This window comes from Palaemon carinicauda, unplaced genomic scaffold (assembly GCF_036898095.1).
Source record: "Palaemon carinicauda isolate YSFRI2023 unplaced genomic scaffold, ASM3689809v2 scaffold48, whole genome shotgun sequence".
Lineage (NCBI taxonomy): Eukaryota > Metazoa > Arthropoda > Malacostraca > Decapoda > Palaemonidae > Palaemon > Palaemon carinicauda.
In genome coordinates, this window is record NW_027171739.1 from 47,825 (window position 1) to 114,407 (window position 66,583).

The window sequence follows — 66,583 nt, forward strand, 5'->3', positions numbered from 1 at the left end:
GATTCGGGGACAGATTGTACGAGTTGGGAGGAAACGTTATGTTTTAAGGAAAGGAGTACCGCAGGGTGGGTATTTGTCTCCCTTTCTGTGCGATTTATATTATTCTGCTTTGTGCCAGGAATACCTGGGAAACTATATAGATGAAACCAGTGTTTTGATACGTTCAGTTGATATTTTCTACGCAACATCATCACATGAGAAAGCTGAAAGTTTCCTGAGGCTCATGAATGATGGAATGAAGGATTATAATGTCTCACTTTTAATACAAATAAAACAAAGCATAACCTAATGGGCCCAACTAGAATTTGTTTTAATGGTGTCATAATTTGCTCTGATACTTTGCAAGTGTTAGTAGATGTAGCATCAGTTATGGCATGTTATCCACGATATACAATGAGATTCAATAAATATAAAAACCCAGGAAAACTGTTTGCTGAACGTGTCGATCAGGTTACTTTTGCCAGATTGAAAATTCTGGTAATTAATCCTGTATATACAAATGTGTCTGGACTTATTTCCAATTTGTGGAGGACAGGTTTGATGAGTGGGATCAGAATTTTAGCCCTAATCGATTGGTTATTAGTACCAAAGAAGACAGTGAATATAAAGTTTATATGCAAAACTGTGATAAGAGTGAGTAAGAAAGTTTGGAGTAGAATCCATGGAACCTGGAAAGGTAGTAATAAAGTGGGGCAAATAACTAGTGAATTAGTGAGGATTGTTTTCATTGGGGGCATTTTAAGTACAGTAGAACCTCGGTTTACGAACGACTCCGCTTACGAATTTTTCGGTTTACGAAGTGACTTTCTCTGAAAAATTTGTCTCGGTTAACGAATATTGTATCTGTTAACGAATTTAAATTTCCCTCCCACGCGCTGTTTTTTGTGGAAAAGTGTTAACGCCGCGCTTCCTGATCGCATTTTTCATGGAAATAACTTAACGACAGCATCTCACAATGGAGTCACGTGACTCCTCCCACGCATACCTACCACCCCCTAAACCCGTTTATTACCCCCTTCACTCGTTCATTATCTCAGTATCCGCCGTCTCGATAGCATACATACTTAGTGAATTCGTGGACGATTTCTTTGTGATTTTTACACGTGGTTTGTGATTTGTTTTATTTTCACTCATTTGTGATTACAGTACTGTACTGTGTATTATTGTGATAGACAATGGCTCCTAAGATGTCGAAGAAGGAAAGCAGTAAGAAGAAGCTGATGATAACAATCGAGATGAAGAAGGAGATCATCGAGAAGCATGACCAAGGCATGGGCATGCGTGTGAAAGACATTGCTAGTTTATTCAATCGCTCGCAGTCGACGATATGCACAATATTAAAGAAAAAAGAAGAAATAAAGGCCGCTAAAGTAGCTAAAGGTGTATCGTCGTTGTCAAAACAACGGCCACCTATTCTTGATGACGTAGAAAATTTATTAATGGTGTGGTTAAATGTAAAGCAGCTCGCAGGAGATTCAGTAAATGAGAACATGATTTGCGAGAAGGCAAGAACCATTTACGAGGACTTGGTGAGAAGTGAGCCAGGCACATCAGCAGAAAAACAAAGTTTTAAGGCAAGCCGTGGTTGGTTTGAAAAATTCAAGAAGAGAACGGGTATCCATAGTGTTGTTCGGCATGGCGAGGGGGCCAGCGCCGATACGAAGGCAGCAGAGTCTTTTGTGAAAGAGTTCAAAAGGCTCGTGGACTCCGAGGACTACGTTTCCCAACAGGTGTTTAATTGCGATGAGACAGGCCTCTTTTGGAAGAAAATGCCCAGGAGGACCTATATCACGGCAGAAGAAAAGGCCCTTCCTGGCCATAAGCCCATGAAAGACCGTCTAACCCTGCTGTTCTGTTCCAACGCCAGTGGGGATTGCAAAATTAAACCTCTCCTGGTGAATCACTCGGAGAATCCACGAGCCTTCAAGAAGAACAATGTGCAGAAGAAAAAGTTGCACGTCATGTGGCGTTCTAATACGAAGGCTTGGGTGACAAGGATCTTCTTTGTTGAGTGGATGAACGAGGTTTTTGGTCCCGAAGTCAAGAGATACCTCCTGGAGAAGGACCTCCCACTCAAAGCCTTGCTGTTAATGGACAATGCTCCTGCCCATCCTCCAGCCATTGAAGAGGACATAGCGGAGGAATACAAGTTCATTAAGGGGAAGTTCCTACCCCCCAACACCACTCCAATACTCCAGCCCATGGATCAGCAAGTGATCTCAAATTTTAAAAAACTTTATACCAAAGCTATGTTCCAGCGCTGCTTTGAAGTAACAGAGGGCACCAACCTTACCCTCAGAGAGTTTTGGAAGGATCACTACTCCATCTACAACTGCCTGACTTTAATTGATAAAGCCTAGCAAGGAGTCACCAGGAGAACCCTCAATTCCGCCTGGAAGAAACTGTGGCCCGACGCCGTTGCAGAACGGGATTTCGAGGGGTTCGAACCCAACCAGGAGGAAGCAGTTGATGAGGATATTGTGTCCTTGGGCAAGGCAATGGGGCTGGAGGTGGACACGGATGACATCGACGACCTCCTGCAGGAGCATAAGGAGCAGCTGACCACCGAGGAGCTGAAGGACCTGCACGAGCAGCAGCAAAGAGAGGTAATAGAGGAAATCTCATCTGAGGAGGAGGGAGGCACTGCAAAATCACTGTCTTCGAGTGAGATAAAATTTTTTTTAAAGAAGTGGGAAGACGTGAAAAGTTTTCTTGAGGAAAATGTCCCGAATAAGGCTGAAACAGACCGTGCAATAAATTTATTAGTCGATAATGGGGTGGGTCACTTCTATAAAATTTTAAAGAACAGACAAAAGCAGGTGTCTATTGAAAAATATCTTGTGAAGGGGGAGAAAAGAACTGTGAAAGATGACGACCAAGAGTCTCACAAACACAAAACCAGTGATAGTGAACGCCATTCTCGCGAGAGAACTCCAGTCAATGTTCCTGAAGTTCTCATGGAGGGAGATTCTCCCTCCAAGCAGTAACCCCCTCCTCCTCCTTCCCCTCCTCTCGTCTCCATCAAGCCAGCAGCGACACTCCTCTAAGGTAAAGTTCAGGTTTACTGTGCATGCATATCCATATTTTCATCATTAAATGACTGCAATATTTTAATAATTTTGTGTAGAGTACAGTAGAGTACTGTATGTGTAAGGAAAAATTTGTGAAAATTGGTTTTTGTAGATGGGTTGAACTAATTATTTCGATTTTATAACATTCTTATGGGGAAATTCGTTTCGCGATACGAATTTTTCTGTTTACGAGTTCGCATTAGGAACGAATTAAATTCGTAAACCGAGGTTCTACTGTATATGGAAGCTCCCTAAACTGCCAACACATCCAGGGATCTATTCACAACTCTATGGCCATGTGGTCAAATTATTGAAGGCATTGCCAAGGGAGTATTACTGCCTCCTACCATCATTCTTTAGGAATGCCCTTGCTCTGAAGTAGTGTTGGGAAAGCTTTATAGTAAAATGAAACCTCACAATATTGGACTAATTAATGGGAACGGTTGTCCAGTACCACCAAAAATCAAGCAAAATTGTACCAAATTCTATGGGCTATAGGCCTACCATCTATGCCAAACATATGGCTAACATGAAAACGAGTAGCTGAGATCATCTCATTTCTGTTTTTCACCTTAAGGATTACTTCAATCATGGGCCATATCAAAACAAACTGAATACAGCACCAGAAATCACTTGTGACTAACTTGGGAACTGACGAGTTCCTGTTTCTAAACAAGCGCTGTGTTGATGAGCTCTCTTGTCTGTGTTTTTCCAAGGATTTTAAGGAAATCCACACCTCAAAATGTAACTCGTTAATATTGCGTGAAACAAGTGACGCTACAATTCGGTGTTTTGTTTGTTGTTTTGTACTGTTTGGTCCAGCACTTTGCTGCAGTAGAGGGGCTCGAGTGTCTCAATGATGGGCTGGGTAATGGCGGTGGGGTAGTTTATCCACCCTGGCAGGCTGCTCAACCATACCGCTAAGGCCAGTTCTGAGAGACCAGACCAAGACTGGACCCCTATAGGCCTTCTCCTTTATTTAAGATAGGCAAAGGCTAGGAGAAGGAAAACTCCAAAATCAAACCAAACAAGACCCCAACGGCGGAGCTTCCCAGCGCCGGCGGAAGAGGGCAATGCCTGTCGGGCAGGCAATAAGGCGGGCCTTGGCATAACAAGAACCCGGCAGCCCGATGCAACCAACATCGGAGAAGCCGCCTGTCTCATATGTCTTGAGCCGCGGTGAAAACGGTGTGGGCCAAGTGTGTGTGCGTGGCCGTAGCAAAGCCACGACCACCCAAAACAATATACCCAGCTACTGGCATTCTGTCGTTTCCTCCACCCTTCTTCATCTCTTTCTCAGGAGGCTGATGGCTAACGACAGAACCCAATGCTCGGACACGAGTGGGCGCCGACGACGACGACATGAGAAACCATGCAACTCGTTTATCCTCTTGGCTTAGGCTAAGGTGAGAAGGAAGACCTTTCAGGGGATGAAGGAATTTCACCCCGTTCCAAGGAGGTCTCACTTCCAACTGAGGACAAACTTGTTCGAAACTCCATCTAAAACGAAATCAAGCCCATTCAGTCTTAAGACCTGACTCAAGGTTGAGTGGTAACTTTTCACAGCTGACACAGAGCAGAGTTTTTTCTCTTGAAGGTACAGTAAATACTCAACTATTAGGGGTAGAGGGGCACTGAGTGGAGAGATACCCATCTACAACACCAACCATAGAAGATCGCCCACTTAGCATGGTAGACCGAGATCGAGAACTTACAGAGATATCCATAAATCCGTTTCGCCACCGGTGTCGAAAAGCCTCTCTCCGGGAGAGGATATGCTGGATAACCTTCAGGCATGAAGACATAGGGATCTCGCAATCTGATTTTAAATCTGGTCATGAGGCTGGTGTAGGAGGTCGGGTAGAAGATTGAGCTCCCTTGGTACTTCTGTCAGAAGCAGGAGGAGGTCCCAAAACCATTCTGCATGACGCCACATCGGCGCTATTAATGTCATAGAAAGGTTACTCGAAAATCTCATCCTGTTGAGGATTCTCCAAAATATGAAGCATGGGGGAACGCAAAATCATCTAGGTGATCCCACAGATGTTGAAAGGCATCTTGAAAGACCGCCTGTGGATCCGGTACTGGAGAGCACTGAACCGGCAGCTTCCGGTTCAGGGACACTTCTAACAGGTTGTTGCTCGTTAAGAAGTTTAGCATCCTTTACTACCTAACTATTTTTACATGTAAATAGCTGTTATGATAATCATCTTACATAAAGTTAAACCTTACTGTTAAACCTATGGGCAGTATTCCTTTGGAGTTTGTAGCATTAGCTTACGTTCATGGCTCAACTGTATATTTGACTTTACTAATAGTCTTGGATTATTATGAAGAAGGTTTACTCACCAACCTATCACATGGGAGCAGCAGTATCTTAATGGACCCATACGTGCAGAAATACCAGGATGTCTTCGTTTCACAGTCTTCCTCTACCCGCCAGTTTCAATGTGGATGATAGGAATGCAGCAGAAAGGTGGAGAGAATAACGAGAAAGGTGGAAGTGCTATGCTGTCGCAACAAAGTAAAAAGACTCCCGAAGTGCAAGTCTCGGTGTTACTTACAGTTATTGGGCCTGAGGCTCAAAGTTTTCACCACATTTCAACTTTCTGATTAAGATCGGAAAGATCAGAATGCATTGCTGGCAGCATTTGAAAGATATTTTCACCCAAGCAAAAACACTGCATTTGAACATTACCGTTTCAATATTCGGGCACAGATGGATGGGTGAATCTTTAGATCAGTATGTAACGGCTCTGCGTCATATAGCGTGGGATTGTGATTTTGCGAATATAACACAAGAAGAAATTTTGAGAGACAGGATTATGTTTGGCATTTCGGATGATAAGGTCAGAGATCGTCTTCTTTGGGAAAGGAATCTAACTTTGGAGAGAACCTTAGAGATTTGTTGAGTTAGCGAGGTATCTATAGCACAGCAAGAGGAGATCAACAGAGTATTAGAAAGCAAGGTTATTACTGTGTCTGCAAAGCTGAAGGATCCAGTTGGAAGAATGATGCCAGTGACGGATGTTCATCGAAAATTGGAAAAAACGGACTGGATTACTGATTGTAGGTTCTCTGGTAGAAGTCACAGGAAAGTAAAGGAAGTTTGTCCAGCTTGGGGTAAGCGGTGCATAAATTGCAAAAAACTTAACCACTTTAAGTTTAAATGTCCAGCATGAGTGGTGCAACAAACGAATTTGAACTCGCTTAATAGCATGAGGGAGGCCGATTTGGAAGAAAACGACTCGTCATGTATATTCACAGTGAAAACGGTAGCTAGTATCAAGATGACTAAGGAACAAACTGTTATACTTAAAGTTAGTCCACTACGCTACATAAGATTCCAGATAGACTGCGGAGCAGATTGTAATGTGCTGCCACTCCGTGTGTACCAAGCTGCAACTGGTGACTCAAAGTTGAAAAGGGTAGGGCCGTCATCAACCACATTGTATGTTTAAGGGCAAAAAGGCAGTCGTTCCTTTGGCAGTGTGTGTATTCGTGTTTGGCGGGGAGTTCATACCATTAATTTGAGGTGTGAATTATTGCAGGGTCAGCGATTTCATTCAATTTTGGGTTACCAAGCATGTGTGGCGCTTAATATTCTGGAAATAAAGGATAATGACCAGATTAATCCCATTTGTGACAACGCCCTGCACGTCAATTCAGCCTGCTCTTCTGCTATCACAAAGGAACCTCTGATTGAACGGCATCCACAAGTTTTCAGAGGTGTTGCCGGTAAGCTTGATTACAGTTATAAAATCAGAGTTAATCAATCTGTTAACCCAGTGCAGCATGCTCCTAGAAGGGTACCTGCGGCAGTACTTTCCGTCCTGCAAAAGGAACTAGATAAGCTTGAAAGTGAGAACATAATTGCTGAGGTACAGCAACCAACAGAGTGGGTCTCCTTATTAATAATAGCTAAAAAAAAAAATAAAGAAATACGAATTTGCATTGATCCAAGGGATCTAAATAAGGCAGTGCATCGTGAGCACTATCAATTACCAACACTGGAAGACATTGCCTCTCGTCTTGCAGGAGCTCGTGTGTTCACAGTCTTGGATATGAAACACGGGTTTTGGCATGTGCCTTTGGAGGAGGAGAGCTCGTACTTAACAGCTTTTAATACTCCATTTGGACGTTACCGCTGGCTGAGAATGCTATTTGGAATATGCTCGGCACCGGAAGTTTTTCAGCGTTGTATGCATCAGCTGATTGAGGGACTTGAGGTAATTGCAGACGACTTTTTGGTGTATGGAAAAGGAGCTACTGACATAAGAGGCTACAAATGATCATGATAGAAATCTTCAGTCCTTTATCAGGCGCTGTGAAGAGCGAAACGTGGTACTGGAAACTGATAAACTCCAATTGAGACAAACGGGAGTTTCATTTATGGGTCATGTAGCAACACACAAAGGATTAAAACCAGGACCTGAGAAAGTGAAAGCTTTAGTGGAGATGCCAGCACCTAAAGATGTTGCAGGGGTACGAAGATTTCTTGGAATGGTGCAGTACCTAGCTAAATTTCTGCCAAAATTAGCTGAACTGACTGCTCCTCTGAGGATCTTCTGCACAAGAACTCTGATTTTGTGTGGCAGGATGTTCGAGAAAAAGCTTTCAAAGCTGTTAAAGAGGCAGTCAGTAAAACACCTGTTCTACGTTATTATAGTTTAATTTCAAAGGTTATTATTCAGTATGATGCATCCCAGTATGGAATTGGAGCAGCCCTTTTGCAGAAAGGCCAGCCCGTGGCTTTCGCATCCAGAAGTTTGTCAGAGGCAGAGCAGCGTTATGCACAAATTGAAAAGGAATGTCTAGCTATTGTTTTAGCATGTGAGAGGTTTCACCATTATGTATATATACGGGACAAGGTCACGGTGCATTCTGATCACCAACCACTGGAGTTCATTTTCAAGAAACCGTTAGCAGCAGCCCCAGCTAGGCTTCAGAGGATAGGATATTGCTACATCTGCAGTATTATGCTTTGGAGGTTAAGTATGTCAAAGGAAAACACATGTACATTGCTGACACAATAAGCTGTGCGTTCTTGCCTAATTGCTCTGAAAAATGTTATTTTCATTAGTAAAATAAATTTTTGAATATACTTACCCGATGATCATGTAGCTGTCAACTCCGTTGCCCGACAGAAATCTAAGGTCGGGATACGCCAGCGATCGCTATACAGGTGGGGGTGTACACAACAGCGCCATCTGTGAGCAGGTACTCAAGTACTTCTTGTCAACAAGAACTCAATTTTCTCCTCGGTCCACTGGTTCTCTATGGGGAGGAAGGGAGGGTCCTTAAATTCATGATCATCGGGTAAGTATATTCAAAAATTTATTTTACTAATGAAAATAAAATTTTTCAATATTAATCTTACCCGATGATCATGTAGCTGATTCACACCCAGGGTGGTGGGTGGAGACCAGCATACATGTTAACATTAGAAGCTAAGTATCCCGTATTTCATTTTAGCAGTTATTCAAAATAACAAACATAAAATAAATAAGTACCTGGTAAGGAAGTCGACTTGAACCATTACTCTGCCTTTTTTAAGTACGTCTTCCTTACTGAGCCTAGCGGTCCTCTTAGGATGCTGAACGACTCCTAGGTGCTGAAGTATGAAGGGCTGCAACCCATACTAAAGGACCTCATCACAACCTCTAATCTAGGCGCTTCTCAAGAAAGAATTTGACCACCCGCCAAATCAACCAGGATGCGGAAGGCTTCTTAGCCTTCCGTACAACCCAAAAAACAACAATAAAAAGCATTTCAAGAGAAAGATTAAAAAAGGTTATGGGATTATGGGAATGTAGTGGCTGAGCCCTCACCTACTACTGCACTCGCTGCTACGAATGGTCCCAGGGTGTAGCAGTTCTCGTAAAGAGACTGGACATCTTTGAGATAGAATGATGCGAACACTGACTTGCTTCTCCAATAGGTTGCATCCATAACACTCTGCAGAGAACGGTTCTGTTTGAAGGCCACTGAAGTAGCGACAGCCCTAACTTCATGTGTCCTTACCTTCAGCAAAGCAAGGTCTTCTTCCTTCAGATGAGAATGTGCTTCTCTAATCAGAAGCCTGATGTAGTAAGAAACTGCGTTCTTAGACATCGGTAAAGCAGGCTTCTTGATAGAACACCATAAAGCTTCTGAATGTCCTCGTAATGGCTTTGTCCGTCTTAAATAGTACTTAAGAGCTCTTACTGGGCAAAGTACTCTCTCTAGTTCGTTCCCCACCAAGTTGGACAGGCTTGGGATCTCGAACGACTTGGGCCAAGGACGAGAAGGAAGCTCGTTTTTAGCCACAAAACCGAGCTGCAAGGAACATGTAGCCGTTTCAGATGTAAAACCTATGTTCCTGCTGAAGGCGTGGATCTCACTGACTCTTTTAGCTGTTGCTAAGCAAACGAGGAAAAGAGTCTTTAATGTGAGATCCTTTAAAGAGGCTGATTGAAGCGGTTCGAATCTTGATGACATCAGGAACCTTAAAACCACGTCTAGGTTCCAGCCTGGTGTGGACAACCGACGTTCCTTTGAGGTCTCAAAAGACCTAAGGAGGTCCTGTAGATCTTTGTTGGTGGAAAGATCCAAGCCTCTGTGGCGGAAGACCGCTGCCAACATGCTTCTGTAACCCTTGATCGTAGGAGCTGATAGGGATCTTACATTCCTTAGATGTAACAGAAAGTCAGCTATCTGTGTTACAGAGGTACTGGTTGAGGAAACTGCATTCGCCTTGCTCCAGCTTCGGAAGACTTCCCATTTTGACTGATAGACTCTGAGAGTGGATGTCCTCCTTGCTCTGGCAATCGCTCTGGCTGCCTCCTTCGAAAAGCCTCTAGCTCTTGAGAGTCTTTCGATAGTCTGAAGGCAGTCAGACGAAGAGCGTGGAGGCTTGGGTGTACCTTCTTTACGTGAGGCTGACGCAGAAGGTCCACTCTTAGAGGAAGAGTCCTGGGAACGTCCACTAGCCATTGCAGTACCTCGGTGAACCATTCTCTCGCGGGCCAGAGGGGAGCAACCAACGTCAACCGTGTCCCTTCATGAGAGGCGAACTTCTGAAGTACCCTGTTGACAATCTTGAACGGAGGGAACGCATACAGGTCTAGATGGGACCAATCCAGCAGAAAGGCATCCACGTGAACTGCTGCTGGGTCTGGAATCGGAGAACAATACATCGGGAGCCTCTTGGTCATCGAGGTAGCGAATAGATCTATGGTGGGCTGACCCCACAGGGCCCATAGTCTGCTGCAAACATTCTTGTGAAGGGTCCACTCTGTGGGGATGACCTGACCCTTCCGGCTGAGGCGATCTGCCATGACATTCATGTCGCCCTGAATGAACCTCGTTACCAGCGAAATCTTTCGATCTTTTGACCAAATGAGGAGGTCCCTTGCGATCTCGAACAACTTCCTCGAATGAGTCCCTCCTTGCTTGGAGATGTAAGCCAAGGCTGTGGTGTTGTCGGAGTTCACCTCCACCACCTTGCTTAGCTGGAGGGACTTGAAGTTTATCAAGGCCAGATGAACTGCCAAAAGCTCCTTGCAATTGATGTGAAGTGTCCTTTGCTCCTGATTCCACGTGCCCGAGCATTCCTGTCCGTCCAGTGTCGCACCCCAGCCCGTGTCCGATGCGTCCGAGAAGAGACGGTGGTCGGGGGTCTGAACAGCCAATGGTAGACCTTCCTTGAGAATAATGCTGTTCTTCCACCACGTCAGTGTAGACCTCATCTCTTCGGAAACAGGCACTGAGACCGCCTCTAGCGTCATGTCCTTTCTCCAGTGAGCAGCTAGATGAAACTGAAGGGGGCGGAGGTGGAGTCTCCCTAACTCGATGAACTGGGCCAGCGATGAAAGTGTCCCTGTTAGACTCATCCACTGCCTGACTGAACATCGGTTCCTTCTCAGCATGCTCTGGATGCATTCTAGGGCTTGATTGATCCTTGGGGCCGACGGAAAAGCCCGAAAAGCTCGACTCTGAATCTCCATACCTAGATAGACAATGGTCTGGGATGGGACGAGTTGGGACTTCTCTATATTGACCAGGAGGCCCAATTCCTTGGTCAGATCCATAGTCCATCTGAGATTCTCCAGACAGCGAGGACTTGACGGAGCTCTTAAAAGCCAGTCGTCCAAATAGAGGGAGGCTCTGATGTCTGCCAAGTGAAGGAATTTGGCAATATTCCTCATCAGTCTGGTAAACACAAGAGGTGCCGTGCTTAGGCCAAAGCACAGGGCTTGGAACTGGTACACAACCTTTCCAAAGACGAACCTTAGGAAAGGTTGGGAGTCTGGATGGATGGGGACGTGAAAGTACGCGTCTTTCAGGTCTAACGAGACCATCCAGTCCTCCTTCCTGACCGCTGCTAGGACCGACTTCGTCGTCTCCATCGTGAACGTCTGCTTGGTGACAAAAGCATTGAGAGCACTGACGTCCAGCACCGGTCTCCAACCTCCTGTCTTCTTCGCTACCAGGAAGAGACGGTTGTAGAAGCCCGGGGATTGATGGTCCCGGACTATGACTACCGCTCCCTTTTGTAGCAAGAGCGACACCTCTTGTTGCAACGCTAGCCTCTTGTCCTTCTCCTTGTAGTTGGGAGAGAGGTTGATGGGAGATGTTGCTAGAGGGGGACTGCGGCAGAACGGAATTCTGTACCCCTCCCTTAGCCACTTCACAGACTGAGCGTCTGCACCTCTGCTCTCCTAAGCTTGCCAGAAGTTCTTGAGCCTGGCTCCCACTGCTGTCTGGAGAGGAAGGCAGTCAGATCCTGCCTTTTGCAGACTTGGAACCCTTCTTGGATTTGCCACGGTGACTGTCGGCACGGGGACCTCCTCTGCTGGAGGTTCTGCCACGAAAGGGCGGGATGAACCTAGTTGCTGGTGTGTCCACTGCTGCCGGCCGGAAAGGTCTAGGCACGGAAGGTAAAGCTTTAGCCTTACGTGCGGAAGATGCCATCAGATCATGGGTATCCTTCTGGATCAGCGAAGCAGCCATCCCCTTGATCAACTCCTCCGGAAACAGACACTTGGAGAGAGGAGCAAACAACAACTCGGACTTCTGGCAAGGAGTGATCCCAGACGACAAGAAGGAGCAAAGATGTTCTCTCTTCTTAAGCACTCCCGACACGTACGAAGCCGCAAGTTCACCAGACCCATCCCGAATGGCTTTGTCCATGCTAGACATGATAAGCATGGCAGAGTCCTTATCCGAAGGGGAAGTCTTTCTGCTTAACGCTCCCAAACACCAATCGAGGAAGTTGAAGATCTCGAAAGCACGAAAGACTCCCTTCAACAGATGATCCATGTCAGAAAAGGACCAGCAAATCTTAGATCGTCTCATAGCCAGCCTGCGGGGAGAGTCAACCAGACTTGAGAAGTCGCCCTGGGCAGAGGCAGGAACTCCCAAGCCGGGTTCCTCTCCCGTGGCATACCAGACGCTAGATTTGGAAGCAAGCTTGGTAGGCGGAAAGATGAAAGCAGTCTTTCCCAGTTGCTTCTTGGACTGCAACCACTCTCCCATAACCCTCAAAGCTCTCTTGGATGAGCGTGCGAGGACAAGCTTGGTGAAGGCAGGAGCAGCAGACTGCATGCCCAGAGCAAACTCGGAGGGAGGAGAGCGAGGGGTTGCAGACACAAACTGTTCCGGATACAAGTCCCTGAACAAGGCAAGGACTTTACGAAAGTCTAAGGAGGGAGGCGTAGACTTGGGCCCTTCTAAGTCGGAGTGCGGTTCATCCAAATGTGCAGCTTCGTCATCTGATACTCCATCATCCGAAAGCTGAGTAGGAAGTGGCAAAGGCGGAGCAGAAAGCTGAACGGCTGAATCCGGCAGCACGGGTGCATGCGTAGCTGCTGCGGATCCAACATCATGCCGCTGCTGGTCAGTCTGCGAGCTGGCAACAACAAAAGCAGAGTGCTGGTGCGTGGGAGGGACTGCCGTGGGTTGCGGAGCATGCCGTATGGGATGCGGAGTATGCCGCATGGGTTGCAGAGCATGCCGCATAGTGTCAAAACACGGCAGCTCTACCGCACCTTCCCACTGCTGATGCGGTAGCTCACGCATGTCAACGGATGGTGCAGCATGAACATGCGTCTGGCAGGGTGGACTGCGCATCGGTGGTGGAGCTCTCACAGGTGGAGTGTGGGAGCAGGCAGCCGCAGTATCTGCTGAGCGCACAACCGTGGCAGGTTGTAGGTTAACAGGTGCAGTGTCAACCTTCTCAGCATGATACTCTTGCATGAACGCAGCAAGCTGAGACTGCATAGTCTGCAGCATGGACCACTTAGGGTCTACCGTGGTTGGTGCAGCAACAGACGGAGTAGTAGCCTGTTGTGGAACCACTCTACCTCTCTTGGGAGGTGTGCAGTCTTCGGAAGACTGCGGCGAGTCCGAACTGACCCAGTGGCTACACCTGGGCCGCTGGACTCGCTCGGAAGGGACCTTACGCTTGAGAGGTCGTGAGACCTTGGTCCATCGTTTCCTCCTTGAAACTTCTTCCACAGACGAGGAATGATAGGGCTCATTCGTCTGTTTGTGGATGGGACGATCTCTGACAGATACGTCCGCAACCACTGAGGGTACATCCGTACGCTGATCAAGGCCTGCCGAACCCTTTGGTCCTTCGACATTGCTTCTCCCCTGGGCTTGGGAGCTTGCAAGAGGTCCCGGACTGGGAGGACGACTGGCACGAACAGATGTACCCTCATGCGCAACACTGACACTGACACTTTTCACATCACTTGCACTAACAACACTTCCCACTGCACTTTTTGCTTTCAGCTCTTTGACATCTGCCAAAAGCTGATTACGGTCATTAGCCAATGACTCCACTCTGTCACCAAGAGCCTGAATGGCACGCATCATATCCGCCATGGATGGCTGAGCACTAGTAGCAGGGTCGGGAGTCACCACTACAGGGGAAGGAAAAGGTTGAGGGGCATGGGGAGAGGAAAAATCAACAGAGCGAGAAGAACTCCTCCTGATCCTATCCTTCTCTAGCCTACGTGCATTTTTAAGGAATTCGTTAAAATCGAATTCCGAAAGCCCAGCGCATTCCTCACATCGATCTTCCAATTGACAGGATTTACCCCTACAATTGGAACAAACGGTGTGAGGATCTATGGAGGCCTTCGGAAGACGCCTAGTACAAGCCCTAACACTACACTGCCTGTACTTAGGGACTTGAGACTGGTCAGACATCTTGAATTGTAGAAATAGTCAAGGGGGAATTCCAAAATCTAGCAAAGTTCGTTAACAATTAATCCAAATTAAATCAAAAAGCTTGCTAAGCTAATGATAAAGCTTCCTGAATAGCGAAGGCTAAAATCTAGAGCGAATACATCACCAAAATCGTGAAAAACAACTCCAGAATCAACAGCGTATCCAAGTAGGTCTTGCCGGTGGCACGACAGAGGAAAAATTGAGTTCTTGTTGACAAGAAGTACTTGAGTACCTGCTCACAGATGGCGCTGTTGTGTACACCCCCACCTGTATAGCGATCGCTGGCGTATCCCGACCTTAGATTTCTGTCGGGCAACGGAGTTGACAGCTACATGATCATCGGGTAAGATTAATATTGAAAATTCTATATTGGTAAATTACCTTCAAACTGTGAAAAATGAGGCTACAACACTGATCGGAGATACCTTGATGATCACAGATGACAGATTGCAAGAGATAAAAGCTCACAGTGGAAGTGACAGTAATCTTCAAGCAGTTGCAAAAATGATCAGAGAAGGATGACCAGATGCTAGAAATAAAGCTCCTGAGTGTGCTAGAGCTTTCTATAATTATAGAGATGAACTGCATACTGAAGATGGTTTAGTGTTCAAAGGAAATTGTTTAATTGTTCCTAAGAGTTTCAGGAAACAGATGGACATTGCACATCAAGGACACATTGGAGTGGAAGGTTGTCTAAGAAGGATGAGAGAAGCGCTGTTCTGGCCAGGAATGTCCTCCGATCTTAAAGCATTGGTTCAACAGTGTGATGCTTATTTGTCAATTAGAGACCTTCCTCCTAAAGAACCGATGGAAAGTCATGAGTTTGCCCTTCGTTCATGGTCAAAAGTAGGAGCTGATCTATGTCATATTGATAATCAGATACTCCTTATAGTGGCTGATTATTTTAGAAGTTTTCTTGAAGTATCAAGAGTAAATAATACGACATCGACTGCCATCGTTAGAGAACTACAAATTATATTTTGTCATCATGGAATACCGGACCAGTTAGTAACAGATAATGGGCCACAGTTTATCACGCCAGAATTCTGTTCTTTTGCAAAGACATGGTCTTTTGATAACATTACTTCTAGTCCAAGGTATGCACAATCAAATGGAAAGGCTGAGAATGCCTTGAAAATAGTAAAGAAAATGTTCACAAAGTGTAAACTGACTGGAGAACCAGTTATTGGCTTTACTTAATTGGAATAACACGGCAACAGAAGGCATGTTGACTAGCCCAGCCCAAAGACTTATGGGTAGACGTTATAAAACTATCATGCCCTGCATGTCATCATTACTAAAGCCTAGATATCCTACACAGCAAGATTCTTTAGTTATCTTGGAAAAAAAAGGACAAGCAGGCCCATTACTATAACAGAGGGACACGTGCATTGAACCCTATACCCGTGAGAGAGGTGGTACGCCTCAGACTGCCAGGTAGTAAGATATGGACTCCTGCGCTTTGCATGAGAGAAGTCACTCCTAGATCTTACAAAGTCAAGGTGGGAAATAGAGAGTATAGAAGAAATCGACGGCAGTTATTGGCTACAAGAGAGAGATGTTCGGATGACTTGGAGAACACTGAGGTTGATACTGACGAGCAATTGGACGATAATGATCAGGAACAGATCTTACAAGAGCAGAATTTGATACGGAGCTGCTGTCCACAACGGAAAGAAGGGAGTAAACCTGAGCTGAGAAGCGAGGATGCCTGTGAGCCACTCGTCGTTAAAGAAGCCTATTTGGAGGACGATGTTCTTGAGACATCCGAGCCTGAAATCCAAAATAGAAGTTCAACACGCTTCAAGAGTAAACCTAAACGTTTATGGCATAGATGATTATTGATAGTGTGGAGGATTTATTTTTGCTTTATTTTAATTTTTGTTTTTTGCCAAATCCTGAGAGAGAGAGAGAGAGAGAGAGAGAGAGAGAGAGAGAGAGAGAGAGAGAGAGAGAGAGAGAGAGAGAGACAGAGATTGTGTTAGCGAGCGAAAGTAGTTAATGTATCGATCGTTGGTGGTGAGAAAGACTGTTGGTACAAATGAGATTGTTTGTTTATGTTTTTAGTTAGGTTACGACAGTGGTGAATGTCTTGGGTGAATGTTTATTTTGATTTGACAGCAGCTTAAGGCAGTTGTGTGAATGCTGGATTTACTTCATTATTATTTTACCAGCGTGCAAGTGTTTATTTATTTAAAAAGCCGTGATTCCTCCTTTGGAGAACTTATTATTGAATGTTGACCAACCGTTGATGACCTGGCCTGTAATTGATTGTGTATAGATTGCTCTAGTGGATTGACCAATTGTTGCGAACCTGAATTACGATTATGATTAGGAATTTTCCCTGAATGATGATGACAATGATGATGATGATGACAACGCATTAGCCAGCATAAATTGCTTCACTCACCACTTGATAGAAGAACTTGTGTAGAGGGAAAAATTACGTCTGCCACCGAGTGTTGCGTGTGCCAGAGAGTTGTGGTATTGGCCTGAAAGGACTGTTGGCCCTTGTGTGGACAAAGACGTCCACACATAAACAAATATTGGTTTTGGTGTACAGTATGGGATAATTTCAAGTCTGTTAGGGTTTTTGCGGGTTATATGAATGGTGCTTTTGGTTATTATATATTATATTATTTTGTGTTAAGTTTTTGATTAGTTTTAAGTGTTGATAATTTGAATGTGGATGGTTATTGATTTAGTTTCAAGTTTTGAGAAATATAGTTTTAAGGTCATGTTTTGTTTTTGTTGCCCTTCAGTCTAAGAGTCCAGTTTATGATAACGTCAGGGGAAAGTTTGTGTTGCGGAGACAATTGTCAGAAGTAAGATTCAAGGGTGTGGGGGTTGTTTTTGCAACATCCCGCCACAATAGTACATGTACATTAAAGTTTATTTGTATATCAATGACTGTTTCCAGCATTGGTATTTATATATAGTTATTTTATTGATTATTAAATTAATTTACTGTACATGCAAACTTCTTTTGGAAGAAGGGGAGATGTAACGAGTTGTTGCTCGTTAAGCAGTTTAGTATCCTTAACTACCTAACTATTTATTTATGTAAATAGCTGTTATGATAATTATCTTACATAAAGTTAAACCTTACTATTAAACCTAAGGGCAGTATTCCTTTGGAGTTGGTAGCATTAGCTTACGTTCATGGTTCTACTGTATATTTGACCTATACTAATAAAGTCTTGGATTATCAAGAAGGTTTACTCCCCAACCTATCACAGTCGGGTATAAGAGGGAGCTCCCCCGGCACTTCTGTCAGCAGCAGAAGGAGGTCCCGAAACCATTCTGCATGGAGCCACATCGGCGCTATTTATGACATAGATAGGTTACTTGAAAATCTCATCCTGTTGAGGCTTCTCCTAAATATGAAGCATGAGGGAACGCATAATCGTCTAGGTGATCCCACAGATGTTGAAAGGCATCTTGAAAGACACCCTGCGGATCCGGTACTGGAGAGCAGTAAACCGGGAGATTCCGGTTCAGGGACACTGCTAACAGGTCTATTGTCAGCAAACCCCACAAAGTCAAAACTTTTTTCACTATCCGATGGAAGCTACAATCTGAGCCTGTCTGCTCATTTTGTCTGCCACGACGTAAAACTTGGCTGACAGGGATATCGAGCTGTCTTCTATTCATCGCAATATTTCTAAAGTCTGGCAAAGTTAACATGAAATAGAACTTCCTTGTTTGTCCAGATATGCCATTATGGCAGTGTTGTCACTCATCAACACTACCGAGTGGCTTGAAATTTTGAAGAACAAGGATGGTTGTCCTCAAGTCCATGAGGTTTATGTGGGCTAAATCGACTATAGTTAAGAGATTACATGGTGCAACAGGTGGAAGTCCCACTCTCTTGATGATCCCAAGAGGAGCATCAATTCGGGCGGAGGAAGAAGATCTACATCACTGAAAAGCTTCGTGTCTGAGACCCACCAACTCGGTTCTTACTTTTGCTCTGGGATCCCTGTTTTGAAACTATGAGGTCTTCAGTTGCCACTGAAGTGACCACATATACAGACAACTGTTGCGGACCAGGCGTTGTAACGAAGCCAGGTGTCCCAGCCGCTGTTGCCACAGGCGAGTTTATGGTGAAGGACGAGCCAGAAACTTGCGTGCCCCTTCCTCGAGTCTTTCCTTACATTCTGAGCAATGGGAAGCCTGCGTGTAGGAGTGTGTCCTCCTGGGACATCAATGTGCCTGGTCAAATGTGAAATCTGCACCATCAATAAAAGCTACACCTGAAAAGACAAACTGGAAAGATTTTAACGTTTAGCTAAAGTCAGTTTACGTGGAAGAAGGAATCTATCTTCGACCACAGCTGAGATCAGAGTAAGAAATGTATGAATGAGCAAGGAGACGGTGCTTCTCCCCGCTACCATTGGTTAACAAACGGGCGGTTGCTTACCCCTTGTTAAGAGTTTTTATAGCTGTATGTCAGCTAATTTTGTAGGAACAAATCACCTGCAAATATTCGCTCAGGAATTTCAACACAACCAAAATATTTGTAAAGACATCAAATAATTGGCCTAACGATGCATAACAAAATCTTTAAATTCAAGATAAAAAACTTATTCAATAAGCAATGACACAATTAAGGGGTTTCCCTTTGAAACAATAAAATACCAGACTTATGTCAAAAGAAGTTTTACAAAGTTATTTAAATATTAAGAAGTTCTCTTTAACAATAATTACATCATATTCAGTATAACAGCCTTAATTTTTGTCATAGAGAGGTCAGGTTGGTCTCATTCTCTTGGAAAATGCCTGAATTTTCTCAAAAAATTATCAAAAATATGAAAAAAATTTTACAGCATTTTTTTTGCAAGGACGTACCGGTACGTCCATGGGGTTAAAGGGATGGCTTTTGTGAAACGTACCAATACGTCCTTTTGGGGTAAAAGGGTTAAGCTCTATGAATAGAATGTTAAAGGCTTACAAAGCCTTCCTGACTATCAACTGTACTTCAACAAGAAAGTTACTGTACTGGAAAAGTTTACAGTACTCTGAATTCAAGGAATTGTGTGGCATTGGCAGTTTGTGAGGTCAGATTAAAAACCAGAGAAAAAAAAACATTGTAACATCAATGTAATAAAAAAAACTCTGGAAAACTGTACTCACAAATTGCCAATGCCACACAATTCCTTAAATGTATCCCACGTTTTATGGGCTGCCCGCCAAAGAGCCTGTATCCCACACAAAGTGGGTCGATCATAACCAAAAACATCCAAAGTTATTACCAAGTGCTTGATTGGTGAGATTTGTTGTAAAGGCTCTTGATTTTAATAATGAACCTGGGTTTGTGTGCTACACTGACTCAACTATAACTGACATCAGTAGTTGATCAAAGGGTCCGGCTGACCTAATAGCTAGAGGGTTACTAGCGGAAAAAAACAAAACTTGTTGGAAATAACTTTTGGTTTGGTGGTACTAGTAATCTGTCGGTTCCCACAACTCTTCAATGAATCCCCTTTGAAGATAATTTATCCTCTGGGTATAAAATACCTTAATAAAAGGATAAAAATTTCAAGCATGAGATCCCTCTATGATGCAGTTTTTAAAAGTTTAGTAAGTCCCCTTCAAAACTTCTAGAGACGAGGCTACGTTCTCAAGGAAAATACCTCATTCGACAAGGAAGCACTCGGTTTAAAGATATAAAAATTCTAAACTCTATTAAATGTGTATATCAATATTTCATCAGGCTGACTGAAATAAAAATTTACTTCACAAACATGTTTGTTATTCATCACAGTACTTCAGATATGGGAAATATATATTGAGCGTAAAAATCGAATAATGAAGGTCTTCTTAGATTCTATGCCTCCCTATGATCATACAGATAAAGAAACTACAGTACTACCTCGGTTTACGAGTAATTCAGTATACTGTAAAAGCAAACCGGTATACAAGCACAAAGATTTAGATTAGTTTACGAGCATTGTATTGGTCTACAAGGCAAAGATTTCACTTAATGTTCACCTTTATAATGTTAGGGGTTATAATTTGTTCATTCAATTTCATGGCAAACCTATAAAAATGAGTTAATGTGTAGTTATGAAATACACTGAGAGAATTTCCTTTATTTCTTATGGAAAATGTTTTAAAAAATTATTATTTTATATTATGAGCTTGCTCTTGGACGAAAAATGAAACTCGTACACCGAGGTACTACTGTAATCTGTAATAAAGAATCCTCTCCTTTCTGCTTAGGGAAACAAGTACGAATGTGTTCTAATTCCAGGAATACGTACAAACTTAGGGGATCCCTGATATTGTCATACTTAGATTCTCCATTCACAAGAAACTGTCAGAAAATCATCTGACAGCGTTCAAACCTCTCTCCCTATGAACTAATCATGAAAGACCTTCAAAGAAATCTTGAATACAAGCCACTTCTAACTTCTTGGCGAGCCGTAAGAGTTTCTCCTATTCAAGTTCCTCAACTTGGGTTGCTGTGGCCTGATTGCTAACGTCTCTGCCTGGTGTTTGCCAGTCAGGGGTTCGAGTCCCACTCAGACTCGTTAGTGCCATTAGTGTCTGCAACCTTACCACCACTATGAGCTAAGGTTGGGGGGTTTGGGGGAGCCTATAGATCTATCTGCCGAGTCATCAGCAGCCGCTCCCAGGCCCTCCCTGGTCCTAGCTTGGGTGGAGAGGAGGCTTGGGTACTGATCATACAATATATGGTCAATCTCTAGGGCACTGTCCTGATTGCTAGGGCAATGTCACTGTCCCTTGCATCTGCCGTTTATGAGCGACCTTTAAACCTTTAAACCGAGGAACTCTTTGGAGGAATGTGACAAGGTTTCTATTTGTAGTAACCTGATATCTATTTCCTATGAACACGACTATTTGATGACTTATGTACCTGGAAATCATAGGCATGGGTTTCAGGTTAAGCCGACCCTAGGACAAAATTCAACATAATTCGACCTAAAAACAGTCTTTTATAACCAATTAAGTTTGCAAGTGACCCTCTGTACTGGCAATCTATGAGGCCAGATATGAACACATAATTCGCTCGCTTGCGACAACAACTTCATAACTCAAAAAATGTATTTCTGAGTTATCCGTATAGACATATTCATCTTCAAATGCTGATTTTTTTGGCAAAAAGTTTCATAATTGTAGATAAAAAATTGATCGCTAGAGGCGCTAAATTTCCTAACGACATACAATAATATGATAAGTGTTTTAATTGATTAAAATGGCTCGCCTGAAAAATAGCTATTTTTGAGTTATGACGACGTTGTCGCAAACGAGCGATATACACCTTACAGGTGACATTATCCTCTTACAAAAGCCTTCGCTAAAATAGGTGAACATAGACAAATATGGAAAACATAGAGAAAATTAATAAATCAATATTGCCAATAATTGTGATCCAGTGGACATGACTATAGAGTAAGTTTAGAGACCTTTTCAATTGAGCGAGGTGTTACCACTTCTGCAGTATATGTACAATATCGAACCCTATTATAATCATTAACAGGCAGAATACATTTAAAAGTCTCTTAGCAAGCTGAGAGAAACGTGATCTATTTATACAAGATGAAGATATTTATAAAAAAGTCATTTATCAGAGCTAAACAGACTAAAAAACATTATATATTTTCTACAAAATTACTTAAGTGGAACCCAAAAATCTCCTATCAGATAAAATGGATTCCTTTTAAGACAGTTAAATTCCAAAAACCAAAACAGGAATATTTTTAAATAGAAAATTTCATAAATCCTTGAATGTATTCTGCCTATTAACAATGTTATGAAAATACCTAAGCCCTAAAAATCGCATAAAATTCTAATACACCTGAGGAACAGAGTGCCAGGATGTCTACTTAACATGGAGTGCATGAAATTATTATAGGTACTTTGAGTTGAATATAACTAATGAGACTAATTTTTCATTGGTAACTAAGCTTAGACTTGTAAATCACGTGACCTTTGCAAATGAATTCTATGTTCAAATTACTTTTCTCCAGATACTTCTTGCTAAACGCGTTAAATCATAGAGAAATTCAACAATGACGGCAACGAAACCTAAGCAAGAGCTTCAGAAATTCTATGGAAAGTCTTAATTCTAAAAATAATGACTTCCCCAATCCTTGTATTTTATGATGCTTAAATGTTAACTGTGATATATTAAAGTATAAAGCTTTTTCATGTTTAAAATATTCTATACAGAGCTCAGACTATAAGCATTGAAGGCTTTTATACATTTACGTAAACGGTCAAGTTTGACTTTACCCTTCTCCTGAAAAATATGATCCCAACCAGCTAGACTTTCATGAAATAGTAATAACATTTTGTTAATACCTACAATTATGGACATCCAAGTTCACATATCTAAATATTACACCTAAATCTATAGATTTCTTTCTACCTGTATTTCTTCTAGCTTCAGCAGATGATACAAGTGCTTATAGTTTGAAATAACTATATAAAAAAAAACTCATCTATATATCACGTTTCAAGTGATATGGAACGAAACATTAGTACATTAGTAGAGTTCGAAGTGACTGCAGGACCGTAGGAGTTCGAAGTAACTCTGCGAAATGCGAATGGAGTGGGATCGACCTTCACGCCGATATTCCTGTCCTTTGGTGGTGTTGTTATAGAGTAAACTCTGTAAAAGAAAATTACGATTTTAGAATTTTTTTTCATGAAGTGTTTTAAAGTAATCAAAATAATTTAATAATTCCACTGAATTCCTATATACTGTACAGGTCTTCGACTTACAAAAATTCGGAACTACCAACCAAAATCCAAGTGAAAATAACAAAGATAAGGTAAAGAAATACCATAATAAAACAATATTGTAACATTCAATACAGAAAGCAAAATGACATTTGTAATAACCTCATATCAATTTCATATGGCAGCTGGAAATCATAGGCATGGGGTACAGGTTAGGCCAAAATCTAACATTGATTTTGTAGGTTGAGGACCTTCAGTAATACTGTAATTCCAATGAATTCCTATACTAAACTGGAACAGGTTTAGGTCATGAGGACTAATGATGTGAAAAATATCACACTATAATAGCTCATAATTTCAAAACTCTGTAACAAAAACTGTGCATTAATAAAATGTTATTTTGATAATAAAATAAATTTTTGAATATACTTACCCGGTGATTATAATAGCTGCAGCTCTGCTGCTCGACAGAAAACTCTACGGAAAAAATCCGCCAGCGATCGCTATTCAGGTAGGGGGTGTACTTCAACAGCGCAATCTGTCGTCCAGATACCCAGTACTCATTGTAATCAAAGAACTCAATTTTCTCCTCGGTCCACTGCGTCTCTATTGGGGAGGAAGGGAGGGTCCTTTAATTTATAATCACCAGGTAAGTATATTCAAAAATTTATTTTATTATCAAAATAACATTTTTCAATATTTAACTTAGCCGGTGATTATAATAGCTGATTCACACCCAGGGGAGTGGGTAGAGACCAGCAATAAATGTTTACATCATTATGAGCTAAGGATTTTTTTATTTCATTTTAGAAGTTATCAAAATAACAAAAATAAAATAAATAGGTACCTGGTAAGGAAGTCGACTTGAACAATTACTCTGCCTTTTTAAGTACGTCTTCCTTACGGAGCCTCGCGATCCTCTTAGGATGCTGAGCGACCCCTAGGATCTGAAGTATGAAGGGTTGCAACCCATACCACAGGACCTCATCAAAACCTCTAATCTAGGCGCTTCTCAAGAAAAGAATTTGACCACCCGCCAAATCAACCAGGATGCGAAAGGCTTCTTAGCCTTCCGGACAACCCAAAAACAACAATAAAAAATATTTCAAGAGAAAGATTAAAAAGATTATGGAATTAGGGGATTGTAGTGGTTGAGCCCTCACCCACTACTGCACTCGCTGCTACGAATGGTCCCAGAGTGTAGCAGTCCTCGTAAAGAGACTGGACATCCTTAAGATAAAAAGACGCGAACACTGACTTGCTTCTCCAATAGGTTGCGTCCATTATACTTCGCAGAGATCTATTTTGTTTAAAGGCCACTGAAGTTGCAACAGCTCTAACTTCATGTGTCCTTACCTTCAGCAAAGCTTGGTCTTCCTCACTCAGATGTGAATGAGCTTCTCGTATTAACAGTCTGATAAAATAGGATAAAGCATTCTTTGACATAGGCAAAGATGGTTTCTTAACTGAACACCATAAAGCTTCTGACTGTCCTCGTAAAGGTTTAGTTCGTCTTAAATAGAACTTAAGAGCTCTCACAGGGCATAAGACTCTTTCTAGTTCATTCCCAACCATATTTGAAAGGCTTGGAATATCGAACGATTTCGGCCAAGGACGAGAAGGTAGCTCATTTTTGGCTAGAAAACCAAGTTGTAGAGAACATGTAGCCGTTTCAGATGAAAATCCGATGTTCCTGCTGAAGGCGTGAATCTCACTGACTCTTTTAGCTGTGGCTAAGCAAACCAGGAAAAGAGTCTTTAAGGTGAGATCTTTAAAGGAGGCTGATTGTAGCGGCTCGAACCTTTCTGACATGAGGAATCTTAGTACCACGTCTAAATTCCAACCAGGTGTAGCCAAACGACGCTCCTTCGTGGTCTCAAAAGACTTAAGGAGGTCCTGTAGATCTTTATTGTTGGAAAGATCCAAGCCTCTGTGACGGAAGACTGATGCCAACATGCTTCTGTAACCCTTGAAAGTGGGAGCTGAAAGAGATCGTTCTTTCCTCAGGTATAAAAGGAAGTCAGCTATTTGAGTTACAGAGGTACTGGTCGAGGATACAGATACTGACTTGCACCAGTTTCGGAAGACTTCCCACTTCGATTGGTAGACTCTAAGGGTGGATGTCCTCCTTGCTCTAGCAATCGCCCTGGCTGCCTCCTTCGAAAAGCCTCTAGCTCTTGAGAGTCTTTCGATAGTCTGAAGGCAGTCAGACGAAGAGCGTGGAGGCCTTGGTGTACCTTCTTTACGTGTGGCTGACGTAGAAGGTCCACCCTTAGAGGAAGAGTTCTGGGAACGTCCACTAGCCATCGAAGTACCTCGGTGAACCATTCTCTCGCGGGCCAGAGGGGAGCAACTAACGTCAACCTTGTCCCTTCGTGAGAGGCGAACTTCTGCAGTACCTTGTTGACAATCTTGAACGGGGGGAATGCATATAGTTCTAGATGTGACCAATCTAGGAGAAAGGCATCTATATGAACTGCTGCTGGGTCCGGGATTGGTGAGCAATATATTGGGAGCCTCTTGGTCATCGAGGTTGCGAAGAGATCTATGGTTGGCTGGCCCCATGTGGCCCAAAGTCTCTTGCACATATCCTTGTGTAGGGTCCATTCTGTTGGAATGATTTGTCCCTTCCGACTGAGGCAATCTGCCATGACATTCAAGTTGCCTTGGATGAACCTCGTTACTAGCGCAATGTTTTGACCTTTTGACCAGGTGAGGAGGTCCCTTGCGATCTCGTACAACGTCAAAGAGTGGGTCCCTCCTTGCTTGGAGATGTACGCCAAAGCCGTGGTGTTGTCCGAGTTCACCTCCACCACTTTGCCTTGAAGAAGAGACTTGAAGCTTTTCAAGGCCAGATGAACTGCCAGTAGCTCCTTGCAGTTGATATGCATTTTCCTTTGACTCGAGTTCCAAGTTCCCGAGCATTCCCAACCGTCTAATGTCGCGCCCCAGCCTGTGTCCGATGCGTCCGAGAAGAGAACGTGGTTGGGAGTCTGAACAGCCAGGGGCAGACCCTCTCTGAGGCTGATACTGTCCTTCCACCAAGTCAGGCAAGACTTCATCTTCTCGGAAATGGGGATCGAGACCGCTTCTAGCGTCTTGTCCTTTTTCCAGTAAACAGCTAGGTGATATTGAAGAGGACGGAGGTGTAGTCTTCCTAACGTTGTTCCAGGGATGATAGTGTCCCTATCAGACTCATCCACTGCCTGACTGAACATCGTTCCTTCTTCAGCATGTTCTGGATGCATAACTGGGCTTGGCTTGTCCTGGGGGCCGACGGAAAAGCCCGAAAAGCTAGACTGTGAATCTCCATCCCTAAATACACAATAGTTTGGGATGGGACCACTTGAGACTTTTCCAAATTGACAAGGAGACCCAATTCCTTGGTCAGATCTAGAGTCCACTTTAGATCCTTCAGACAGCGACGACTGGAAGAAGCTCTTAGAAGCCAGTCGTACAAATAGAGGGAGGCTCGGATGTCCGCTAAATGAAGGAATTTGGCTACATTCCTCATCAGCCTCGTAAACACAAGAGGAGCTGTGCTTAGGCCAAAGCACAGGGCTTGAAACTGGTAGAAAACCTTTTCGTAAACAAATCTCAGAAAAGGTTGGGAGTCTGGGTGGATGGGGACGTGGAAGTATGCGTCCCTTAGGTCTAAAGAGACCATCCAGTCTTCCCTTCTGACCGCTGCTAGAACGGACTTTGTGGTCTCCATGGAGAACGTCTGCTTTGTGACAGACATTCAGCGCACTGACGTCTAGCACCGGCCTCCACCCTCCTGTCTTCTTTGCCACTAAGAAGAGACGGTTGTAGAAGCCCGGGGTTTGATGGTCCAGGACTTTGACTACCGCTCCCTTTTCTAGTAAGAGAGACACTTCCTGTTTCAATGCTCGTCTCTTGTCTTCCTCTCTGTACCTGGGAGAGAGATCGATGGGAGACGTGGCTAGAGGGGGTTTTCGTACAAACGGGATCTTGTACCCTTCTCTGAGCAACTTCACAGATTGTGCATCTGCGCCTCTCTTCTCCCAGGTCTGCCAGAAGTTCTTGAGTCTGGCTCCCACTGCTGTCTGAAGAAGCTGGCAGTCAGACTCTGCCTTTAAAGGACTTGGTTCCTTTCTTCTTTCCACGTCTCCCTTCGGCACGAGCACCTCCTCTGCTGGAGGCTCTGCCACGAAAGGGCGGAATAAATCGGGACGCTGGAGTGTCCATCCTTGGTCTAGCTGACAAGGTAGGCAAAGGGGTGGCTTTGCGAGCGGAGGACGCAACCAGATCATGAGTGTCCTTCTGTATCAAAGAAGCAGCAATCTCCTTAATCAAGTCCTCTGGAAAGAGGCACTTAGAAAGAGGAGCAAACAGAAGTTCGGATCTTTGGCAAGGTGTCACTCCAGCTGACAGGAAAGAGCAAAGGTTCTCACGCTTCTTGAGGACTCCGGACACGAACGATGCAGCCAGCTCATTAGAACCGTCACGTACGGCCTTGTCCATGCAGGACATGATGAGCAAGGAAGTCTCCTTCTCTGTCGGAGAGATCTTCCTGCTTAGAGCTCCCAGACACCAGTCTAAAAAGTTGAAGACCTCGAAGGCTCTAAATATCCCTTTCAAAAGGTGGTCTAGGTCCGAAGATGACCAACATATTTTTGAGCGTCTCATGGCTAGCCTGCGGGGAGAGTCTACAAGACTTGAGAAGTCGCCCTGGGCAGAGGCAGGAACTCTCAAGCCGAGAACTTCTCCCGTGGCATACCAGACGCTCGATCTAGAAGAGAGTCTAGCAGGGGGAAACGTAAAGGCTGTTTTCCCTAGACTCTTTTTGGACTGCATCCATTCTCCTAACACTCGTAAAGCTCTCTTGGACGAGCGTGCGAGGACGAGTTTAGTAAAGGCAGGCGAGGATGACGGCATACCTAAAACAAACTCTGACGGAGGAGAGCGCGGAGCCACAGACACAAACTGGTCCGGAAACATCTCTTTGAACAGAGCTAAAACTTTCCTAAAGTCCAAAGAGGGTTGCGTGGACTTAGGCTCGTCAAGATCCGAATGTGGTTCATCAACGTGTGCAGCACTATCGTCATCAGAAAGTCCATCGTCCGAGTATTGAGGAGGAAGCGGCAATGGAGTAGGTAACGGCTGGTTAGCTGAGTCCGGTCGCACGGGTGAATGCGTGACTGAACCGGACGCAACGTCATGGAACTGTTGCCCAGTCAGTGAGCTGGCAACAACCATAGCAGCGCGGGGACGCACAGCGTCTACTCCAGACTGTCTGGCCTGATGTGGGTGAGCAGTGGTAACCACACTGGGTTGCGGAGGTTGACGCACCGCGTCAAAACAAAACAACTCTGACGGTTGTTGTACCTCGCGAACGTCAACGGAAGGCTCCGTGCGTCGCTGAACGTCAACATGCGGCTGGCAGGGCACACTGGAACGCATGGGTGGCGGGACTCTCTCAGCTGGAGTGCCCAAGAAGGTCGCCTCAGCGTCCACAGGACGCACAACCGAGTGTGTGGTTGGTTGTAGGCAAGAGGCTGTACTAGCTGGTGCAGCAGCAACCTTCTCCGCACGAAAGTCCTGCATCAGAGACGTTAATTGGGACTGCATGCTCTGCAGCAAAGACCACTTAGGGTCTGCAGGAGCAGGTGCGGCGACAGACGGTGTAACAGTCTGAGGCGGTACCGCTTTGCCTCTCTTAGGAGGTGAGCAGTCATCAGAAGACTGCAGCGAGTCTGAACTGACCCAGTGGCTACAGCTGGGCCGTTGGACTTGCGCGGAAGGGACCGACTTGCGCTTTAACGGTCGTGAGACCTTGGTCCATGGTTTCTTGCGAGAAACCTCTTCCGCAGACGAGGTATAAATGGGCTCTCTCGTCTTTGTGTGGTAGGGGCGATCTTGGGTAGATACGCCCGAAACCACGGAGGGAACGTCTGTTCGCTGATTAAAGCCTCTCGAACCCATTGGTCGTACGACATTGCTTCTCCCCTGGACTTGGGAGCTTGCAAGAGGTCCCGGACTAGGAGGACGACAGGCACGAACAGACGAACCCTCAAGCGCAACACTATCCACAACACTATCACTCACTTTATCACTTCCCACTGCACTTTTACACTTCAGCTCCTTGACGTCCGCCATGAGCTGGTTACGGTCACTAGCCAGGGACTCAACTCTCTCACCCAGAGCTTGGATGGCACGCATCATATCAGCCATCGAAGGTTCCTGAGTGCCAGAAGGGGGATTAGGAGCAACCACTACAGGGGAAGGAATAGGTTGTGGGGCATGAGGAGAGGAAAATTCAACAGAACGAGAGGAACTTCTCCTGACTCTATCTCTCTCTAGCCTACGTGTATATTTTTGGAATTCGATAAAATCGAATTCCGAAAGCCCAACGCATTCCTCACATCGATCTTCCAATTGACAGGTTTTATCCCGACAATTGGAACAAACAGTGTGAGGATCGATAGAGGCCTTCGGAAGACGCCTTGAACAGTCCCTAGCATTACACTTCCTGAATTTTGGGACTTGAGAAGGGTCAGCCATTTTGAATTGGTCAAAGGGGAATTCAAAAACTATCCAAAGTCATCAACAAATAATCCGTAATCAAAAAAAGAATGCAAGGATTTATTGAAGAGAAAGCCTGCACAGCGAAAGCTCAAAACTAGAATAGTGTACTTCACCAAATAGTGTGAAAACAAATCCAGTTAGCAACAGCGAATTAGTAGGTCTTGCCGGTAGCACGACAGAGAGAAAATTGAGTTCTTTGTTTACAATGAGTACTGGGTATCTGGACGACAGATGGCGCTGTTGAAGTACACCCCCTACCTGCATAGCGATCGCTGGCGGATTTTTTCCGTAGAGTTTTCTGTCGAGCAGCAGAGCTGCAGCTATTATAATCACCGGCTAAGTTAAATATTGAAAATTTCTCAATAATGTGAGAAACGGAATTAACCCTTTAACCCCCAGGCTATTTGGAAATTTCCAACCCTTAACCCCCAGGCGGTTATTTTTTTCCCAGCACATTTTGCAGTATATATTTTTTAAATTGCTCTAACAGCCTTAATTTTTGTCATAGAGAGGTCAGGTTGGTCTCATTCTCTTGGAAAATGCCTGAATTTTTTCAAAAAATTATCAAAAATATGAAAAAAAAAATTTTTATAGCATTTTTTTGCAAGGACGTACCGGTACGTTCATGGGGGTAAAGGGATGGCTTTTGTGAAATGTACCAGAAAGTCCTTTGGGGGTAAAAGGGTTAAGCAAAGAGTGGCATGTAATCTGCTTAAATGGTACTGTTCACTTGCTTTTTCTACTACAACAACAACAACAACAACAACAACAACAACAACAACAACAACAAATGCAGCCATTTCTAGTCCACTGCAGGACAAAAGCTTCAGTCATGTCAATTCGTGTCTGGGATTTGGCCAGTTTTTTTATCATTATGTTGGCCCCACTGTGGATTGGTGATGGTGGGATATTTTCATTTGATCGCTCACAGCAAACCAATCTACCATGGGTGGCCTTGACTAGCTTTGATGATCACGGCGATACGCAAACCCTTTCACAACATTAAGGTATCCCCACTCAGACAGAGCTTTTTATACAGTCATGGGCTAAAAAAATAACAAATTTGGAAATAATTTGTATTTTTCCTAACATCCAAACCTGAAGCTATTTATTAGGGTATTACTTTCGGCAATGCTGAAAACCAGCCAAGACAATTTTAGTGAAGGATAATTACCCCATCCGCTAGTTAGCGGGAGGGGGTTGGGGTGGACTAGCTACCCCGCTCACTCACACATGTTCGTTGAGTAACCACTTTTGCTTTCTGGCAGGACTTCTAGGGGGACATGGTGGCAGGCCAATTTGTATAAATAGCTTCAGGTTTGTAGGTTAGGAAAAATACAAATTATTTCCAAATTTGTTATTTGTTCCGACACAGATACAAACCTTCGCTATTTATTAGGGTGACTTACTCTTAGGAGGGAGGAAGTCCATACCAACTGGCCTTGGTCAAGACCCGGGGTCCTCTCTATTTCGATCTGACCCGTGGTCCTCTCTATTTCGATCTGTGATCGATAGTAGAGGGAACCCTACTCTCGCTAAAATCGAAGTAGTTACTGTACAAGGTAACTCACTGATAGCGGCCTGCAGAAGATTGTGTGAGAGACTCGTGGATTTTCTTCATGTTGGAACTCGAGGATTCTAAGACATATCTATTACCCTCCCTCAAGAGGTATTGGTGACGTAACAAAGTATACATTCATACCCAGGATGCACAAGGGAAATGATTCTTACCTGCAGAGGGGTGAGGTCAGCTATGCTTCGGTCTTGCGGAGCTATTTCTCCAGGGGGGAAGAAGGAGAAAGAAAGAAGTGAGCCAGACATTCTTTTCATTCACCTTAGACTAACTCGGGTAACCTCAGCCCTCAACCCTCTGCTACTTGTCCATCAAGGAGCCTGAGGCATTAGATCACTTGTTGTGCGGCCACCACAGGACCAATGGAGAAGGTTTCCATGCTCCTGTGGGTTACATCTTTCAGGTAGTGGGCTGTGAAGGTCGTATGATGCTTCCACACACCCGCTTGCAATACCTGTGCCACAGAAAAATTTTTCTTGAACGCCAGAGACGTTGCAATGCCTCTGACGTCATGAGCTCTGGGTCGGTTGGACAGAGGAGGATCTGGATATAGAGCGTATTCGATTACTTTCCTTATCTAGGAGGAATAGTATTTCTCGTGACCCTCCTCTTGACCTTCCCCGTGCTGACAAAAAGTGCTCGTACCCGTGGGCGAGCTTTTGCTGTTTTTTTTAAGTATCACCTCAGACTCCTCACTGGACATAGTAACAGTTGGTCTGGATCTTCGGTTACAGAATGAAGACTCTCTATCCGAAATGGGCCGAACCTGGAGTCCAGCACACCCGGATTTTGAGTCTTAGCTACAAACTCAGGGACGAAGTTGAGGATTACTTCCCCCCATCTCCTAGAGTGGGAGACATTAGCAGATAGACCATGAAGTTCTCTGATTTTTTTGGCCGAAGCCAAAGCGAGCAGGAACACCGTCTTCCACGTGAGGTGGCGATCTGAGGCCTGGCGTAGTGGTTCATAGGGGAAGCCCTTCAGAGACCTGAGGACCCGAACCATGTTCCAAGGGGGAGGTCTTAGCTCTGCCTGGGGGCAAGTAACCTTGTAACTGCGTATGAGCAAAGAAAGTTCCAACGAGGAGGAAATATCGACTCCTTTCAATCTAAAGGCGAGACTCAAGGCTGAGCGGTAGCCTTTGACTGCCGAGACCGAGAGAAGCTTTTCTTCCCGAAGGTATACAAGAAACTCCACTATGGTTGGAACAGAGGCATCGAGGGGAGAGATACCCCTTCCACGACACCAACCACAGAAAACTGACCACTTCACCTGATAAACTGCCTCTGTGGATCTCCTGAAGTGTCCAGCCATTCTTTTCGCAACCAGTTGCGAAAAGCCTCTCTGTGTGAGGAGGTGCTGGATAGTCTCCAGGCGTGAAGTCGAAGCGAGGCTACGGCTCTGTGAAAGATGTTGGCATGTGGTTGTTTGAGGAGGTCGTGTTGTGGAGGAAGCTCCCTCGGGATCTCCGCGAGGAGATGCAGAAGGTCCGGAAACCATTCTGTGTGATGCCATAGCAGAGCTATGAGGGTCATTTGCAAATTGTTACTTGCTCGTACCTGGTTGAAGACTTTTCTCATCAGACAGAACGGGGGAAACCTGTAAGCATCCAGGTTTATCCACCATTGTTGAAAAGCACCTTGCCAAAGAGCTTGGGGATCCGGGACTGGGGAGTAGTACAACGGGACCCTAAAATTCAGGGCCATTAAGAACAGATCCACCGTCGGGGAACCCCACAAGGTCAGGACTTTGTTGGCTATCAGAGGATTCAAAGACCACTCGGTGCCAACAATCTGAGTCGCTCTGCTCAGCTTGTCTGCTAGCACATTCCGCTTGCCCGGAATGAAGCGAGCTGATAGAGTCACCGAGTTGTCTTCTGCCCATCTGAGTATCTCTACTGCAAGATGGCACAGCTGCTGCGAAAAGGTACCGTCCTGTTTGCTTAGATAAGCTACTACTGTGGTGTTGTTGCTCATCAGCACCACGGAGTGCCCGGCCAAGACCTGGTGGAACTCTTTGAGGGCCAGAAATCCTGCCCTCATCTCTAAGAGATTTATGAGCTGGTACCTTTCTGATTCGGACCATTGGCCGGAGATGTAATGGTGCAACACGTGAGCACCCCACCCTTCTTTTGATGCGTCCGAAAACAGCATCAATTCTGGGGGAGATGAGAATATCGACCCCTTTGCAGAGGTTCGGCTCCGCCAGCCGCCACCTGAGGTCCGACTGTTCCTCTAGCCCTATGCGGACTAGGTGATCCCGGGAATCGGAGTGCTGTTTCCACTGGGATTTTAGTCGCCACTGGAGGGATCTCATCCTGAGGCGACTGTTGGGGACCAGTCGGGTCAGGGAAGAGAGGTGACCGAGAAGGCGAAGCCAATCCTGCGCCGGGAGCTCTTCCCGACTGAGGAAGAGCTGTGCTATCTCCCTCAATCTCTGGATCCTTTCGTCTGATGGAAACGCTTTGTGCCTTAGGTTGTCTAATCGCATGCCTAGGTATACCAGTTCTTGAGAGGGGAGCAGTTGAGACTTCTAAAGGTTTACCACGATCCCCAAATCTTGGTAAAACCTTCGAAGCTCGTCTCGGTGGCGGAGAAGGGCCACCTCCGAGTCTGCCAGAATCAGCCAGTCGTCCAAGTATCTTAGGAGACGGATGCCGACTCTGTGAGCTCAGGATGATACTAGGGCGATTACTCTCGTGAATACCTGGGGTGCTGTGGAAAGACCGCAACACAGCACCCTGAACTGGTAATGCTTCCGATTGAACATGAATCTCAGATACTTCCTGGAAGACGGATGAATTGGGATCTGGAAGTATGCGTCCTTCAGATCTAGAGTGCACATGAAGTCCAGAGGTCTTATCGCTTGTCTGACTGTGTCGGCCGTTTCCATCCTGAAAGGTGTCTGTTCGACAAACCTGTTCAGGCCCGAGAGGTCGATGACTGGTCTCCAGCCTCCAGACGCCTTTTTCACAAGAGTCGGCTGTAGAAGCCTGGGGACCCGTCGAGGATCTCCTGGAGAGCGTCCTTCTCCAACATGGACTGTACTTCTACCCTGAGGGCAAACTCCTTTGCAGATTCCTTCGTACAGGAGTTCAATGGAATCGGCACTAGAGTCAGTGGAGGGAGAGAGAGCCTGAACGGGATACGATACCCTGAACGAATCACCTCGACCGTCCAGGGTTTGGGCCCGTGGTAAAGCCACCTCTGCCAGCGGCTTTGCAGGCATCCCCCCCCCCCCAGGTGGACAAATGGGAGGATTGCCTGTCTTATTGGGACCGGCCTCGACCAGATCCCTTCTTACTCTTTCCCCCACGAAAGGACTTTTTGCTGTGAAAGGCCTGCTTTGCACCCTTTTTACCCTGCTGTTTTGGGTCTCTAGCCCTTTTCGGCTGCGGGGTCTGCTGTGCTTTTCACTGTGGCTGAGAGGGGTAAGGTCTAGCTGTTAAGGTCTTTTGGATGAGGGAGTCCTGACCTCTCTGCCACCCGCTTGACATCCTCGGGATGGAACAAAGAATTGCCCTCGAAAGGAGCATTTCTCAGACTTGCTACTTCGGCCTGAGGGAGATGTCTATAGAGCTTTCCTATAACGGCATCCCTCCTCTTCAGGATAGTGTTGGCCCAAAGGTTCACAACTTAATGAGAGAGGAACTCGATGGCCCGAGTGCCGGACAAAAGGAGTCTCCAAAGACTTCCTGGAGGACTCCCGAAACAGGTCTTTAGACCGCATCAGTTGTCCTAAGGATCCTAACCAGAAATCCAGCCACGAAGTAGCTTGCATGGCGTACTTCGCCACCTTTTCCTGGTTTAGGATTTCAGAGGCCGAAAAGGAGATAGGACGTCCCAAGAGTTTCTCGAAGGGGGTGGCCTTTGAGAGTGCCTCTATAGAGTGGTCGAGAGGCAGCGTTGGAAGGGATTCTCTGAGGATCTCGTAGTACCTCCTCTGAAACACATACGGAGAAGGTAAGAGCTTGGAGGACGAGTTGGAGCGGAGAGAAGAGGTGGAACCAGTTGCCTGAGACACAGCCTTCTGTTTGGCATTCTTCAACCCCTTTGACCAGGGCAAAGCTGCACTGGTCCTATGAGGTTTCTGAGTGCCATAGAACTGGTCAAGGACAGTTTCTTTTCTATCTAGAGGGACTGCCGATGGATCTGGAAGTCCATTGATGGAACCGATGCAGGCTAGAACCGGCCAGAAGGCGTGTTCCGACTCCTTCCTCTCATCCTCTGTAAGCTTAGGGCTAGCGGCTGCTGGCAGAGCGTCGTCCTTGAGATCACTTTGCCCTTCCACGTCCAAGCTCTCATCCATAGGAGCCCGGCATGGGTCGAAGTCGTCAACTGTATCAACTGGGGATAGGGAGACTACCGGGAAGGTGCTTGCTTCCGGCTGCCTGGGAGGCAGTGAGGAAGAAAGCCTGGCCGAGGATTTGGGGATGGTGAACAAATCCTTCGGTTCCCTCCTACGAGGCCGGAGATTCTCTGTCCCCAAGAGCCTAGAGGACTTCGTCGGCTTACGGGTGGAAGGTAAGTCCATTGCCGTACGGGATGAATCCCGTCCGGTCGCATGTCGCGCCTCATTAGACACTATCTCGACCGGTAAAGAAGGGAGGGAGTCTCCATAGTAAGTAACCCTATCCTCCTTGGGGGCTGAAGGACGAATCCTTTTCCTTTCCCCCTTTGGCCTGGCCTGTGGCGTCTTGAACTGCAGGGGGCTACCCTGAGGTTCATGCCTAATCTCCTCCAGAGGTCTTTTGCGAGGGGATGATCGTCTCCCCTTGCCTGAGGGGCCCGCCTGTGCGAGAACTTCGGACCTCCTCCTAGGATCGGAGGGAGGAGAGGACGCCGAGAAGAGAGGAGGCGACAAGGGAATTCTAGGTATATTACCTAAGGACTGGGAGCGGGGAACGACTCCCTTCATGGCTTGGCGCATTACATTAAATAAGTTGCTAAGCCATGGGGGGTCACGGGCTCCTGTGGAACTAGGGGGAAGGTCCTTACGAAAGGACTGCTCCCTAGGTTTAGGAACCTGGTCAGGTTCCCTAACCCTCTTGTCCGATGGAGGCTTCCCTACAGGCAAGATAGGCACAGGCCTACCCTTAGGGATAGGATCTGGGCTCGGTCGCACAGGCGACCGTTGTCTCTGTTGAGGGCCAGAGGCTCGAGAGACTGATTGTGAGCGCCAAGATGATTGTGCGCTCTTGCGCCGAACTGTTGGTAGGCGGAAGGGGGCTCGCGTGTGCGCCTCTCCCGATTGCGCGCACTTTTTACGCGCTTCTGGAGCGCATGAGGTTGTTCGCGCACCTGGCGCGCATAAGGTTGCTCGCGCGCATGGCGCGCAGTGTGTTGTTCGTGAGCATAGTGCGCAACAGGACGTTCGCGCGCATGGCGAGCAATAGGCTGTTTGTGCATATGGAGCACCATAGGATGAACATGCGCGCCATGATCGCCCTTTTGTTTGCGCGCGCCAAGGCGGTCGTGCGCACCAAGTCGGTCATGCGCGCCAATTTGGCCGTGCGCGCCAATTTGGCCGTGTGCGCCAAGTTGATCGTGCGCGCCAACTTGATCGTGCGTGCGAGAGCTCTCAGGTTGTTGAGAGAACTCACTGCTACGCTCACTCGAAGGTTCACAATAGCTTATGTTGTGTGAGCGCGAACGATCAACACAACGAGTTTAAAAACTCTTTTGTCATAATAAGAATGACTCTGGTCATGAGAACCCGAAAGTTCAGCGTGAACTGTGTTGCGCGAACTCGAAGGAGCAACGCAACGAGAAACCGGAATTTCTCTGTCACGAAACACCGAAGTGTTAGCGCGACTAGAGTTACGAGAGCCCAATGGTTCAGCGTAACTCAGGTTACGAGACCCCGAAGGGTCAGCGTAACGAGGAATCGAGATTCCTCTGTCACGAGATCCCGAAGGATTAGCGTGACTGACGGTAAAAGAACCCAGAGGTTCAACGTCACCGTCGTTACGAGAGCCCGAGGGTTCAGCGTAACAGAAACCGGGCATAAAGGATGTGGGTCTGTCTCCAAGGACGACATGAAGGTGCCGCAGCGGCGGCCCTCAATCCCAGGACATGTCCGCATAGCGGGACAAAAACCATACACACACCGACACACACAAAAGAAAAAGGAAAAGCAATAAAGTCAAGGCAGGTTGTTAACGGGAGAGAGAGACGCCACGTCTACACTCTACCGAGCCAAAAGTAAAAGTGGTTCACAAACCAATCGCTTTACATTGGACTAAATTGGGGTAACAGAAATACCCACACAACAGAACTGCACCAAAGTTCAGTTTTCTAATATCTAAGTATATACAGTATTTGGTTCCTTCAGCACCGCTGGTGTGAAACTGGACCTTCTCCATCATTAGAAATGAAACAGCAAATGACATTAACCAACTCTATTACAGCAGATATGGAAATTTAATATTTTATTATAATTATTATCAAGCTGCAACCTAGATGGAAAAGCAGGATGCTGTAACCCCAGGGGATCCAAGAGGGAAAAATAGCCCAGTGAGGAAAGGAAATAAGCACATAAACTATATGAAAACCGAGTAAAGAATGTAAAATATCTTAAGATCAGTAGCATTAAAATAAGTGTCATATGAAGAGACTCATGTCAGCCTTTTCAAGACAAAAACATTCACTACAAGTTTGAACTTCTGAAGTTTCACTGATTTGACTCCCTGATTAAGAAGGTCATTCCACAATCTGGTCACAGCTGGAATAAAACTTCCATAAAACTGTGTAGTAATAAACATTCAATTGGAGTGGCAAAAGTGATGGGCAGCCAAGTGCACCGCCAGCGATTCGCCGTCGAAGTTAGAGTAGCCGAATTCAGCCTTGGACAGTTTTCTATATAAGAAGGCCAATGAGCATGGCGAGCCGCTGACCACCTGCTCAAGGACTGGCCTACTAGCGACATCGCTGGCATCGGTGGAGAGAAGGAGAGGTGCATGTGGCATGGGAAAAGTGAGAGTAGCAGCAGTTAATAGGATATTCTTTGCATTGCAGAAGGCCGCTTCTTGAAGGAGACCCTACTAAAGGTCTTTTGGCTTGCCCTAGTGGGAGGCATCGATGGGGGAAAGAGTGGCGGCGATGGCCGGCAGGAAACTGTGATAATAGTTGATGATGCCCAAGAATTCTTGCAGGGCTTTGACGGTTGAGGACGTAGGGAAGTTCTGAATGGCTGCTACCTTTTCAGGGAGGGGTGGACTCCTTCAGGAGAGCTGTGGTGCCCCAAGAACGATACTTCGTTAGCGCCAAAGGTACACTTGTCGTACCGAACTACATTGCCGTTTTGTTGTAGTCAGTCGAACACAATAAGTAGACGACGGCGGTGTTCCTCTTTGGAGTAAGATACATACACTGAAGGGGAGGACCCTTAAGATGTTGTCCATGAGAAGATGAAAAGTGGCCCCAGCATTAAAAAGGCCAAAACGGAAGCAATTGAAGGTGTATGTACCAAAGGGGATGGTGATGGCAGTTTTGGGGATGTCTTCTGGGTTCATGGGCACCTGATAATACCCCTTTAGAAGGTCGAACATGGAGAAAACCTTCACTTTGTGCTAGTACTACACTGGACCCTTCTCTCTGGTTACGGTTCACTTTCCCTTTGCCTACACATACACCGAGTACAGTAGTCTGGCATTTTCTTTACAGATTCTCCTCTGTCCTCATACACCTGACAACACTGAGATTACCAAACAATTCTTCTTCACCAAAGGGGTCAACTACTACACTGTAATTGTTCAGTGGCTACTTTCCTGTTGGTAAGGGTAGAAGAGACTCTTTAGCTATGGTAAGCAGCTCTTCTAGGAGAAGGACACACCAAAATCAAACCATTGTTCTCTAGTCATGGGTAGTGCCATAGCCTCTGTACCATGGTCTCCCACTATCTTGGGTTAGAGTTCTCTTGCTTGAGGGTACACTCAGGCACACAATTCTATCTAATTTCTCTTTCTCATGCTTTGTTAAAGTTTTTATAGTTTACATAGGAGATATTTGTTATCATTCTTAAACTATTTATTTTTTCCTTGTTTCCTTTCCTCACTGGGCTATTTTCCATGTTGGAGCCCCTGGGCTTATAGCATTCTTTTTTTCCAACTAGGGTTGTAGCTTAGCAATTAATAATAATAATAATAATAATAATAGTAAGAGGTCACGTCGGCAATATTTGGGAGGGGGTAGTAATTCGGTTTTGGCTGCATGTTCAGGCGCCTGTAATTCCCACACAGACGCAAAGTGCCATCCTTCTTAAGGACGATGTGTAAGGGTGACGACCATGGACTGGAGGCCATTTAGTAAAGGCCCATTTCTTCCATTATGGCGAACGTTTGTTTAGCGGCTGTCTAACGATCTGGTGCCAGACGTCTGAATCTGGCAAACACTGAGGGCCCCGTCGTCTTGATATGGTTGGACAGACGTCGAGGAGTACGAATCTGCGCTGACTACCCTTGAGTGGATATCGCAGATCCATAGGCAGTTACCAGGCAGATGTCGGCAGACTTAGACAAACTCCATTGTGTCCTAGAGAGTCGCCTTGGCAGAAGCGAACGGCAAGCACACGTGGTCTACCAAAAATTGCACGCAAGTACCAGCATTATATAAAAAGAAAAGATTAGGGACTGGGGAGGCCACTGCCGCAAGCGATGGCCTACTTACACGTCTTTTGGCCATTGTCAACCATTTGCACATTTCTTTCCAGCAGCCCCAAATTTGGAGTGGTAGTGGCATAACTGCGGCCGATGTGCATCAGTAAGTGGCTGGAGAGGTCGTTGGAGGTATATTTGAGTGGTGGCCAGCTTTGTCGCCACTCCGATGTTAAAAAAGGTGTGGAAGATGGTGAAGTGTCTGTCCATAAGGGCGTCGACTTTGGTCATCAGGTCCTTCATGGGCAAAATTTCGACATCGGGGATGGCAGCACGTACAAGTTCAGGTAGGCGTAGTAACTAAAGGGCACGAAGTGGATTCACTTCACGAGGAGAGCCGTCTACGGCAGGATGGAGGCGACCGATACTGGTCATTTCCCTGAGGGCGTTGGAGGTATATTTGAGTGGTGGGCAGCTTTGTTGCCACTCCGATGTTAAAAAAGGTAGTAGGTTGGCCAGGGCACCAGCCGCCCGTTGAGATACTACCACTAGAGAGGTATTGGATCCTTTGACTGGCCAGACAGTAATGCATTGGATCCCTCTCTCTGGTCACGGCTTATTTTTTCTTTGCCTACACTTACACAGAATAGTTTGGCCTATTCTTTACATATTCTCGTCTTTCCTCATACACCTGACAACAATGAGATACTTAACACTTCTTCACCCAAGGGGTCAAATACTGTACTGCAATTTGTTCAGTGTACTTTCCTCTTGGTAAGGGTAGAAGAGACTCTTTAGCTGTGGTAAGCAGCTCTTCTAGGAGAAGGACACTCCAATATTAAACTACTGCTCTCTAGTCTTGGGTAGTGCCATAGCCTCTGTACCATGGTCTTCCACTGTCTTGGGTTGGAGTTCTCTTGCTTGAGGGTACACTCAGGCACACTATTCTATCTTATTTTTTTTTCTTCCTCTTGTTTTTTTGAAATGGTGTGTTGGGCAGGCTTAATAGAAGGGCCATGGATGCCTGGTGGTTTATCAAGAGGTTGTCTTTTCCTTTTTCTGATTCTTTTTCTTCTCAAAACCATCCTTACTGTCCTCCCTTCAGTTGAAGTGGCTATCCTGGAGGGTATTTAGCCTTGCATGGTGTATCGGCTCCTCCATGTTGACCAGTTTTTCCGACTTTTTACTATAGTCTATGGGTATCATCAATCACTTTGTTTATAATTCTGTACGTATTGTTTTTGTTATAATTCTTGTTAATCTAGTTTTTAAGTATGATGTCTCTTTTTTATTTCTATTAATTCTTATGCTGTCTGGAGACATTGAGCGAAATCCGGGACCAGTACGTCCTAGATTTCGTCAATGTCGTCTTCTGTATTGCAATATTCGTGGTCTTCATGCAAATATCCAAGACCTTACAGTTGCGTCCAGACAGTATGATATTCTTTTGTGCTCAGAAACTTTGGTTTCTAATATGAGGCACTCATCTGAGCTCCTTATAACTGGTTTTAAGAAGCCAATAATGTTGAAACGTGATGCCATCCCTAGGGCCAGGGGAATGGCGGTGTATATTAGGACAGAGTACCCTGCTTCTCATAAGTCCTGCTATCAATGTGGATGTCATGAGATTCAGGTAATAAAAGTTTGTGGCAGGCATAACAACTTTTATTTATGTTCGATCTACCGGAATCCAGACATGGATGATTCTATCTTCGATTGTCTTCTTACCATTATGGCTAAGATACAAGAAGATGATAGAAAGGCTTCTTTTGTCTTTGTTGGTGATTTTAATGCTCACCATAGGGAGTGGTTAGGTTCTATCTCTCCTACCGATCGCCATGGCTTAAGAGCTTTAGACTTTGCCTCTGAATCAGGCTGTGAGCAAATCATAAATGAAGCTACTCACAGGTCTGGTAATTGCTTGGACCTTGTATACACTGACTCCCCTGGCGTTATAACTGGTAAGGTTGGTTCTCCAGTCGGGACATCTGATCATGCCTTGATTTCATTATTAGTGAAGACTGAGCAGCCTGTCCCTGATATATCATATTCTTGTAAAATTTATATGAAATCCCAAGCAGACTGGAATGGGATTTTACATGATCTTTTGTGCTTGAATTGGTCACAATTATATAATAGTGTAGATCCTGTTGTCCCTTTGAATGAGAATCTAGTCAACATAATTGATAGGCGTATCCCTTCTCGTGTGCTAAGGTACCGAGTGAAGGACAAACCGTGGTTCAATGATGATTGTAGACGTGCTTTTTTGGAGAAGCAGGAGGCCTATCAACTTTGGAAGGGTAACAGATCAGATTTGACCTGGAACAACTATACTCAGCTTCGAGCTTTTGCTCAGAGAGTTTATGCCTCAACTGAAAAGGAGTACAATTTAACCATAAAAGAAACACTTTCTGGTACAACTCAGGAACATAAATGGTGGTCTACCCTTAAATCTGCACTCTTTGGTGTAGATGCAACAGTTCCTCCTTTACTTAAACCAGATGGCTCAGTCACTCACTGTCCAAAGGAAAAGGCAACCCTTCTGGCTGATGTTTTTGACAGTAAACAGAGTAATGAAAAACTTGAACTTCCTCATTCCTGTTTTCCTGAGGCTAAACTAACTAGTTTAGCTTTTCGATCTCGTGAGATTAAAGCTCTGTTGATGGACCTTGATGCTTATGGAGGTGTAGACCCAAATGGTATTTTTCCTTTGTTTTTTATAAAGACAGCAGATTTCTTAGCTCCAAAGTTATCTGTTATTTTGCGCAAGTTAGCAAGAAGAGGAGCTTTTAGCACTAGTTGGAGAATTGGTAATGTTACTCCTCTATGTAAATGTGTTTGTGGTAGCTCAAGTCCCACTGATTACCGCCCAATTTCCATAACTCCCATATTATCTAAAGTTTTTGAACGTCTTCTGGCAAAACGTCTTAATAGGTTTGCTGAAGGTAATCATCTACTCCCTAGTTTGCAATTTGGTTTTCGTAAAGGCCTTGGAGCATGTGATGCCCTTCTTACAATCTCCAATGCTGTACAGAAATCCCTTGATTGTGGTCGGGAAGTTCGTATGATTGGCCTTGATTTTAGTGCTGCCTTTGACCGTGTTAATCACGAGGCCCTTGTTTTCAAACTGAAACAGTTGGGAGTGGGTGGGTCGTTTCTTAGCATTATTTCTGATTTTTTAAGTAATAGATCTCAAAGAGTTGTTGTTGATGGGCACCATAGTGATTATAGGAATGTGATATCCGGTGTTCCACAGGGTAGTGTTCTTGGCCCATTACTTTTCATACTATATACACATGACATGTGGTTTGGCCTAGAAAACAAGCTTGTTGCATATGCAGATGATGCTACTCTCTTTGCATCAATTCCATCCCCTGAATGTAGATCTAGGGTTGGTGAATCCCTTAATAGAGATTTAGCTAGAATTAGTGCATGGTGCAAATTATGGGGTATGAAGTTGAATCCTAACAAAACTCAAAGTATGATTGTAAGTAGGTCAAGGACGGTGGTTCCTCAACATCCGGATCTCAGTATTGATAATGTTTCTTTAAATATGTATGACTCTTTCAAAATTTTAGGTGTGATTCTCGACAGTAAATTTACTTTTGAGAAACATATAAGGTCTGTGTCTTCTTCAATTTCACAAAAAATAGGCTTATTGAGAAAGTCTTTCAAGATTTTCGGTGATCAATCTATTCTGAAGAAGTGTTTTAATTCTTTCATTCTACCTTGTTTTGAGTATTGTTCTCCTGTCTGGTCTTCAGCTGCTGATTCTCATCTTAATTTGTTGGACAGAAACTTACGGTCTATTAAATTTCTTATTCCTGATCTAGATATTAATCTCTGGCACCGTCGTTCAATTAGTTCATTATGTATGTTGCATAAGATTTTTCACAACTCTGACCATCCTTTACATTCAGATCTCCCTGGACAATTCTATCCTGTTCGTAATACTAGGCAGGCAGTTAATTCTAATAGCCAGGCCTTCTCCATCACGAGGCTCAATACTACGCAGTACTCTAGAAGTTTTATTCCATCTGTGACCAAGTTGTGGAATGATCTTCCTAATCGGGTGGTTGAATCAGTAGAACTTCAAAAGTTCAAAGTTGGAGCAAATGCTTTTTTGTTGACCAGGCAGACATAGTCTTTTTATAGTTTATTTATGACATATTTGTTTTTGATGTTGTTGATAGTTTATTATATGACATGTCTGTTTTGACGTTGTTTCTTATTTTAGAATGATTTATTGTTAATTTGTTCTCTTCATTTATTTATTTCCTTATTTCCTTTCCTCACTGGGCTATTTTTCCCTGTTGGAGCCCCTGGGCTTATAGCATCTTGCTTTTCCAACTAGGGTTGTAGCTTGGATAGTAATAATAATAATAATAAAGTGTCTGTCCATAAGGGCGTCGACTTTGGTCATCAGGTCCTTCATGGACAAAATTTCGACATCGGGGATGGCAGCACGTACAAGTTCAGGTAGGCGTAGTAACTAAAGGGCACGAAGTGGATTCACTTCACGAGGAGAGCCGTCTACGGCAGGATGGAGGCGACCGATACTGGTCATTTCCCTGAGGGCGTTGGAGGTATATTTGAGTGGTGGGTAGCTTTGTCGCCACTCCGATGTTAAAAAAGGTCTGGAAGATGGTGAAGTGTCTGTCCATAAGGGCGTCGACTTTGGTCATCAGGTCCTTCATGGGCAAAATTTCGACATCGGGGATGGCAGCACGTACAAGTTCAGGTAGGCGTAGTAACTAAAGGGCACGAAGTGGATTCACTTCACGAGGAGAGCCGTCTACGGCAGGATGGAGGCGACCGATACTGGTCATTTCCCTGAGGGCGAGCGAAGCCTTTTGGTCCCCCAATGGTTGATGAGCTGAAAAAATTTTGCTATGTAGGCAGCCGGTGATGGAGAGTACTGCTGAAGGAGGTATGATTTGAGGTCTTCGTACGTTATTGGCTGTGCTGCTCGCACAGACAATTAGAGATTTCTGGGAAAGTGTCTCGGGGATCATCACGAGAACGTAATATGCTTTGGTGCATGACGCCTTTATTACAAAACTGGACTTCAGCATGCTGGAACCAGGCGAACGCTTTTCTGCTAGTGAGGGGCGGTAGTTTCATTGAGGCCGCATGTGCCAAAAAGACACGTTCGGTGGGCAGCATCGTAAAACAGTAAGGCATAGCAGTGGGGGGGCAGGCAGGAGGGAGAGGTCACTCCGCTGGTCACCAATGTGCAAGCGAGCCATTAAGAGGTGACTGAGAGATGAGTCAAATGCAACTACAGTAACTTTATTTGGAGAAATCAAGAGTATACATACAAGCGGTTCCCGTCAAGAACGACATCAAAATTCAAACACAATGATTCAAGAACACACAGGCATGAACAGGTTATCAGTGCAAGGGGAAAGCGATAACGACAATATACAAAAGACAGAAATACCTTTCCAGTGTACGAACGTGTGTGATACACGTTCGGTACAACCCGACACCAAAGCGAGTGCTCAGTTGCCTTTAATAAGGGAGGGGCTCACCTTACGCCTGCCAGAGACAACTATCACCTTATCAAAAGTTTTACCAGATGCTTTCCAGATGAAATCATTCTTTTCTATTAAGGGACAATGCTTTGTATTCATGTAAGAACAAATAGTTTTAAAGATGATTTAACCAGATTCAATTCATTCCCAAAAAGATTTTTACATTACTTCATATCACAAACAATCTGAGGAGAGCAAATCCAGCCAGCAAATAACTGTTCGTTAAACTAAGGCAACACGTTTACCAATCTAGATACTGCTGTGACTCAGTTTAACCAATTTGCTGACTAGGGCCTACTAGGATTGTGAAAGCAGATTTCCTGCATAAAATACCATTATAGACCTAACAGAATTCCTCATTGCAATCACTTTTAAGAAACTTGGCAGTCTAGAAATAAATCCTTTACATAAAGAATTATTAGTTTACTGGTCATAGGTATTCAAATCTTTCTTACCTTCACTAGAGTAATGTAGAGTGGTGTTTTCATGACACAACGCCATCTCTCCCTAAATCTTTTTGGTCCCTTTTCCTTCCTCCAAAGTAAAAAGGCTTAAACAGGAAGGATTTCTATAGCTTCATGCGCTACTCTACCATATCAATAGATCCAAAACTCCGACATCTTTGTTCCAGCTTTCTCTCTTCAAATTTCTCCTTCAGGGGGAACTGTTCCGATATGCTTCATAGTGTTTTTCGAGTGCCAAGCCCTATGAGCCTTGGTAATTCTGATATAAACGTTTGACTTTCCTGTACATCTTTCCTTTACCTTTTTGGACACTTCAGGCATACTGCTTACGCAAAGCTCAATTTCCGTCGACACCTGAAATGAGACACAGAAATTATATATAAATTAGTACTACTAATAATGTTGTGATATTAGTGTTAAAAGTATCTTGCATGCATACTAAGCAGTGCTCTGAGGCAAATGTTGTACCTGTTTTTTATCAAAGATTAATATTCTGAGTAATTATTCATTATTCAATACTCAACTTTCAGTTAACCCTTTTACCCCCAGGCTCTTTGGAAATTTCCAACCCTTAACTGCCAAGGGGTTATTTTTTTCCCAGCACACTTTGCAGTATATTTTTTTTAAATTGCTCTAACAGCCTTAATTTTTGTCATAGAGAGGTCAGGTTGGTCTCATTCTCTTGGAAAATGCCTGAATTTTCTCAAAAAATTATCAAAAATATGAAAAAAAAAAATTTTTATAGCATTATTTTGAAAGGACGTACCGGTACGTCCATGGGGGTAAAGGGATGGGTTTTGTGAAACGTACCAGTACGTCCTTTGGGGGTAAAAGGGTTAATATTAATTAATCTATGTTTGCCTTTATAACATCAGAAACAAAATGACTGAAAATGAAAATCAAGATATTCTTTTAGTAATGTGCATTTTTCCTAACTAAACAAACTTTGAGTCCTTTAATAGGAGCTGGAACTTGATTCAATATCTATAAAATGATGTGGGTAGTCACTGCAAGGAGGCGGGTAAGCTCTGTCCACCAGACAGGCTACAGAGAAGCCACTTTGACCTTAACCTAGGACTTGAAGGGCAGTTGAGGAAGAAAGTTAAAAGGTCTCAGGTTTGTCTATTTGGGAAGAGCGATTCGTTCCTTCACAAATACAAATCTTCGTCCTTTAACCAGAGACTTATAACGAGGAGACAGGAAGTCCCTATAAACAAACTGGTTGGTTCAATTCCTGGGATGTCAAAGCGTTTACATAGGTAAAGGGAGCCAAAGTTTGACCACTGCTGCCCTTATAACAACCTGAGAAAAAGATGTCCCAGGTGATAAGCCAGGTTTCTGCCAAAACTTGACAAAAGGTTATGAAAAAAATTCTATCGATACAAATATGGCGTCTGTTAATGCATGGATACAGTAGGAACTGGATTTGCATATATCTCTATCCATACTCTCCCCTGCGTAAGATGCTCGGTTGGGAGGCTTACCTGCATCAAAGTCCGATCCGACAAGTAACAGCACGACCGCCACATTCCAAGGGAAAGGAAAGAAAAGAGGAAAAAGGGCCAGACATTTATACCTCTCCTCCTAGACTTACGTGAGACTGCTACCTTAAACGAGATTCTTCTTGTCTTGTGAGGGAGTTCTGTTCACTACAGACTTGCTAAGCAGCTACCTCCGGATGGAGGGTAAAAGTATTCACGAATCTGTGTGCACACACCTTAAGATAGCAAATGGTGAAGATCGTCTGCCATTTTCAGACTCCAGCCCCTGAAAGATTCTTCCTGAAGGCTGATAAAGAACCTAGACTTCGGATTTTGTGCGTTTTTTTGGAAAGTTACCTCTGCTCCCTCCGTAGAGGCACGATGCGCCCGTCTGATGGCTTTCCGAAGAGAGAAAATGGTGCTCCTGGAAATGTTTTTCTTCACCCTGCCGGTGCTGAAGGCAAGAAAGACGGCAGCCTTTATTCCTACTGGTAGTGTGTGCTTGTTCTCGTCGGAACCGAGAGCAGGTAGCAGCTCCGTGAGCTCTGTAACGTGTGCCGATCCATCTACTTGGGGATGATTATGTTCCCGATACATATCCTACTGCATTACCTGACGAACGACGCAAGAACATACTAGTACAGTATCTCTTATCCTAGGGTAAGGTTTTCAGTACTACACTGTCTCTCCCACTGGGAGAGAAATTGTAGGAGTCACAGTTCAGCAACTCATCGATGGTATGGGTCTTCTTGGATATTATTAATTCAAAGTTTCATTATAGAATCTAAATCCTCTAGGACACGCGCCAGACAATCCGCAAACGAAATGGGATAATCGAATACCTGTCCTCGGTTGAAAAGAATCCTAGCCATTTAATTTGGAATCTCTTGCCACCACGGAAAACTCAGCCACTGTTCAGTTTCTGAGCTTAGGTAGATCTAGGTCGAGGAGCATGCCGTCACCAAAACATCTCGGGAACGTCCTGAGGCATGACAGGGACAGGCGGCCCATGTCCTGACCAGCAGTGATCGAGCTCAGTCTTGTGTACGATCAATCACTGATAGCAGGAAATTGAACTCCTGTACTTTGTACCGAAAACCATTCCCAGGGATTGGCTTTTGTTACAGCATTGCTACTACTGTAATGTGAAAACATGCAGAGGAATCTAATAGTCTCAAAATACTATGCCAAATCTGTCGTCCTATGCTTCGGTGACACCTTTCTGCTCTTCGGGCCAATCAGAGCGCTTTAAATGAACCGGTAACCAAAACAGATGAACTAGTTACCTAGTGACTCAAAGACAATGATACACTGAAGAACAACCAAAACTTCCTAATCATGTGGTTCTGATTATGTAGATCTTGATTACATGGTTCCCGATCGGGATGATCGTCGCAAAAATTCAGAGAAGGCGAGACAAGGGAGAAGGAGGAAATTGAAGTTTTTCTTCTCTAGAGACATGCAGGCAAATGATGGCCCAGTCATGGGGAAGAGAACACAACAGCCCCACCATGTGATGCTTCCTGAGTGCCTTCCAGGATCAGCAAACACTAAAGGAGTGAATACTGGCAGCGTCTCTTCCATTACACTCAACAGTGGAGGGACTCCTAGAATAGCCACACTCTCGAGGGATAGAATAACGATAAACATGCCGCCCGACAGGAACAACTATGTTGAATGACAGCAGGTAGCACAGAAAACAAGTAAATATATCATGAATCACTGTGTATACTTGGCTTCTTCCGTTAACATTCCTCGAAAAGGACTGTCTGCAAGATAATTTATTCAATCTTAAAGAAAAAGCAAAAGATCAAAATAGCGAGATAAGTAAACCAAGAAGTACGGAAAGTCCTCAACTTACAAACTTAATAGGTTCCAAGAAGCTATTTAAAGCTAAATGGTTTGCACGTCAAATTCTGTTCAATTTTGGCCTAGGGTGGGCCTAACCTAACTCATGCCCCGCTAAGTCCGCCGTATGCAACGGGTGCCGCAAGCAGGGCCACTAATACAAATGCTGCAGAAAATCCCATGCAAAATCAACAGGATCCCCAAGAGACTTGTCTAGTGCTGTGTCTAGCGCTGTGCTTGCTGCGGGCGCCAACCTCGCCCGCCAACCACTAGTGGAGGTGACAGTCGTCCACACCGACACAGGAGTACGAGTGCCTGTCGCCGCCGTGGCGGACACCGGGGCACATGTATGTGTGGCGGGCCCCTCCCTGCTGTCGCACCTCCAAGTCCACCCAGCAGCCCTTACACACCGTGCTGGCTTGCGGCATGTGGCAAACCTCCCCCCGAAGTGCCTTGGATCTGCCGTGTGCCACGTCACCTTGCAAGGCCGCACCACGGAGTAGGACGTGTACTTCGTGCAGTCGGCAAAGCACCTCTTCCTGTTGCTGGAAGCCCGCAGGGACTTGACGCTGGTACCCAAGGAGTTCCCCCAACCCTCCCCCGCGGTGGCACACGTGATCCTGTTCGATAGCACGGCCAAATGGGCTGCCCAGGTACCACCCCGACCCGCCGAGTTGCCCCTGCCGCCCCAGGAGGAACATGCAGCCAGGTTGGAAGCCTGGCTCCTGCAACATTTTGCCACAACGACATTTAACACAGCCAGGAAGCCACTGCCAGTGATGCAGGGGGAACCGCACCACATCCACCTACTCCCAGGAGCAACGCCTTACGCATACCACACCCCAGCATCGGTGCCAAAACACTGGGAAGAGGAAGTGAAGGCCCAGCTCGAAGAGGATGTCACCCGTGGCATCATAGAGCCGGTACCTGCCGGGCAGCCAACCGAATGATGTGCCCGAAGAAGTAAGGACAGCCACGCTGTACAGTCGACTACCAGCGCCTCAACGCATCCTGCCTGCGTGAGACACACCACACACCCGTCCCATTCGACATGGTGTCCGGGGTACCTATGCACACATTCAAGACTGTGGCGGACGCGTACTGGGGATACCACCAGGTGGAGCAAGACGAAGAAAGTTGCAACCTAACCACATTCATTAACCCCTAGGGGAGATTTCGTTACCGTCATAAACCCATGGGGCACTGCTCAGCCGGCGATGCGTATACTCGACGATTCGACGGCGCCATCCAGGACATCCAGAGGAAATACAAGTGCGTAGACGACACCCTGCTCTACGATGACAGCATCGAAGGAGCTTTCTGGCACGCCTACAACTTCCTCGAAACATGCGCAGCCAAGGGTGTCACCCTAAAGCTGGAGAAATTTCAATTCGCAAGAAGAGAAGTGGACTTTGTGGGCTTCAACTTGGGCTGGGAGGCCTACATGCCAACAGAGGAACGTTCGGCGGCCATCAAGAATTTCCCGATGCCACGTCAGCTCTCTATCACCGACATAAGGGCATGGTACAGATTCGTCAACCACCTGGCGCCCTTCCTCGCAACAGCCCCCATCATGAACCCATTCAGGGAGCTCCTCAAGATACTAACCACGAAGTTAGTGTACTGGGACAAGGCACTCCGCACCAAATTCCATCACGCCCGGGACACGATCTGCCAATTAGCAAAGGACGGGTTGGCCTACTACGACAGGAGCTGCCCCACAGCAGCGATCCCCGACTGGAGCAAAGAGGGCATAGGGTTTGTAATCCTTCAGCAATATTGCGCATGCAGCTCCACCACCATGCCCTTTAGCTGCACAGGCGGGTGGCGACTGGCACTAAGCGGCAGCTGCCATCTCACCGTCGACGAAGCTGGCTACACTGCCGTAGAGGGGGAGGCCCTCGCGGTAGCCTGGTGTCTCCAGAAGGCGAGGCTGTTCTTGCTAGGGTGCCCCAACCTCACCATTGTGACGGACCACCGCCCGTTAACCAAGTTGATGGGGGATCGGGCCCTCACGGAAATCTCCAACCCCCGTCTCTTAAGGCTGAAGGAGAGAACCCTACAGTACCGATTCAGGGTCAAGTGTCTACTGGGGAAGCGTAACAGTGCAGCAGACTTCCTGTCACGATACCCCACCTTGAAAGCCGATCCCAGCGCCCACAACGAAGACCTCAACGACGCCATAGCGGCCGCCGTCTTGGCAGCAGTAGAGCACAACAGCTGCGTCGTGGACGAGGCGAGTATCAGGCACGCCGCTGTCAGCGACCCCGTGTATCAGCTGCTCATGGCCAGGGACTGGGCCGACAGGAAGTCCCGGGAATTTGCATGCCTTCGGCCCTTCTACGGTGTCAGGGAGAGGCTGGCCATTATCCAAGACTTAGTGACATACACGTTCGAACAAGGCAACGTCCGCCTAGTTATCCCAGAGCCTCTCCGTCAGCAGGTGGCTACTAACCTACATGCAGGGCACCAAGGACTGGACTCGATGCAACGACGAGCGCGCCAGACGGTGTACTGGCCTGGACTCGAGGGGGACCTGCAGTATCACCGATCCTCGTGCAAAGAATGCAATGTACACGCACCATCCCAGGCTGTGGAGGAACTCATCATCACGCCACCCCCAGAGTACCCCTTCCAGATGACGGTAGCGGATATGTTCCATCACGACAGACTCTCGTACATGACCTACGCAGACAGGCTCACAGGTTGGCTGGAGCTGGCCCACTTCCCCCACGGTACCTCCTCCTCTCACATCAAGACCCAGCTACGTCGCTACTTCAACAGGTGGGGGGCCCTGAAGCAAATCTCCATGGACGGTGGCACAAATCTGGCAAGCGAGGAAATGGGGGAATTTTTCAAGTTATGGGGTATGTCCGTGCGGCTATCATCTGCCCAACACCCTTTTTCAGCTCAAAAACAAGCACAAAATTTCGTGGATGCACCCAAGGTCAAAACACTGGCACTTGATTGACTATGTCATAATCAAAAAGCGAGACCAGCAAGATGCCGTCCATACCCGTGCAATGAGAGGTGCCGAGTGCCACACAGATCACAATCTAATACGTGCTAAGCTCAAGCTAACCATCCGTCCTCTTCTTTCGCGCAAACCTCCCTCAAAGAAATTAAACATTCCTGCTCTGAAAGACACCTCTACTCGGAACAACTACCGTCACGGGATAGCAAGAAAGCTGGCTGAGATCCCTAACATTGATCCAACCAACATCGACAATGAGCTTGACTCTGAGTGGACAAAACTGAAAACTATAATCCAGGAAAATGCAGAAGAAACCCTTGGCTTCTCCACATGACGTCATCAAGATTGGTATGATAACAACGCTGATGGTATACATGACCTAATCACAGCAAAAAATAAAGCGCACAATGCATGGCTCTCACAACCTACTTCTGTAGCTCTCAAAGAAAACTTCCAACAGGTAAGATCAGAAGTGCACAAAATACTCAGAGACATGGAAAATAACTGGTGGAATGACCGTGCAAAAGAAACTCAATCATACGCAGATGCAAATGATCAACATAGTTTCTACAACTCTATTAAAATTTTATATGGCCCAACGGAAAGTAGTATGACTCCTGTTCGCTCTCTAGAAGGAAACCTCCTAAAAAACAAACAGGAGATAATATATCGCTGGGCACAACATTTCAGCTTGATCCTTAACCAACGAAATCCTGTAGAGCCTAATATCCTCAACAACATCCCTGATGTCCCTCACTCAGAAATCCTAGATACCAACCCCACTTTCCCAGAAACTATACAAGCCATAAGGGCCACGAAAAACAACAAAAGCCCCGGCCCTAATGGTCTACCAGCTGAACTATTCAAGGAGGGGGGCTACTTACTCCATCAACATCTCCACAACCTTATTCTCTCTATTTGGGACATGGAAGAAGTCCCCCATGAGTGGCTTGTCTCAGACATTGTCACCATCTACAAACGTAAAGGGGACCGTTCCCTCTGTGACAATAGCAGAGGCATCACCTTGCTCGGCGTTGCAAGTAAAATCCTGGCAAGAATAATGCTTGCAAGACTTTGCAAACACATTTCAGAAAATGTACTACCAGAGACGCAATGTGGCTTTCGTAAAGAACACAGTACTTGTGACATGATATTCGTGGCCCGACAACTACAAGAGAAATGCCATGAGCAAAACCGTGATCTTCACATAGCCTTTATCGATCTAACAAAGGCCTTCGACATGGTGAACAGAGACCTTTTATGGACTGCTCTCTCTAAATTTGGAGTACCTCCGAAATTCCTTAACATTCTAAGGAACTTACACAATGATATGCAAGCCTGTGTTAGTATGGGTGGTAGTAAATCACAACTTTTCAGGGTAGAAACTGGAGTAAAACAAGGATGTGTCCTGGCTCCAGTGATATTCAACATCTACCTCACTGCAGTCACCCTCCTGAGCCACCAACAAGTCAACGAAGAAGATCAATTGAAAGTGCAGTTTCTACTAGACGGAAACTTATTCAACCTTAGGTGCCTCCAGTCTGTGACAAAAACAACAATGACACACCTAATGGAACTCCAATATGCAGATGATTGCGCTCTAGTGGCTCTCTCACCAGATGCTCTCCAACGCAGCCTTACCATTGTCTCATCAATTTACCGAGCCATGGGGCTCAAAGTTAACATCAACAAAACTGAAATCCTATCCCAGCAAATAATTGCAGGAGATCCCCCAGTATTTCATCTGAATGGGGAAGCCATCAAACAAGCTGATAGCTTCATCTACCTTGGAAGCATCTTCACTAAAAAACACAATATTGATGAGGAAATAGTTGCCCGGAAAAATCATGCCTCCGCATCTTTCGGCCGACTCAGGTCCAGAGTCTTCCTAAATCACCACCTCAAGACAGAAACTAAAGTAGCTGTGTACAGAGCTGTCTGCATGTCCACCCTGCTATATGGAGCGAATCTTGGACGGCTTACCGTCAACATGTAAAACAACTTGAGGCATTCCATATTCGCTGTCTTCAGTGTATATTAGGGCTCACATGGCAAGACAACGTACCTCATTCTGAAATTCTCCACCGTTTAAACCTGCTGAGTATAGAATCCACATTGGCAGAAAAACAACTCGGGTGGATCAGCCACGTCATCCGTATGCCAGAACATCGCCTTCCTCGCCAGGTCCTCTACAGTCAGCTCCCTGAAGCTCGGCGTAATCCAGGGGGTCAGAAAAAGAGGTACAAGGACAACATCAAAGCTACGTTCAAGAAGTGCAACATACAACCTGAGCAACTAGAAATGAATGCCTCTGACAGACCACTATGGCGCTCACTCTGTAAAGCTGGAGTCAATCAACTTGAAGACACCCGGAACCAGGCAAGACAACAGCGCAGGGAGAGAAGACAAAACCGTCGAGATCGGATACCCCCGGTCAACCCAGACCTGACTTGCCAGTTGTGTGGCAGTGTGTGTGGATCCAGAATTGGTCTTCACAGCCATGCAAGATGGCACCAACGACAACAGATCTAACTTCATCCCCATCACAGCGAAGCAGAAGTCGTCTTCGATTCGAAGGACAGCAATAACGTAACGTATCATCTGCCCAGTACCCGCAGTCCAATGGCAGGGCAGAGGCCGCAGTCAAGGTCGGGAAGCAGATAATATGGGCCAACACAGGCAGCGTTGGCAGCCTCGACACGGACAAGTCCTCTATGGCTATGTTACAGTACCTCAACACCACCCTCTGCGGAATAAATAAGTCACCTGTCCAGATGGCAGCGGGCAGGCAGCTCCGACACGGCGTACTTACGGCCAGCTGGTACCTCACAGTAGACAAACACTGGGGGGGGGGGCAACCCTCCGGCAAAGAAAACGTCAGATGGCTGACAGCGGTGCTGCCCTCACCGAGAACAGACCCTCTAGAAGGCTTCCAGTTATCAACCGGGGCTTCCAAGTGCGAGTGCAAAATCAGGCTACTAAGCTGTGGGATCGTACCAGTACCGTGGCAGAAACGCTCCCATACCGACAATACCTAGTCAGACTTAACGGCAGCAGGCGCCTCTCCCTCCGTAACAGGAAGCACCTGCGACACATCGTTGGGGCCCCAAGGGCGGGCCACACCTGCTACGCATCCAGCTCCACCTACGCCCGAGCAGCCACCGGTCAGTCACCCTACACCCAGCCCTCAAGCAGTACGGGAGCCACGCCCATCACGGCGCACCAGAAGGCCAGTGTGGATGAATGACTACATGTGATATCGTTAACTGTCATATACCTTCTTTTCTGTAATCACGTACAATACAGCAGCATCTGCTTATATTTTTATTGTATCTGCTCCTCATACTATTTTACAAACATGTATTACCTACACTCTGCATTTTACACTATCGACAGCTATGTATCTGTCTCCTTATTCTTGCACATGCATCCAATTTAATCCATTAATTATTTTTTATCATTGCCTCTCCATGTATACCCATGTATTAATCTCATGGGGGGATGATGGGGTACCTGCATAAGTACGATATGTTTTCCCATGGCAGGCAGGCGCCAAGTGAGTGTGCCGGTTGCAGAGAGCAACTGGGAACAGTCTGTACCTTTGGACGCAATAAACCACGTGCCTCCACCACCGTGTATCTCTTGTCCCAACATGACATCCAATAATTATTATTATCATTATTACCTGCTAAGATACATCCCTTGTTGGAAAAGCAGGATATGCTATAAAAGAACAGTAACATTAAAATAAAAATTTCCTATATAAACTAAAAAAACTTAAACAAAACAAGAGAAAGAGAAATAAGATAGAAGTGTGCCCGAGTGTACACTCAAGCAAGAGATCTCTAATCCAAGACAGTGGAAGACCATGGTACAGAGGCTATAGCACTACCCAAGACCAGAGAACAAAATTATATAATATTTGTTTTATTACAATATTTCATTATCACCTTTTGATACAATATCTGAGATTAATGATTTCAGTTAAATTTGCACTTGCATCTCCAAACGTTTGTATAAAGGACCTTCTATGTTCGTACTCTCCAACGGGCAGAAACAAAGTGAGGTTACACTACTTGGCAGGTGGGTTGGTCCTACAACTACCTCACTTAAAAGCTTAAACAGACATTCAAGCTTTGCTCATAACCCTTTTACCCCCAAAGGACGTACTGGTAAGTTTCACAAAACTCATCCCTTTACCCCCCATGGACGTACTGGTACGTCCTTGCAAAAAAACTGCTATTTAAATTTTTTTTGCATATTTTTGATAACTTTTTGAGAAACTTCAGGCATTTTTCAAAAGGATGAGACCAACCTGACCTCTCTATGACAAAAATTAAGGCTGTTAGAGCAATTTAAAAAATATATATAGCAAAATGTGCTTGGGAAAAAAAAAAAAAAAAAACACCTGGGGGTTAAGGGTTGGAAAGTTTCAAATACCCTAGGGGTAAAAGGGTTAATATCATCAACAGTAAAAAAGTTTGCATTATGTTAAGGAACAAACAAAAGATAACTTGGATCAATGCCAGGTTTACTATAAAAGAAAAAAAACTATATCAGGCAGTTCCTCATCATTTTAGGGACCTCAATTTACTTAATCTGAGAATAAAAGCTGTAAACATCCGTAAACATCTTGTCAATACCCAAAAGTTTTATATCTGTAATTCAATAAAGAATATATTCCGTTGTTATATGAATATTTCATTCCCTAAACTATATATTGATTTACAGACAGTTAATTTCTTTATTTGTACTCCCCAAGTCAGGAGACCAGGGAGACTTTGTATATCAGAGGGCAGTTCCTCCAGTGTGGATTAAAAATGGACATCAAATAACCTAAACTTTACCCCCTAACCTAACCTACAAGACGTGTCCTTACCTACTTACCTAACGGGGGGCTAACGCCCCCTCTGCAACCCCCCGCACACTGCTGTATTCTAAGTTAGCCATAATATAATATACAGGTGGCCGCTATCATACATACACCCCGACCAGTTCCTGACAAGAATAAAGATGGCTGCCTCTCTTGTATATATATATATATGTACATATGCCAGTGGCGCTAACCTCTCCTTGTCCCTCGGGTAATAGGAGAGGAAGAAGCCATACCCTGGTGATAAGAGGGGGGCATGCGTATGCATTACCTACCTAAATATTAAGCCGTCATTTTTGACAGGTTACATAACCAGCAAGGAATATTGCACTACAGTATATGATTAGGAGCCTTTGTATATCAGCGGCCAGTTCCTCCCGAGTGGATTAAAAATGGACATCAACTAACCTAAACTTTCCCCCCTGGCCGTGTCCTTACCTAATTACCTAAGGGGGGGAGGCTAACATCACCCTGCCTACCCCCTTACACTGTCGTATTCTAAGTTAGCCGTAATCAAACATACAGGTGGCCGCTATCATACATACACCCTAATAATTACCCACATTTTCACTACTGACACAGTCTGGCCCTTTGATCAACGGTTATATTATAGTTACGGACGGGACAAACTTATCTCCTAAAAAAAAACATGTTTCTCATAGAAAAACGTCCGTTTTCTTCGCAAATGACACATTTTCACGGCAAATAAACTTACACCTAATAGCAGTGACTTAAGGTACGCCATGCAAACTGATGGTTATTACCCACTTCCCTATTTTCAATCAAGCCTGAACTAATAGCTTCGCTCTGCGAAAGTAAGATTAAATTTTCAATATAAATCATATATTTATAAAGAAAAGACTAAAAATGTTATACTCACAGCAAATTGTTAATAATTCCTTTTTGGGGCCGAAGCTTAATTGATCGTAATCGGGACAAGACCTTTGGGTCCCGGATTCAACTAAAATCCACGATATTAAGTTTATAAACTTAATATAAGTTTTATAAACTTTTAAAAAACATTTACATCAATCTTACGTATAAATTTCTTCCGTAAAATAGACACTGTTGGTTAAAATATACTTTTTTTTCGAATACGGATTAAACGTTGTTTTGTTTACATTCATCCCGGGAGGGAATACCGGGAAGAAAAGTGAAATGGTTCCAATTTTTAATTTATTTTTCATTTTTTAAATACTTATTTATGATTTATGAGAGTTTTCATACTTTTTAAAAGTATTATATATAAATTTTAGTTCTATTTTAATTTGTTTTGTGCCTCGTTATTTGAAAATACAGTACGAAATATAAAATGTTAATACATATGCTGGCGTTATTTGGGCCAGCCAACAACGGCCATTTTGTGTATTGTATTGCAGTTAACAGTATATTATAATTACTTTATTACCTTAATATGATAAAATTGGTTATTTTAGATACTATATAAAATATTTTATATTACAATTGTTACATTATTATAACATTTTGATAAATTTATGCTATATTATATTATTCCCATATACAGGACATTACTTTGTTTTAGTTTTGGCTGGCATAATTCCATAGTGAAGCTTATTGTTCAATCTCCATACATAAGGTAAAACAATATAAAATCAACCAAAATCATTATTATTTCGATTAAATATGCATTATATTATGTATAAATGACCAATAGAACATTAAAATCGATTTATAAGCCATATATAAGAGTTTAGTTATTTCAGTGCAATAGGAAACAGTTGTGTTGATACGTATATACACACAATCATATAAAAGACATATATATTCATAGTACAGTATACATTAATGTATTTGCTTTCCTTGATACATTATTATATGTTTAATATATTTGAAATAGGTCCCATGAGTCAGCAGATTGTTATTTTCATTCTTGTCCAAAAAACAAAACGAGTTATTTTATTTACTACGAAAAGCATCTCTAGACAAAATTGCTTCACCATAATTTCTTCAAATGTCAGCATTGCATAAAACCAATGATCCCTACCAAGTAAAATATATCTTCATGAAATGAGGGTCTGATAAAGGAATATCCCAATAGCATTTCATAAGCCACAGTGTTAAGCTCGTCTAGTGGGAAGGATATGTGCTGTGATTGGTTGCTTGGATAATGACGTCATTACCTTACGAGCTCCTTATTAGTTTTTGAATAATGACGTCATTAATCATAGCTATTGTTATTGGTTCTTGATTGATGACGTCATTATCCTTGACACTCGTATTTACTTAAATACAGAAAGGAGAAGGGTGTATGCATTATAAATGTAAGAATACTTTGATTGAATGTCTTTTAATTAAACAAATAGAGTTTAATAATTACTGTTTTTTGCGTATATGGTATTACAAAATATTCTCGCCTTATGCATTTATACCGGGAAATATCTGTTGTCTCATTGGCCGGTTGTATGTGACGTCAGACACTCGTATTTATGAATGAATGTTACGTATAAGACTTAGGGGTGAAAAACCTATACGTATTTTAGATTTAATAGAGCTTAAAAAATTAAACTTTACAAACATTATCTTACTAATAATATTAATTTTAAAATGAAACAAAAAATAATCTTATTAAAGGTCGTAAATTAGATAAATAAGTCATATTTGAAGGAATAGTTGACTAACTTTCTGGCTACGATGATATATGTGTGTGTGTTCGTTTGTGCGTAAAGTCAAAGACAAAAGCTATACGTATTTTAGATTATATAGAGGTTGAAAAAATATATTTTACAAAAATAATCTTAATAATACTATTAATTTTAAAATAAAATAAATGAGGAATCGTATTAGAGGCCGTAAGTTAGATAAATGAGTCATATTCGAAGGAATAGTTGACTGTTCTTTTGGCTACGATGTTATGTAGGTGTGTTCGTTTGTGCGTGAAACCGTAGTAAACAAGGCAATAACCAATCAGAACTGGGGAAGATACAGCCAATCAGAACACTAGAATGTACCACCAAGAGTTCCTGGGACTTGTGAGTTGCTGTTGGAGAAACCTGCTCAAATTTCAGTAAATTTGCATTAAAACGCTTAAATAGGATGAAAAAATCTCATTAACTAGAGCGTTTGAGCGAAATGGCTCACGTGAAGCTGACTTTTTGGTCAACAGCAGCTCATAAGTCGGAGGAACCCTCTCGCCTTATGCATTTTTAGCGGGAAAATGTCTGGCCTCTTATTGGCTGTTACGTCCTCTGTTATGATTGGTGGTTGTATGTGACGTCAGGCAATAGTATTTTATGAATGAATTCGACTCAGTGGGAGTGAAATATCTATACGTATTACAGATTAATTGGGTCTTATAAATTATATTTTTCATAAAACCAAACTTATGATTAAATTGATTTAATAATGAAATAGATAATGAAACTCGTTCAATTGCTTAAGCTGAATAAATATGTCTTTTTTGAAGAAATAATTAACTAGGTTTTGGCTACGATGTTTAACTTGTATGTGGGAATTTGTAAACACAGGTAACAACCAATCACAGCTCAGAAGATACAGCCAATCAGAGGGCTGGAATATCCCGCCAAGAGAGAGTTCCTGCGATTTATGAGCTGTTCGAGAAAACCAAGTCACTTATTCCATTAAAAGTTCAAAAAGCTTTACCACTATTTATTTGTTTGTCAACAGCAGTCCACAGAGTAGAGGAACCCTCTCGTCTCGTGTATATTATCGGGAAATATCTATTGTCTCATTGGCTGATTCGTCCTCTGCTGTGATTGTTGGTTATATGTGACGTCATAGAACTTTATTTTTTATGAATGAAATTACGTGTCAGACCTAGTTTTAGTTTTGGCTGGCATAATTCCATAGCGAAGCTTATTATTCAATCTCCATACATAAGGTAGAACAATATAAAATCAACCAAAATCATTATTATTTCGATTAAATGTGAAATATATTATGTATATATGACCAATAGAACATTAAAATCGATTTATAAGCCATATATAAGAGTTTAGTTATTTCAGTGCAATAGGAAACAGTTGTGTTGATACGTATATACACACAATCATATAAAAGACATATATATTCATAGTACAGTATACATTAATGTATTTGCTTTCCTTAATACATTATTATATTCTAAGATATTTGAAATATGTTCCATGAGTCAGCAGATTGCTATTTTCATTCTTGTCCAAAAAACAAAACGAGTTATTTTATTTACTACGAAAAGCATCTCTAGACAAAATTGCTTCACCAAAATTTCTTCAAATGGCAGCATTGCATAAAACCATTGATCCCTACCAAGTAAAATATATATCTTCATGAAATGAGGGTCGGACGAGGGAATATCCCAATAGCATTTCATAAGCCACAATGTTAAGCTCGTCTAGTGGGAAGGATATGTGCTGTGATTGGTTGCTTTAACAATGACGTCATTAACTTTCGAGCTCTTTATTAGTTCCTAAATAATGACGTCATTAATCATAGCTATTGTTATTGGTTCTTGACTGATGACGCCATTACCCATAACACTCGTTGTATTTACTTAAATACAGAAAGGAGAAGGGTGTATGTATTATAAATGTAAGAATACTTTAATTAAATGTCTTTTAACTAAACAAAAAGAGTTTAATAATAACGGTTTTTTGCGTATATGGTATTACAAAATATTCTCGCCTTATGCATTTATACCGGGAAATATCTGTTGTCTCATTGGCCGGTTGTATGTGACGTCAGACAATCGTATTTATGAATGAATGTTACGTATAAGACTTAGGGGTGAAAACCCATACGTATTTTAGATTTAAGAGAGCTTAAAAAATTAAACTTTACAAACATTATCTTACTAATAATATTAATTTAAAAATAAAATAAAAAATAATTTTATTAAAGGTCGTAAATTAGATAAATAAGTCATATTTGAAGGAATAGTTGACTAACTTTCTGGCTACGATGATATATGTGTGTGTGTGTGTTCGTTTGTGCTAAAGTCAAAGAAAAAAGCTATACGTATTTTAGATTATTTAGAGATTGAAAAAATATATTTTACAAAAATAATCTTAATAATACTATTAATTTTGAAATAAAATAAATGAGGAATCTTATTAGAGGCCTTAAGTTAGATAAATGAGTCATATTTGAAGGAGTAATTGACTGTTTGTTTGGCTACGATGTTATGTAGGTGTGTTCGTTTGTGCGTGAAACCGTAGTAAACAAGGCAATAACCAATCAGAACTGTGGAAGATACAGCCAATCAGAACACTAGAATGTACCACCAAGAGTTCCTGGGACTTATGAGTTGCTGTTGGAGAAACCTGCTCAAATTTCAGTAAATTTGCATTAAAACGCTTAAATAGGATGAAAAAAACCTCATTAACTAGAGCGTTTGAGCGAAATGACTCACGTGAAGCTGACTTTCTGGTCAACAGCAGCTCATAAGTTGGAGGAACCCTCTCGTCTTATGCATTTTGAGCGGGAAAATGTCTGGCCTCTCATTGGCTGATACGTCCTCTGCTGTGATTGGTAGTTGTATGTGACGTTAGGCAATAGTATTTTTATGAATGAATTCGACTCGGTAGGAGTGAAATATCTATGCATATTGCAGATGAATTAGGTCTTATAAATTATATTTTTCATAAAAACAAGCTTATGATAGAATTGATTTCATAATAAAATAGACAATAAATCTCGTTCAATTTCTTAAGCTGAATAAATATGTCTTTTTTTTAAGAAATAATTAACTAGGTTTTGGCTACGATGTTTAACTTGTATGTGGGAATTTGTAAACACAGGTAACAACCAATCACAGCTCAGAAGATACAGCCAATCAGAGGGCTGGAATATCCCGCCAAGAGAGAGAGAGAGAGAGTGCCTGCGATTTATGAGCTGTTCGAGAAAACCAAGTCACTTATTCCATTAAAAGTTCAAAAAGCTTTACCACTATTTATTTGTTTGTCAACAGCAGTCCACAGAGTAGAGGAACCCTCTCGTCTCGTGTATATTATCGGGAAATCAACCAAAATCATTATTATTTCGATTAAATGTGCAATATATTATGTATATATGACCAATAGAACATTAAAATCGATTTATAAGCCATATATAAGAGTTTAGTTATTTCAGTGCAATAGGAAACAGTTGTGTTGATACGTATATACACACAATCATATAAAAGACATATATATTCATAGTACAGTATACATTAATGTATTTGCTTTCCTTAATACATTATTATATTCTAAGATATTTGAAATAGGTTCCATGAGTCAGCAGATTGCAATTTTCATTCTTGTCCAAAAAACAAAACGAGTTATTTTATTTACTACGAAAAGCATCTCTAGACAAAATTGCTTCACCAAAATTTCTTCAAATGGCAGCATTGCATAAAACCATTGATCCCCTACCAAGTAAAATATATATCTTCATGAAATGAGGGTCGGACGAGGGAATATCCCAATAGCATTTCATAAGCCACAATGTTAAGCTCGTCTAGTGGGAAGGATATGTGCTGTGATTGGTTGCTTGGATAATGACGTCATTAACTTTCGAGCTCCTTATTAGTTTTTGAATAATGACGTCATTAATCATAGCTATTGTTATTAGTTCTTGATTGATGACGTCATTATCCTTGACACTCGTATTTACTTAAATACAGAAAGGAGAAGGGTGTATGCATTATAAATGTAAGAATACTTTGATTGAATGTCTTTTAATTAAACAAATAGAGTTTAATAATTACTGTTTTTTGCGTATATGGTATTACAAAATATTCTCACCTTATGCATTTATACCGGGAAATATCTGTTGTCTCATTGGCCGGTTGTATGTGACGTCAGACACTCGTATTTATGAATGAATGTTACGTATAAGACTTAGGGGTGAAAAACCTATACGTATTTTAGATTTAATAGAGCTTAAAAATTAAACTTTACAAACATTATCTTACTAATAATATTAATTTTAAAATAAAATAAAAAATAATCTTATTAAAGGTCGTAAATTAGATAAATAAGTCATATTTGAAGGAATAGTTGACTAACTTTCTGGCTACGATGATATATGTGTGTGTGTTCGTTTGTGCGTAAAGCCAAAGAAAAAAGCTATACGTATTTTAGATTATTTAGAGGTTGAAAAAATATATTTTACAAAAATAATCTTAATAATACTATAAATTATAAAATAAAATAAATGAAGAATCTTATTAGAGGCCTTAAGTTAGATAAATAAGTCATATTTGAAGGAGTAATTGACTGTTTGTTTGGCTACGATGTTATGTAGGTGTGTTCGTTTGTGCGTGAAACCGTAGTAAACAAGGCAATAACCAATCAGAACTGGGGAAGATACAGCCAATCAGAACACTAGAATGTACCACCAAGAGTTCCTGGGACTTATGAGTTGCTGTTGGAGAAACCTGCTCAAATTTCAGTAAATTTGCATTAAAACGCTTAAATAGGATGAAAAAAAACTCACTAACTAGAGCGTTTGAGCGAAATGACTCACGCGAAGCTGACTTTCTGGTCAACAGCAGCTCATAAGTTGGAGGAACCCTCTCGCCTTATGCATTTTGAGCGGGAAAATGTCTGGCCTCTCATTGGCTGATACGTCCTCTGCTGTGATTGGTGGTTGTATGTGGCGTCAGGATATAGCATTTTATGAATGAATTCGACTCGGTGGGAGTGAAATATCTATACGTATTACAGATGAATTGGGTCTTATAAATTATATTTTTCATAAAACCAAACTTATGATTGAATTGATTTAATAATAAAATAGATAATGAAACTCGTTCAATTGCTTAAACTGAATAAATATGTCTTTTTTGAAGAAATAATTAACTAGGTTTTGGCTACGATGTTTAACTTGTATGTGGGAATTTGTAAACACAGGTAACAACCAATCACAGCTCAGAAGATACAGCCAATCAGAGGGCTGGAATATCCCGCCAAGAGAGAGAGAGAGAGAGAGAGAGAGAGAGAGAGAGAGAGAGAGAGAGAGAGAGAGAGAGAGAGAGAGTTCCTGCGATTTATGAGCTGTTCGAGAAAACCAAGTCACTTATTCCATTAAAAGTTCAAAAAGCTTTACCACTATTTATTTGTTTGTCAACAGCAGTCCACAGAGTAGAGGAACCCTCTCGTCTCGTGTATATTATCGGGAAATATCTATTGTCTCATTGGCTGATTCGTCCTCTGCTGTGATTGTTGGTTATATGTGACGTCATAGAACTGTATTTTTATGAATGAAATTACGTGTCAGACCTAGGGGGGAGGAAATACATATACGTATATCAGATGAATTGGGACTCAGATAATTAGATTTTACAAAAATAACCTTATAAAAGTTAGTACTTCTTTAAATAAACAAATAAAGGCTCTTATTAAAGCCGTAAGTTAAATAAATACGTCAAATTCGAAAGAATAATAGACTGTGTGTCTGGCTACGATGTCTAGTTGGGAGAGGCGTGGCTGAAGATTTATTATTTTATGGGAAATTAAAGATATATATCAGCAAAATATATAGAGATAGGCCTTATAAGATGTTTATATAACCTAATCTAGCAAAAGGATACATTTTAATGACTAAATCTGTGTTTTTATTGAGAAAATACGTTTTAGTGACGTCATCAATTTAAACATTGGTTGAATGACAATGATTTTCTTAGCTGGTTTGAGCTAGGTGCTGAAAACACTAATATTGGACATTCAATAGATATTATTGTTATAATGAGCTCAGATGGTGAATAAACTACATGGCTTTAGTTAGTATTATGTTACATTTAAAGTATAATGTAATTATTTAAAGGAATAATCTGTTTTGGGTACGATCTTAGATGTGTGTGTGTGTGAAGCTGTGGTATACTATTTAGGCAAATATTAAACAGATGAAACACGTAGATTAACTTATGATCTAAAAATTCTCCCAGCTAGTGTAGTGATATTCCAAGTAAATTAGTATAATTTCATAATTAAATTAACTATACAGTTAAATTAGTGTGAATTACTGGTGATAGTATTTTCTAATAAATACCAGGAAATTTAGGAGTAAAATTTAGCTGGATTTCTTTACCAGGAACTCTAAAACCTGCAGAGATTAATGACTCTCATATATATACTAAAACATCTGGCCCAACGAGCTATTTAAGTTTAGTATATATCACCATCTTTGAGAGCTATAGATGGTATGGTTTGAGGTAGCCTATGGGTCTACCTGCCCAGTCATTAGTAGCCATTGTCTGGCCTTCTCTGGTCCCAGCATGGGTGGAGGGGCTTGAGTGCTGATCATGTGTATATATGGTCAGTCTCTCATAATTTAATTTCCATGGGATATACACTCCCAGAGGTAAAATTTCCTTAAAATTTCATGTCTTCACTCACCTTGTATCTTTATTATTGTTATTTTCGTTGTAATTATGACCAAATCTATTTTGTAATGGTCATTCTGGATTTTTTTCCTTACATCGTACGTCTGGTAGCGTCGAATGGCAGTAGCAGTTGCTCGTCAAAGGATGGCTAGTAGAAATGTATCGGCCCTATTCCTATACGATCTATTTGATTCGTTTTGCATAAAAAACATCTATTTTTATTACATGAAGGATAACTACAATATTATGGATATCTAGACTTTGAAGTTCATTTTGAAATTAATTTCATAATGGTTTTAATCAGCATTTTTTTCGTTCTGTATTTTTTCTAATGATTCAAAATACACAATTTCTATATATGTTTCA

At 43.4% G+C, this 66,583-nt stretch overlaps 1 long non-coding RNA gene and 1 pseudogene across 1 annotated transcript; one reads left to right on the forward strand and one right to left on the reverse strand.

The window, feature by feature from the left end:
* LOC137636996 (telomerase reverse transcriptase-like) overlaps nt 1–1,258 on the forward strand; it is a 7,354-nt pseudogene extending 6,096 nt beyond the window's left edge.
* Nucleotides 1,259–21,442: 20,184 nt separating this feature from the next.
* LOC137636987 (uncharacterized) lies at nt 21,443–58,025 on the reverse strand. The gene is made up of 3 exons (XR_011043328.1): nt 57,776–58,025; nt 45,711–46,073; nt 21,443–22,932 (listed from the first exon to the last, which is right to left on the reverse strand). It is a non-coding gene; the product is annotated as an uncharacterized lncRNA (long non-coding RNA).
* Between the last annotated feature and the right edge of the window lie 8,558 nt (nt 58,026–66,583).